Source organism: Impatiens glandulifera, chromosome 3, assembly GCF_907164915.1.
Source record: "Impatiens glandulifera chromosome 3, dImpGla2.1, whole genome shotgun sequence".
NCBI classification, from domain to species: domain Eukaryota; kingdom Viridiplantae; phylum Streptophyta; class Magnoliopsida; order Ericales; family Balsaminaceae; genus Impatiens; species Impatiens glandulifera.
In genome coordinates this window covers 24,656,583-24,728,671 of record NC_061864.1, presented here as the reverse complement: position 1 = coordinate 24,728,671, position 72,089 = coordinate 24,656,583, and the positions used below count along the sequence as shown (strand labels likewise).

The following is a 72,089-nucleotide window of genomic DNA, read 5'->3' as shown; positions in this document are numbered from 1 at the left end:
CAAATAGTTTTATTTTTTATTTTGGCCTTAACTCCTAAATAATTTGATTAATTAGCCTACTAATTAATCCTAATTAATTGTTTTAAATAGGTTTTTTGTCATGCGGTTAATTATTTTGATATTATTTATTTAAAAATAATTTAAAATATTTATTTTAATATTATAAATTGAAGTGTAGATTTTTAGTGCTTATGAAAATCAATTTGAAAACTCGTATTTGAATTCGAATTGATATGAAATTCGATTTGAAAACCGAAAATAAAATCCGAATTCATTATTTGAATTCGGTAAATTTGAATTCGGTCGGATATTCGATTCAAACCAAATATTGAGCACTCCTAAACTAAAGGGACGAACTTACAGCTGGATAAGTCGTTGAAGGAACATTAATGCATCTTAATCCATACTTCATCCAAAGTTTTAACAAATATAAATTGGCCAATTCAAAAATATTATTATTTAAAGTAATTTAGTGTAACCTCCATCATATTGGTTTGATATTATTAGAAAATCTTAACAATAAATTACATTATTTTTTTTATCTTTTATTTTAAATCAATTATGAACTAAACGTTATAATTCTCATATTGATTAACAATATTTTTAAATTATTTTTAAATATATATATTTAGACTTTATAATTCTCTCTTCAAAATATTCTTACATTGGGTATTAGAGCCTTTAAGTTTTAACAATCCACAAAACCTTCTACTAAGCTATCCAATTTTCCAATTATCTTTCAATCCACATAAGTTTTCTACCAATATATTCAAATTTATGCCTCAACAAATATCAATCATCCAATTCCAGAGTTTAATAGTGAAGACTATAATTTGTGGTACGTGAAGATGAAGATTATCTTTCGATCTCTTAACCATTGGGAGATTGTGGAGAATGGAGTGGATGAATCAAAAGATAAAACCGAACTCAATAAAGACGGCCTGAAGGAACTAAAGCAATCCCAACAAGCTGACGCAAATGCTCTTTCAATCCTCCAAAGAGAAGCCACTACAACAATTTTTCCTAGAATTATGTGTGCTGATCTTATACTAGTCTATCCAATTTTCCAAATATTTTTCAATCCACATAAGTCTTCTACCAATATATCCAAATTTATGTCTCAACAAATATCAACCATCCAATTTCAGAGTTTAATGGTGAAGACTATAATTTCTGGTACGTGAAAATGAAGATTATCTTTCAATCTCTTAACCATTGGGAGATTGTGGAGAATGAAGTGGATGAGTCAAAGGACGCCTGGAGGAACTAAAGAAGTCCCAATGAGCTGACACAAACGCTCTTTCAATCCTCCAAAGAGTAGTCACTACCACAATTTTCCCTAGAATTATGTGTTCTGATACAACTAATGAGACATGGGAGATCTTACAAAGTGAATCTGTTAGACTTTAAATTATGATCGAGCCTTTCAAGTTCTTTAATTCAAGAAACGGGTTCTTGATGATCGGGGCCGATGGTGGAATTCAACACTCAAGCGCAGCGGACATAGAATGAGAGGAGAATTCGAGGTTAGAGAGAGAAGAGCCGAAGGGGAGGAGAGAAATACCACTAGATTACACCTAGCGGTCCAAGAAGGGGGAAGAGGGCCGAGAGATAACTTAGAGCACCAAGTTCCAAAATATTCAATTCATAGCCCCAAAAAGTGAGGTGGGCATCACCATTTAAAGAGGCTGGTTTACCCAAAAGTATTCGGTTACAACTACTTCCAACATAACAGAATTCGGTTTCAAGAGAGATAAGAGAGAAAGTAAACAAAACAGAATTATTCCATAAAAACATAAACTGGCCCATATAGACACTTGGGCCGAGAGACGGGTGCATAAAATATTTTTGGACCGAGGTTCTTGATGAGCAGCCCGTAACATAATCTCCCCCTTCGAGGTTCGTCGCCCTCGACGAAAAGAACGTGGACTGGTCAGCCTCTAATACGCAACTTCAACTTCAAAAATTTTGCTTCAGTCGGGCTTCGGCACATTCAGCAAGGGTCGCAACATAAGACCGTATTTTCTCAAAAAACTTTCGGCAGAATCGCTTCAGTAGTGGAACTGGCCGGGTCCTTGCGGTCTTTTGTGCTGCCGGGTCGCTTGTCACTCCGCCCATGTGAGGAATTTCTGTGCACCTAAGGTCAAGTTTTTCAGTGTTTAGAGCTGGCCTTGGTTGCTGCAATGTCCCCAGCGCCTGGTGCAAAAATAATTTTTTCCAACTTCGATTAAACTCCATACTTGGCTCAAAAATCCAGGCCAAATCTTTTTCCCAAACCAGCATAACAGCAACATCGAAGGAGCCATAGCTTCTAATTAAATCGTTAGGAATATCTTCCAAGGTCAATGCCGCGAGTGAAACAGTTTGGCCTTCGGGCTTACTCTTTACTTGCATTTTGGCAGCAACAATATATTCATCTAAGGTCTTTTCCAGCTGGTTTCCATGCATCAGACTGGCCTGCGTCCGAGGAATCCCCTTTAGGACCGTGGTTCTGTCTTGCTTCTCGTAGGATATGGTCAGCTTTTCAAAGTACCAAGAAGACGGGCCTAGAGTAATCAGCCATTCAATTCCCAACACAATATCATATCCGTCCATGGAAATTACCTTCATTTTTGTTTGGTATTCATTGCCTTCCATCGACCACTTCAAGTCCTTGCAACACTAGAACATAACACATTAGACCCATCGACCATTCTAACCGATTGCACCATGGTTGCTATGCTTTTGTGGTCTATTTTCTCCAAAATCCTGCTATTGATAAAATTGTGCGTGCTGCCTGTATCAATCAGGATCACCACCGGCAGGTTCCCAACTTTGCCAAGAATCTGGAGCGTTTGGAAAGCTTTAGACCCGGTCAAGGCATGTAAGGATATGGCTGGTTCATCCCTTGAGCCGAGCAATGAAGGTAGATCATCCAAAATAGGTTGTTGGTCAGGTTCTTGATCTTCTTGATTAGCCGAGACCATGAATAACTTTGATTTACACCTATGGTTTGGTTGCCATTTTTCATTGCAAGAGTAGCATAGGCCATTCTTTCGCTTTTCTTCCATTGAGGCTGGGTCTAATTGCTTAACATGGCCCTGGTTTGCATTTGAAGAGAACCCATATGATGAATTCTTGAAGTCAGTATTGGTGCTCGGCCCGGCTGTGTTGATGTTGGGTGGCGTGGGCAGCAACGATGCTTCAACGCTGTACAAATTACCACTACTCATTAAGGACCGATATGTTGCTTCTTGGACTTTAGTCATGGCCATGGCTTCGTTTAAAGAATCTGGAAATCGCAGCCTGATGTAGTTTGCAATTTCCTCCCTTAGACCAGACAAGTAGCAATCTACGACGTACTCCCTTTGCATGCTGTAGAGTTTTTGAAAGATCGACATGTATCGCATATTATATTCTTGAATTGACCCAACCTGTTTTAAATTCATCAGCTGTCTCATTGGTGTGTCATGTATAGAGGGCCCGAATTGAGTCATAATGTCTCTTTTGAACACGTCCCAAGATAAGGCTTCCATATGATTTCGGTTTTGAAGATATGACCCGTACCACATTCTTGCTTCGCCAGAAAAATAAATGGGGCAATTTCTAATTTAGTGGCATCCTTAGTTTTGTCCACCCTGAAAAATTGTTCGGCAGATATTAGCCATCCCTCGACATCCGACCCATCAAACCGAGGAAAATCGACCTTGGTTAGCCGAGTAGGAGGAGCATAGTGTTGGTCGTGGTTCTGGCCAGGGTGCGGGGGCCTAAATGGTGAAGGACCGTGGCAAGAATTATCATCATAGGGTGTGTAGCGGGGTTCTTGCACATTTCCAGACGCCCCGCTCTCAAAGGCTGCCATTCTTTCTTCAGCCGCATCAAATCTTCGGTCTATGGCAGCTTGCATCGCAGCTGTTTGTTGGGATAGGTTTTCAATGAGGGCCTTGAGCGCATCCATTTCTGATTGCTAGCGAGTTTCTACCATGTTGAGAATCAGCCAGCTCTGATACCAAGATGTTAGACTTTAAATTATGACCGAGCCTTTCAAGTTCTTCAATTCAAGAAACGGGTTCTTGATGATCGGGGCCGATGGTGGAATTCAACACTCAAGCGCAGCGGACATAGAATGAGAGGAGAATTCGAGGTTAGGGAGAGAAGAGTCGAAGGGGAGGAGAGAAATACCACTAGATTACACCTAGCGGTCCAAGAAGGGGGAAGAGGGCCGAGAGATAACTTAGAGCACCAAGTTCCAAAATATTCAATTCATAGCCCCAAAAAGTGGGGTGGGCATCACCATTTAAAGAGGCTGGTTTACCCAAAAGTATTCGGTTACAACTACTTCCAACATAACAGAGTTCGATTTCAAGAGAGATAAGAGAGAAAGTAAACAAAACAGAATTATTCCATAAAAACATAACCTGGCCCATATAGACACTTGGGCCGAGAGACGAGTGCATAAAAAATTTTTGGATCGAGGTTTTTGATGAGCAGCCCGTAACAGAATCTCAAGGAGATGTGAAAGTAAAAAAAATTAAGCTTCAATCACTACTCAAGGAATTCGAAATACCAAAGTGAAGGAGACAAAGACCCTGATGGAGTTCTCGACCAAAATCATTATTTTAGTCAACCAAATGAAATCTTATGGTGAAGATGTCACATACCAAAGAATGGTGCGAAAGATTCTCATATGCCTTCCTAAGAAATACGATCTCATTGTAGCCGTTATTGAAGAAATAAAGGATCTTTTAACACTCATAGTTCAAAAAGTGATATCATCCTTAAAATCATTTAAGCAACGATTGTCTAGACACTATGAAAAATCAATAGAGAGGGCATTTCAGTCAAAACTCAATACTAGCAACAAAGAACGAGATGATAACTTGAGTTTAACTAGTAAAAAGGGGAAGTTATTCAAGAGGACGAGGTGGACATAGATAAAAAGGCAAAGAAAATGATAAAATATTAAATTGAAATAACTATAATAAGACAAACCACTCTGAGAAGGAATGTTAGTGCATAGGTCAATCTAGATGCAATAAATGTCATCGACTTGGTCACTTCACCAAAGATTATCGAATTGGAAACGCACGTCAAGCAAGTCAGGATGAGACAAATCAAACAGGCCCAAAGATACATGGGACATTCTATGTGTGTCACATAACTAGTGACAAAGAGAGAGGAGAATTATTACTAAACAGTGGATGCAACAACCAAATGACGCCGACCTCAGAAATCTTCTCTAATATCGATAAAAGCATCAATACCCCTATTCAATTTAGGAATGGAGAGCAAGAGAAATGAAAATGACTTGGAAGGATCGTCATCAATACGAAGGAAGAACCAAGCTAAATTAACAATGTACTATGTGTGCTGAGTTTGAGCCAAAATTTACTCAGCCTCGGACAATTGGTGGAAAATGGGTGTAAGCTCTACTTCAATAACAATGAGTGTATTATCTTTACTATACAAGATAAGTCAAAGGTGTTCACCAAAATCAAAATGGTCAATTGAACTTTCATTCTCAACATCAATTATGAAAATTTAAAAGCTCACCTCTACCTCGAATTACCAAACTTCAACGTTATGGCCTCAACGAATTGGTCATCTAAACTTCCAAAACCTCAAGGAGTTGTCTGATAAGAATATGATATAAGGACTTACTCACATAGAAGAAACACAACACGTATGATAAACATGTGCTTTCGGAAAGGAACATCGACTTCCTTTCCAAAAAAGAGCGTCATGGAGAGCTAAAATTAGAACTTGTCTACACCGACGTTTGCGGACTAATGGATTCCCTTTCTAATGCTCAAAATAGGTATTTTGTTCTATTCATAGATGACCACACTCGTATGACTTGGGTTTATTTCATGAAACAAAAGTCCGAAGTATTTACAATATTCAAAAAGTTCAAGAGTTTAGTTGAAAAACAAAGTGGATGCTTATCAAAAGCCTACGAAGTGATAGAGGTAAGGAATGCACTTCTAAGGAGTTTCAAAAGTTTTATGAAGACAAAGGAATATAACGACAACTAACAGTAAGGTACACTCCTCAACAAAATGGTGTTACTGAGAGAAAAAAATCAAACAATCGTTGAAATAGTAAAATCAATGATTCACAAGAAATGTTTACCTAAAACCTTCTAAGCTGAAATAGTTTAAATCGTCGTTTACCTATTCAATCGATGTCTAACCACAACCATACCAAACAAGACTCCATTTGAAGCATGTAGTGGTAGTAAACCATCGATAAACCATCTCAAGATATTAAAAAAATGTGCTATTCTTAAATTACAAAAGTGAAATGAAGTAAATTTGACGAATCGAGTGAAAGATGTATTTTTGTTTGCTACAATACCATGAGAAAAATCTATAGAGTGTTTAGTCTTAAATAATGTCAAGTTATTATCAACTAAGATGTTCAAGTTGATAAAAATTCTTCGTGAAATTGGAAAGAAAACAAAGTTGAGAAAAATGACATTTTAATTAAAACTAACAATGATGAACATATTTCATCAGTGCCAAGTATACCAAATCCGAGCTTAGATCAACTCAATGAAGAAAATCGTAACTAAACTAAATTAACTTCATTAAACTCCTCATCTCCGAGTTCAACTCCAAAGAGTAACAGATCAATAGACAATATATATGATACATGCATCTATTGTTTAGTTGAGCCCGAAAACTTTGAAGAAGAAATCAAAGAAAATATTATGGAGGAAGAAATCAATGTGATCACGAAGAATCAGACATGGAAGCTTTATGATAAACCAACTGACAAATAAGTCATAGGTGTCAAATGGATTCACAAAGTTAAACATAACACAGATGAATCCATTCAAAGGAATAAAGAAAGACTCGTTAGGAAAAGTTATTCTCAATAGCCAAGAATTGACTACGGGGAGATATTTGCCTTAATAGCTTGGCTAGACACAATCATTGTAGCCGCAAGCAAATGATGAAAGTTTTATTAGCTCAATGTCAAGTCAGAATTACTCAATAGAGAATTAAAAGAAGAAGTGTATGTAGATTGACCTCAAGACTTCATTCTTAAGGGAAAAGAATATAAGGTCTACAAGCTCCAAAAAGAACTATACAGACTAAAACAAGCTCATCGCGTTTGATAAAGTGAGATCGACAACTACTTCAACCGAACAGGATTCGAGAAGAGTAAGAGTGAAGCAACCTTGTATGTCAAAATATAATGTATCGATATTCTTATAGTCACTCTATATGTTGATGATCTAATTTTCACTAGAAACAATAAGAAGATGATCGGTGTTAAAATATGTCATGACTAAAAAGTATGAAATGAACAATATGGGTCTACTTCGATATTTCTTGGGCATGGAGATCTACCAAGAAGAAGATACATTATTTATCTGTCAAAAGATATATATGCATAAAATATTTTAAAGAAATTTAACATGTTTGGATGTAATCCCGTATCTACACCACTAATTATGGGGGAGAAATTAAATAAATAAGATGGATGAGAACTAGTAGATGTCATTTCCACCTGGTGTAGCAAAACGTGTCTTACGCAATGTTCAATGAACAATCAACATCGGTTCGATCTTTCAAAAAAATCACGCACTTAACTTTGTTGGTTATTGTGATAGTGATCTTGATGGATCCTTATCTTATAGTAATCCGACATAATCTCATGTATGTTGCAAGCCTACTCTCAAGATTTATGAAGAGTCTGGGTCATTTCAACCTTAGTGTAACAAAATGTATCTTACATTATGTCCAAGGAAAAACCAACATAGGTATGAACTTTCAAAAAAATCACGCACTTAACCTTGTCGATTATTGTGATAGTGATCTTGGTGGATCCTTAGACAACATGAAAAACATATTGGGATACTATTTTTCTTTTAGTTCAACGATGTTCTCATGCTTTTCCAAGAAACAACAAACTATTGCACAATAATCCACCGAAGCCGAGTATGTTTCAGGATCACTAGCCACTTCACAAGCAATATGGCTTTGAAGAATTTTAGCTAATCTCGGTCATCCTCATAATGAATGAGTCTCGATGTACTACGACAACAAGTCTGTAATTTCTAGGGCTAAGAATCCAATTCACCACAGTCGAACTCGACATATAACACTCAAACATTATTTTATTCAACAAACGATAGAAGACAAAGAAATTTAACTTGAGTTCTATTGATCTGAAGAACATGTATTTGACATTCTCACAAATTACTTTCAAGAGAGAGGTTCCAACAACTCTAAGCTAGAACAGGGAATCCAACAAGACATTAAGGTGGTGTTAAAATTAATATGGTGTAACCTCCAAAATATTGATTAGATATTTTAGAAAATCTTAATAATCAATTTATTATTTTCTTGTCTTTTAGTTTAAATCAATTATGAATGAACGTTAGAATCCTCATATTGATTAACAAGATTTTTCAGTTATTTTTTAGCCTATATATTAAGGCTTTATAATTCAATTCTAATTGGAGGATACCAAAGTCTCTCAAAAAAAAATTGGAGGATACCAAATGCTATAATATTTTGAAGAGAGATTTTGATAGAGAATTAAAATTTATTATTGTTTTGATTAATTAGAATTTAATTAAAAATCCTTAATATATAGACTAGAAAATAACTTAAAAATCTTGATAATCAATATGAAGATTCTAACGTTTCACTCATAATTGATTTAAAATAAAAGACAAGAAAATAATGAAATTGATTGTTAAGATTTTCTAATAATATCTAATCAATATGGTGGAGGTTATACCAGATTAATTTTAACAAAAAATATTCTAACAATTATAAATAAGGAAGGCCTTCTTGAACTTCTTAAATATATAAGCAAGTATTGCATATAACTTAAACAAATCAAGTGTTTCCGACAAAGTTTAGTTGCAAATGTAGGACAGTCTATACTTGAAATGACAGATCGTTCATTGTTTTTAGTACTTTGCAACCATAAGTGGTAATCCCTCCATCCTATCTAGTGGATAGTTCTCACCACTTAAGACTCTAACAACTTGTTGTGTCCCACATAGAGGTCGACATCAGGCTGGCCTGCCAAACCATGATATGTATCGTGCTGTGCCTCGTGTTAATCGTGTCGTTCCCGTGCCGTGACTAAACAATAAAATATCTCGGCCTAGCACTGCCTTTTAGTTTGTGTCGTGTCGTGCAACAGGTCTTAGAGGTTAATAGTACTGGTTGTGCCGGCCCAAACCGGTACTGTGAGTTTTGATGGGTCACATGTCAGCACGATAACATTTCATGAGTCGTGTTGGGTTTTTTTTTTGGCCCATTGGCCTGTCCCGACTGGGTTTTATTTTTTTTGCCCATCGGCTTGGCCCGACTGCTAATAGTCCGCGGCACGACACATCCCATCAATGAGGAAAAAGACAAAAATACGGTAACATAAATAACGGTAACATTTTTACAAACATTGTAAATTGGATGTTTCTCTTCATTCTCAAATCACTCATTCTTCTCTCAGTTATCTTTTCTCATTCATTGATCTTTTCTCTCAAGTTTTCACTCTCAATTCTCACTTATTGATCTCTACACTCAATACTAAATTTTTACTACTCTCATTTGTCACTAATGGAAAATTTTGGAGAATCTTTTCCTAATGGTGCAGCATGTTCTCGACGAAGAAGACATGTCATTAAAAATGTCCCGCCATTTCATTTTCAAGAGGATGAAGATGATAAAATCCAAGTCGACGATGAAACCCCCAAGTTATGGCTGGGTCTTCAGTTTATACAACAGGATCAGGTAACACTAACACTAAGAGACGTCGAACTGGTGAGGTATGAAATCATTTTGATATATTAAAATCGGGCACTACATCTAAGTGTAAAACATGCTCACAAATTTATTCTTGTAAAAGTTCTAGTGGTACATGACATCTAAAAAGAGATATTAACACATGTAACTCTTGAAATAACTCAAACTCAACTAATTAATACTACATTTTAAAAAAAAAATATGATGTTGAAATTGCTTAATATGAACTGACTAGACTTGTTATAACAAATGAATATTCATTTTACACGCTAGAATCAAAAACATTTCTTAAGGCAATGAATAATTCTTTGCATGGAATTAAAGTTAAGAAAATATTTTAAATGAGTATTGAGAGTAGAGATCAATAAGTGAGAAATAAGAATGAAAACTTGAGAGTAAAGATCCATAAATGAAAAAAATAATTAAGAGAAGAATAAATGATTTAAGAACGAAGAGAAACATCCCATTTATAATCTTTGTAAAAAATTTATCGTTATTTGTTATTTATGTCACCGTTTTTTTTCTTTTCTGTACTGACGGGGCATGTCAGGTCGACGGGCCAAAAACATCCAACCCAGCACGGCCTATGAAATGTTACCGTGCCGACCTGTGGCCCGTAAAAACACACCGTGTCAGGCCGGCACAACCCACTACCAACTTTTAGTCCACATCATGTATTGGGGCACATTTGATCTTATTTTATTTAGTTATTTTTTATTACTATTTTACCATTATAAGGAGACTATATAACCTTAGACTAGTTTCATTATGATGAGGTTGATATTTGTAATAAAGTACTCTATAGTTCCTCTCTAATACAAGTTGGTCGTGAGCCATTAGTATTCTTTTATATCTCCGATTTTTTATCTTCTCTTCTTCCGATTTTTTATCTTCTCTTCTCCCTCAGTCTTGTATATTTTTTGATCTCTAGTTAAGTTTATATATGTTACATTCATACGGGACACTACAGTTGGTATCAGAGCATCCTCGTTCCTAATGACAATTACACAATGGATGAATTCAGAAGAGGGTGCCGACATAATTCTTAGTAAGTTGGACGTATTGGAAAAAGATCACCAAGATCTGAAGAAAGATGTGATTGAGAATTCCCAAAGATTCAAAAAAAAATTGAGAATGAGCAGGAACTCATCGAATCTCCGGGAAATCTCCAAGAATATGAACAGAACGTTGGAACTATTGTTGATACAGAAGTTAGAGGAATTTTCGCATAACAATAATAGTGAAGGTCTAACGCACGTACCCTGTGAAACGGTGCAAGAAATTCAAGAAACGATAATCTAGGGGATCAAGACCAAATTTTTTAGGAATATTGCCGACACCGCCATTACATGAAACTTTTTCAGGTCATTCTAACAGAATTCAAGGGGGCTCTATTGCAAAGTAACCCAATATGGAGTTTGTGCATTTTGACGGAACAATCCAAGGGGATGGATACCGAAAGTCACACGTTTCTTTGAAAACCATTATGTTAAAAGACAATGACAAAGTGAGGTACGCCGCTTATTATCTAGAAGGTGCAGTAGACGTATGGTTTATAAATTACTCGGTTGAAAGAGGAATAATATTGTTGACAGAATTCTTGGAAGCAATCTTGACAACGTTTCAAGAAAAAAGGACATCGAGCCATCGAGGTGTGGTCGTGGAATTTAACTAATTAAGTTCGTCAAGAGGTGAACTAAAAGACTACATTCTAAAATGGATGGAGCTAGTGAGAGCTCTTTCGGCGAGATTCATGACGCCACAAACAAATGATTACTATACTCGCAGTTTCTTGGGAGGATTGAAGGTTGAAATTAAAGCGGTGATTAATTTGTTACAATTTACTTCTCTAGATTTAGAGAATACTAATAAAAAGACGAAGCTTAACGTGAATTCGACAAATTTTATAAGTACTCTTGACAAGAGGACTAAAATGGTTTAATGGTGAACCACTTGGGTTAATGTTAGCCCAGAAGAAACACACAAACAAACAGCGGTCATTCTACCAAGCTAGGTCATTCTACCAAGCTAGAAGGGAAAAATGGCTATGTTACAAATACGGGACAAATATAAAAAAAATCATAAATGCAAAGTTCCACAAATATGTTTATTAGAAGGATGAAGGGATGCAAGAAATATTTACATCTATGGAGTAAGATGAGCATAGTTTGGTCGAAACTTACAAGGGAACTTTAAGAGGATAAGAATGTTGTGTTTTCCGGATATCTGAACTATCCGAAATCAGATTTACGAGCTTATAAATATCTAACTCTTCAATTTAATTTTCGATTTTGACTAATTTATAATTGTGTGGAATATTATATTTGAAATAAGTGGTGTTTTGATGTATTACTTTTTTAAATATTTTTTAATAGTGATTATTGCATTCAAGAAAATGTGCAAAATATTTCGGATAATCCGTATATATCCGTGTCCGAAAAAAATCGAATAATTTGGATTCAGATAGTTCGGACTCGGATAGTAAAATATGAAATTCGGATAGTTCGGATAGTTCGAATTCGGATAATCTGAATGCTCACTCTTATTAGTACCATCATCGTCTATATACTCTACTATGAACTACTATTGTTCTAAAACTTAATATATGCAAGCTAAAGGGGAGGAACTTACAGTACAATAAGCCGTGGAAAGAACAGTGGCTCCCAATCGTTTATATACAATCTAAAGGAGAGGAACTCACAGTTGGATAAGCCGTCGAAGGAACAATTGCATTTTATGCCTGTATTCTACATGTCGATGAAAGCTCATGTGCATGGGTTCCCGTTTAGATCTACCCGAAGATCCAGAGAGATCTTCGTACAAACAAAAGAACTCGAAAGCAATGGTAAGGGAAGAGAAGAGCATTCGTCCGTTGGAAAAAGATGGAACGAAAATGTAGAGAGATCATAAACCTAAATTTTTAACTATTTATCTATTTATAATAATAGTAAAAACTAAAATAATAGAAAATAGTTTAAAACTAATTAATAGGACATAATATAGGGTCTCCATAATACGACATGCGATAATTACGTAATTAGTTGTTAATACTTTTGTATTCTTTTTAACTATAATCTTGTGTATATATATATTATATATCTTGTTTTATTATATAACTTATCAAAGTTAATGTAAAATTGTTATTTGAATTTAATTTAAAAGATCATAGAATAATCTTAAATAATAATAATTTAAATATGTGTATATTAACCCAATTGTATATATTTTATTCTATAATTGGAGATTTATTAATTTGGTATTAGTTATAAATATATTATTTAGGAATTAGTTTTTTTTAATTTTGGTTAAAAATAATAATTTAAAGCTTAACTGATATTTATTTTTTCAATTTGTTATAAAAGATTATTAAAAGATATTTAAAATTTAAATTTAAAATTTTATTGACCTATTGAATCCAAAATACTAAAGGAATATATTAGATTTTGAATATTATCTCTTACTCTATTTATATAATATAAGACATTCATGAAATAGTTTTTTATAGTCTCTCAACAATATTAATAGTTTTCTTTTCTTCATCCTTTCAAGGTTAATTTCTTTCCAAATAAATTTATTTATCCCATTCAGTGTGAATGTCCTTGTTCTTTCCCAATACCACAATCAACAATAGAAACTTCATAGTTCATCTGCTGCTGTTTCAAAACATTATTGGGAAGCTATGTTTGAATGAACAAATAAGGTATAAATTAAGTGTGTTTACGGGGCTACCTACTTAATCCGTTTTCTTATTTATTTTTTTCGAATAAATTAATTGATAAAAAAAATTAAAAAATGATATGAAATATGAGTTTTGATGGGCATTATGGTTTATTCATCCATTCAAAATACTTTCTTTTTTGAAGGATCAAGTTAGATGCCAGAGAAAAGATCTAACTCTAAAAGCAAAAAACACTATAAAACAGTCAGGATGATCTACACTGATCCATACGCTACAGATGAAACGGACAATGACCAGAAGTTAAATTCGATAAATGAGAAGCGGTTTGTTAAGGAAGTTAAATACCCTATGATCAATCATGCAAAAACACGGGTAAAGAAACAGAAGCCGAGATCTCCATCTTCGTCGAAATTCAAAGGAGTTAGAAAAAGAAAGTGGGGGCGATATGCAGCCGAGATTAAAAATCCAGCCACAGGTAAAAGATTGTGGCTTGGCACTTTCGATACTCCCGAAGAAGCTTCCATTGTTTATGAGAATAAAAGGATCGAATTTGATATCCTCCGAGCACAAACTACTACTCTATCAAATACGCGACGACGAATCCCTTCCCCATTCACCAATCCCATTCCCAATCCCAATCTAGTTAAATTTGATAATGATATTGTACCTTCACCCCTTGTGAATAACAATTTAGATTATAGGGAAGACAAATATTATGGCATATCGAAACAATTAGACGAACATAAGGTTCCTCTTTACAAAATCAAGTTAGAATATAATTCAAATCAATTTGAATTTAAACAAGTCGCTAACGATGGATTATTTAGCTGTCAACATGACGAGGAGAATTCAAAACTATATGAAGAGTCTTCATCTTCGTTTCTAAATGGATCGATCGATACTGAAATTAAATTTGACAATTACAACTTTGATTTTTCGTATAATCAAAATGTTTATTTCAATGGCAATTGAGATTATTTGGTTATTAAAAGTATTGAAGTTCAATTTAACAACTCCTAAAAACACTTCAAACATGGTAGAGAAATATACCCGCCAAACTAACCTATACACATTAATTTATTTTTTTGTTTATAATTGTAATTATGAGTATTTTTTTTTATTATTAATTTTGAGTTTACATCTATATTTTTTTTTCGATAAAAAGGAGAATTAATTTGAAAAATAAAGGGGACCCGTAGAATAATGACCAGTTAAACGGAAATATATATCACAATTCACAAGAATCGGTTAAAAAGTAGTTTAATATTGTGTTTGTTTAAAATATAATTTATTATACAAAGACAAAATTATTTTATTCTTTACATCTGTATAGTTTATTAGTTTAGTACTCTTAATTATTAAATATAAATACTAATTAGATTTTTGTTTAATATATGAAATTGTAACATATATTTTTACTTTATCATAATTTTATTTTAATTAATTTGAATAATAATAAATAATATAAAAATAAAATGTTAATAATATTTTTTTTACTATTTTAGATTATATATTAATAATAATTATAAATAAACTTTCTTAATGATTATTAGTCTGTTTATTTTTAAAAAATATATAATACTATATATGATATATATTCACAATAAAAAAATAACATAAATAATTAAAATTATTATAAATAATTTTAAAATATATATGGTCAAATTCTTATTTGAGTATAGAAACTTAGATTATTTGGTTGGAAATTTGAATTATGATACATTATGCTCAAATTTTCACAATTTTATTCTTTTGAGAATCTTTTTAAGCGTATTATTTTTTTAATTAATTTGTCACATTTGTAAATCAAATTATATATACAAACATTTTGAATGTATTCTTTTCCAAATTTCGCATTTCTTGAAATCTATACATTTTAATTTTTCAATGTTTAAGTAATTAAAAAACAATGTGTAATATAAAAATATTTGAGAAGATTAAATAAAAAATGGACAAAAGAATTGGACATATTTGTTTTTAAATTAAGTATTTTTTTAGAGATGTACAAAAAAACTGCTAATTTAAGTGTCTTTCAAAATGTCTAATAATGTAAAAAATAAAATTAAGAGATAATTATTAATTTTTATTATAAATGTGATAAATTAATTAAAAAAATAAAATAAAATTAATTAGGAAAAGATGGAATCATTGTAACTTTCCAAATGAAATAAGAAAATAATCGGAGATGGTGTAATAAAACCAATAAATCTCAAGATAATTCTTTTATCTTGTTTTATATTTTATTTAAGTTTGATTATACTGTAATTATTCAGTCAAATAAGGTTGAACATTTTAAATAACTCTTAATTATTTAAAAATCTCGAAACATGTCCTAAGGTTTAAAATGCTTTATTTTGTTTATAATTTTATTTAATTAATTTTAAAAGCTTATATTATTAATTAAATATATATTTTGTTTTTTAAAATTATTTTGATTGACTCTTTTATTTATTTAATATAACATTTTAAATAAAAAAAATACTTGGACCAAGAATTTCATCAGCTTTGATCTCTAAAACTCAGCAATCTTAATGATCAAATCAGCCTGCATCTCTTGTAATATTCGATTTGCATCATCTCTGGTAAGACTCTTAAAGAAGCCATTGACGAAATTCAAATGAGAGGTCGAAAGCTGAACACAGTTGTTTTAAAACAAACCTAGTCGAACTGATGGACATCGGATAGAAAAAAAAAATAAATATATATATATATATATATACTCAAATTAAACATGATTTTTATTTATTTTATTTATATATATTAGTATTATTTAAGTCTTTCTACAAAAAAAAAAAAATATATATTATTACTTATTCAAAAACATTCCCTCATTCATTATTTTCTCTCTTTAGAAATAAGTTGTGTTGTTTCTCTTTTCATCATTTAGATTTGAGTTAATGTTGTGATTGGTTAAATATGAAAATTTATTTAACCGGATCAGATTTGTCATCTCGAATTTTTGTAATCCGAATAATAAATTCAATTTTTGGTGGGTCGTATGATGTTTCCTACCCTCCAATCGTGTTGATGACAATTTCTCAAGTTCGTATTCATTTTCTTTTTTGGAGGCTTTTTTTATATTTTTAATGATGATGTTGTCAGATCTTGAGTTCTTATAATTTATCTTTAATTTGGAGGCTTTTTTTACAGGTACCTTTTTAATATTTTTTTATGTTTTCCTCGTTATTTTGACACATTTGTAAATAATTAGTTATTATTTGACATTTTTTTTTTCCGACGTTGGTTACCAACCTCGAGCAAAAATAATTTTTACTACAGCTCAAAATTGTAGGTAAAAATTCTTCCTACAATGCTTAATTGGTTTGCTCGACTTGTTCTTTTTCATCACTCATTGTTATTTAATTTAAATAAGTTCGCTTTTGGATTTACAGAATAAAATTACTTGTGATTGATTGAACAATATCATTTAAATCTTAATGCAAATTTATATTATGTAATTGCTAGATTTGATTTTTTAGATGTTATTTCCTATTATTTGTCAATTAATGTTCTATTTGTAATTTCTTATTTAATTTAGTGCTAATTAATTTATTATAAATAAAACTGTTTTTTTTTTTGTTAGAAAAGTAAAAATAATCTTTAAAAAACCTCTAAAAAGAGTAAAAAGTCATTTGTTTTTGTTTCCTTGTTTTTTTTGACATTCTAATTAGCCCGATTGAATTTTTCATCCCAAATTTTTATAATCTAAATACTACTCTTAGATTTTGTGGATCGTTTGTTGTTCATACCTGCTAATTGTCTTGGTGATGTTTTTTCGAGTATGTGTACATTCACTTGTTAACAATAAATATACAATATTATAGATTTTGTGTTGTTTCTCTTTATTCAATTAAGAGTTATTGAAATTAATATTTTATTTAGAAGTTCTCTTACATGTATATTTATTTGATTTATACGGATTTTTGATATTTTGACATATATTTACCAATCCACGGGTTAAGACAAATTTTGATGCAACATAAAATATTTGGTAGAGATTTTTTTGACACCGCAGGACACATAAAAATTGGAGTGTCTACAAAAAAAAAAAAAATTTAAAATTGTTAGAATTTTTCTATTGAAATTTTAATTTTTTTTTATAATATTTAATATTTTAATTTTTATTTAGTTGTTTTGGTTTTTAAATATTATTTTATATTATTTGTAAATTTTTTTTTTTATATATAACTGTTTTTTTTTAACTCTTAACTAGATTCCAACCACTAATTTATAATATATATATTATTTATTATTTAAATCATAATAATTTAGTTTATTTAATATTCTATTCTTTGTCATGTTTATTATATATATTATTTAATAAAAAAAATTCTTATTCAATTTTAATTGAGTGATATATATTAATTATAAATAATATATACAAAATTAAAACAAACAATTAAATGATTTAAATATTATATTGTTAGAAAATATCAAACTATCACGTCATTTTTGTTGCTGAGGATCAATTCGTTTTTGACTAATTTTAGTTTAATTTTAAAATTTATGTAGGTAATTTTAAATAATACATATTCAAAATAAGTGTTAAAATATTTTTTATTTACCCATTATTTGGTATATATTTTATTTATAAATGAATATTTATTAATTAGTTGTAATGTAAGTTAGAAAAAAATAATTTATAGCTTGTTTGATATTGATTATTTTTTTAAAAATTTGTATCAATATTTGATTGGATGTAAAATATATGATTTGAATAGGAGTGACTGAGGAGAGAATTTAGGAGATAGAATGCGGGGAATGATGTGTTATGATAAAGGGTGAGGAGAGAGAAGAGAGAATAAAGTAAAATTTTGTTATTTTTTCGGTAAATAACGTTATTCCCTCTCCCAATCATTTCTTTTATTAAAATATATTTTATATTTTAATTTATATAAAAAAAGTATATTGACTTTTAAATGAATTTACAATCTAAGTATTCAATTAATTAGTAAAAATATAAAAAATATTATAATAATTCAACTAATTAAAAATAAATTAATTTATCATTTTATATAAAAAAAATTTAAAAAACTTGGTAAACTGTTTTAAAAAACTCAACAGAAATTGAAAAAAATCAAGTAAAATAATAAATATCAGGAGAACAATAATGGAAACTTTTTAGCCGTTTGTTTTGTTATCTCTTTATATCTACCAATTCCTTTTAAATATGCATAATATTTTTCATTTTCATGAGTTGAATATGAATATTTTTAGTAAAACAAGTAAAGAAATATTTTGTATATTCTCACTAATTCTCCCTTCTTTGATCAATGTAAGTATTCTAATGTAAGTATTCATTATCTATCTTAATCTAATGAATTTCCATGGGTTTTTGATAAGTTTAAGATTTAACCAATTTGTTTATTCATATATGTAGAATAATGTCAATTCTGGAGAATCAAGTAAAATACAAAAGCAACGATCTAAATCAAAGATTATATATAAAACACTCAGAATCTTTTACAGCGATCCAATGGCTACAGATGAATCTGACAACTGCAAGAAAACAAATTCTGTGATGGGGAAACAGATTGTTAAGGAAGTTAGATACCCAATGACGATGAAGATTGATCATAAAAAAGCTATTTTGGGTCATTTGAAAACAGAAACCACAAAAACTAAGAAAGGGAGATCTTCTTCTTCGACAGAATTTAGAGGAGTTAGGAGAAGGTCATGGGGACGATATTCAGCAGAGATTCGAAATCCTGTTACGGGTATAAGATTGTGGCTTGGCACTTATGATACTCCCTTGGAAGCTTCTATAGTTTACGAGAAAAAGAAGGCTGAGTTTGATAGCATTCGGCCACAAACTAAGATTAAATTGAATAAACGGCAAACTTCGACGTCTGTTATCAAGATTGTTCCCGATCCCAAACCTGATCATGATGAAGAAGACATTTCGAAACTATTTGAAGAATCTTCGTCTTTGTTTTTAAATGAATTAATAGATACTTTGAAAGTGGACAACATTATGGATTTTCCAATGATGGATATCAATAATGAAGGAGGAGTTTTTAATGGATTAGTTGATACTGAAATGAAGATTGACAACAACATTGTGGATAACATTGTGGATGTGGATTGTCCAATGATGATGGTGGATTGTCCAATGATGATGGATATCAACAAAGAAGATATCAACAAAGAAGAAGTTTTAGGAGTTTTAAATGGATTGGTAGATACTAAAATGAAGTTTCACAACAACATTGTGGATTGTCCAATGATGATGGATATGAACAAAGAAGGAGTTTTAGAAGTTTTAAATGGATTGGTAGATACTAAAATGAAGTTTGACAACAACATTGTTGATTTTCCAATGATGGATATCAACAAAGAAGGAGTTTTAAATGGATTGATAGATGAATTGGTAGATACTGAAATGAAGTTTGACAACAACATTGTTGATTTTCCTGATTTTCCAATGAAGAATATCAGCAAAGAAGAAGTTTTAAAAGGAGTTTTAAATGAATTGATAGATACTGAATTTAGTTCAATGATGAAAGGAAAACAGGATCATGTTTATTATGTAAATAATGAAAATGAAAATATTGATTGGTTACAAAAAAAAATTTAACTCTTAATTTTATTTTTTATTTTTGGTGTTATCTGGTATTCCTCTCAACTTATTTTCAGGTACTCATAGCTCAAGGAGGGAGATATGCTGTCCCTAAATGTCCCAAAGGCTGGACATCTTTAAAATTAGTGTATTTCAACATCTTTAGTGAAGCCTTCATACATTTTTTTAATATAAAAAATACACTAATTTTGAAGATGGTTCACTTTTGGAGATAACACATAACTATCATTCATGGCTAAGATCTTTAATATAACTAGGAAGATCCCCGTGCGATGCACACGGATAAAAATATATTGTTATAACGTTCGCGTTCATTAAATTTGATGTTTAATTTAAAATATAAAATGTTATTAGTCTAGCTGGTTAAAGAGTTGTACTTGTTTTTGTTTTGCGAACCATACCTATAACATTTTTAATTTTATTTTTAACCATTTTAAGTTTATGAGCGGGTGAACCCACAATCCGACCCAAGTATCCATTATTCTCACATATATATCTAAATTAAGCACATCTCTCAACCAATCACAATCCCGACACTTTCAAAATTAAGCATCATTATATATATATAGATTTTTGATAACTAACATGTTTAATATATTTTTGGTAAAATGAAGATATTTATTAGATATTTTACAATATAAATAAAAATAAAGTATTTTAAAATTGTAGAAATTAACCTTTTTTTTAATTAATATATATATAAATAAATAAATAAATAAATAAATGATTAGTTGAGAGAGTTTAGATAAGGGAAATAATCTAATTAATTTTAAAAAATAAAATAATTTCTCTCTCTTTTATATTTCTACACACTTTTACTTTTTTTAAACATTATTAGATTTATAGAAGCTATTTAAATTAAAATTAGTCTTATATATATTTTAAAATAACAATATTATTTCACTATATTAAATTTTTAAGTTTGAAATTTATATTCTAAAATATTTATTTTATAATTTTTAAATATATGAATAAATTATATTATCAAAAAAATATAATTAATAATTTAAAATATAATAATAGTTAATTTCATATAAAATTATAATTTTAACATATTTTATAATAACAAAATATAATTATATTATAAAAAACTATTATTAATAATTTTAAATATAATAATAGTTAATTTCATATAAAATTATAATTTCAAAATATAATTAGGGTTGTATGCTTTTTTTTTTCTTTCCTTTTCTCTTTCTCAATTTAAAAAATATTATAAAATTACATTTTAAAGAGCGGTTCGTGCGATTTGAAATTTGTTAGCTCCATATCTTATATTCCTCTCGAATCCCGAGTGATATGAAGAACCAAAAAGCTCGACCCGTGCACTTTTTAGAAAATGTTTTTAGTCAATTTTTTTTTTTTGTTAAGTTTCGTGGTTTACCTTAATCTCGAATCTTGTAAAATTAAACGAGAGATCGACTCTCTTATGAATCGTCTCTTTTTAAGTTGAGATGAAAAACCGAAATAAACCTTAGTAATAATTAGACATACTTTTGACTTTTTTTTTAAGAGTGGTCACTTAGTTTACCTCAAGAAAAATTAAGAAAAAAAAGGTTTTAAAAATTTTTTTGAGCTCGGTGCTTGGTTACTGCTGAAAAAATAACCTCTCATTTCTAAAATCGTTTAGACCTATCATAGATCAAAATAAGTTGAATACTCAATATGCCAAAACAATTCCGCCGGTCGGCTGCTCATGTTTTACTGAACCGAGACAGTGCACTTAACTACTTAAGAACCAAACTTAGGCATATGGAAAAGAACCAGAGCAAATCCCATTCTTCATATAAATCAAATCAATGGAGTCAAGTCATCAGAAAGTCAAGTGATCACACATATATCAGATCTTCTTTTAGATGAAATTCTATCATCGTTTCAAGTTATTAAAATCAACAAAATGTTAGAAATAGATCAGGATCGAATCAACATAAATGAAAGAGAGAAATTTAAAACTTGTTATATACTAATTTGAAACTTACAAAGCTTAAAGAAGCTCCAAAAGACTGAAAAATAACCTCTATCGGATTAGAACGCTAAGCTTTGGCCTCGTCGATCTCTTCTCTTCTCTTCTCTTCTCTTCTCTTCTCTTCTCTTCTCTTCTCTTCTCTTCTCCGTCAATGGTAAATCCTTCTTGGCTTGCTCTTAGAGGGTCCTAATATTTAAGGACGACAATTTGAAACCGTCCCGTGAAAACCGAACCAAATTGTCCCGTTTGGGACGATTTTTCCCCGAAACCGAACGAAGATGGGACAGAATGGTATTTGTGTCCCCCGGATTTCACCCCGAATATTATAAACATAATTAAATATAGAGGAGTGATAGAGTGAGGGAATTTAGTGAGGGAATTTGGTGAGGGAATCACATGGCATCATTGGTTGGGAAAATGTAAAAGTGAGAGGAAAGAGAGAAAAGAGAGAAATTATTTGATTTTTCAGCGATTAAGATTATGTCACGTCATTCCCTCACCAAATTCCCTCACCTAATCATTTCTATTAAATATATTAAATCACTAATATATATATTTATTTACTCTATTTCACAAGAGTATTAAAATTATTTCTTTATAATAATATAAAATTTTAATATATTATAATAATATATATTAGGTTAAAAAATTCGTTTATATAATTTTATTGTATAATTTTTATTTACTTTTTATAAATAAAAATTATTAAGGCCTTGTTATTTTTGGTTTTTTAAAAAACTCATCCCAAATTAATTTTCCAATCAATCACTTTTCAACAATCACATCACTCATTTCATTAACCAAAATACTAAAATACCCTCTATTTTAAATTATTATTTTTTATTTTATTCATATATATCAATACTCTTTAAGTCTTTTTATCAAAAATAATCATCACCTCCTCAAAATCATCACCAATCATTACATTTTTCTATTTCTAGGTTTTTTTAAAAACTCAAATTCGAACAAGGCCTAACAGTGCCCCGCGGAATTTCTCAAAATCGAAAAAAACCGAACGAGGAAAAAATTATATTAAAAAGAATCTCCGACATTAAAACGGGACAGAATGATAATTACATTCCCTCTCATTCCCATCCTTTTAATACTCTCTTCTCTTTCTAACTATTCGTCGAACTACTCTAACCTCTTTTTCTACCTACCCGTCCCCTTTTAACAACATTTAGGATAAGGTAAATCATCTCTCTTAAATTCATTTATAATTTTTTATATTTCTCTCATAATATAAATATATATTCTCTCTCATATATATATATTCTCATCATATTTATATTAAAAAATAATTAATTTAAACATAGGTTATATAATATTCTATTTATTTATTTTATATAATAATTAAAAAAAATATATAATTATATATTGATTATATAGCTGTATATTAATTTAAAAAAACAATATTATAATTATAAATCAATAGATAAAAAAAATATATAATAAATAAATTATAAATTATAATAGTTATCGACTAAACTATATTAAATAAATAATAAGTATAAATTATAATAATTATGAACTAATTCATATTAAATAAACTAGCATGTATCACACTAAAAAGATTTTCATTTATGATATGTGGCTTCACAAGTGAGGGAAGGATCTTAGCCATCGGTGACTATCACGTGCAAAGAGTAATAATATAAAAAATCGTGAAAAAAAAATTACGGTAAAAATGTGATAGCAGTTTTAATTTTATTTTTAACCGTTTTAAGTTAATGGGCGGGTCAACCCACAATCCGACTCAAGTATCCATTTACTCTCACATTGCAGAACGATCTCTAAAATAGTTGATACAATTTGATTCCTCAACTCAATTAGTTTGACCTCTAAATCCACTTCTTCCCCATACGAGACTTACTATATCCATATGAATTATGTCCCATATCTCTATAAATATGCCTGAATTCTTCCATTATTGCTCACTAATAATAGTGAAATCTATAGCAGAGTCAAAAAGAGAATTATGGCCAGTTAAAAATAGCTCAAGCGAGACTTATTATATCCATATGAATTATGTCCCATATCTCTATAAATATGCCTGAATTCTTCAATTATTGTTCACTGATAATAGTGAAATCTATAGTGCAGAGTCAAAAGAGAATTATGGCTAGTTAAAAACTATTGATGAACCACCGCGTTCATCAAATTTGGTGTGAAATTTAAAATATAAAGTGTTATTAGTCTAGTTGGTTAAATGGTTGTACTTGTTTTGTTAGGTTGCATGTTCGAACCATACCTATAATATTTTTAATTTTATTTTTAACCGTTTTAAGTTTATGGGCGGGTCAACACAAATCCGACTCAAATATCAATTTACTCTTACATATTTATCCAAATTAACCACAGCTCTCGACCCGACAATCCAAACATTTTAAAAATTAAGCATCATTATATATATATATATATAAATTAGTTAGTTAAAAAGTTGAACTTATATTGTTAAAATGTACTGCATTCATCAAATTATGTGTTTAAGTTTATGGGCGGGTCAACACACAATCCGACCCAAAGCTATTTACTCTCACATATTTATCCAAATTAACCAAAGCTCTCGACCCGATGATCTGGACATTTTAAAAATTAAACATCATTTTTTATATATATATAGAGATTTATTAGTTAAAAAGCTGAATTTATATTGTTAAAATGTATTGCGTTCATCAAATTATGTGTTTAAGTTTATGGGTGGGTCAACCCACAATCCGATCCAAGTATCCATTTACTCTCACATATTTATCCAAATTAACCACAGCTCTCGACCCGGTAATTCAGACACTTTAAAAATTAAGCATCATTATATATATAGATTAGTTAGTTAAAAAACTGAACTTATATTGTTAAAATGTCCTGCGTTCATCAAATTATGTATTGAATTTAAAATATAAAATGTTATTAGCATAGTTGGTTAAAGCGTTGTACTTTTTTTGTTATGTTGCAAGTTCGAACCATACCTATAGCATTTTTTATTTTATTTTTAATCGTTTTAAGTTTATGGGCGGGTCAACCTACAATTCGAACAAAAAATCTATTAACTCTCATATATATATATTCAAATTAACCACAATTCTCGACCCGGCAATCTGGACACTTTAAAAATTAAGAGTCATTATATATATTATTTAGTTAAAAAGTTGAACTTATTGTTAAAATGTCCCGCGTTTATCAAATTTGGTATTGAATTTAAAATATAAAATGTTATTAGCCTAGTTGGTTAAAAGCTTGTACTTGTTTTGTTAAGTTGCATTGTTTGAACCATGTCTATAACATTTTTAATTTTATTTTTAACCGTTTTAAGTTTATGGGCAAGTCAACCCACAATCCGACCCAAGTATCCATTTACTCTCACATATATATTCAAATTAACCACAACTTTCGACCAGGCAATCCGGACACTTTAAAAATTAAGCATCATTATATATATATATATATATATATATATATATATATATATATATATATATATATATATATATATATATATATATATATATATATATATATATATATATATATATATAATAAGTATAAATTATATAATTAAGTTTTTCTAGGGTGGCAATCTAGGTAAATTTTAGGTTGGCAGGTTCAGGTTGAACGATTCAAATCTAAACCTGACATGTTTATTAATTCGGGTCAAAATCTTTAACCTAAACCTGACTTATTTATTAGTGATTGACCTTAACCTGACTCGTTTGACCCGTTTAATCCGATTTAACTAACTAAACTCGAATTAAACCTGATGCAATTAATTCACATCTCTCTATTTGAAATTAAAATGACATCAATACAAAATAAAAGTAAAGGTAAATCACAAATTTGTTTCTAAAAATTTTTACAAAAGAAAATGAGTGAGTGAATAAGAAAGAATACACAAAACTCAACAAAAGAAACTTGTAAACGGGTTATCGGGTCTAGTTTGGATCATTTCAGGTCGACCCGCTTTTGATATGTTTATTAATCAAGTTAAACAGGTCGACCTGATTTTGATCCGAACAAAATAATGCACGTATGAACTAACCTATTTTTTCGTGTTTGGTCCAAGTGGTGTTTTCGTGTCCAAAATTGACAGTCTTAAGTTTTTCTAATTTGATGCAGAAAACTGTCGTGGTTGATTTAAAATTTGGTGAATTGTGAATGATGAACGGTGCAACATAATGAAGTTGGAGCCCATTATAACTGCTATCTTAGCAGACATTTTAGATCTTCCATTCCTAAACATCTATTTTCTCAGTTGCCAAACTATCAATTTTTTTTTTAAACATTATATTATTAAAAATGAGTTGGTTTATATAAAAATAAATCTGAAATCTAAACCCGACCGTTCAATTACCCATTCCATCGTTAGTCATTCTGTTAATAACTCAAATTTACATTTCTTGCTCTTTAATTTCATATGTTCTCATCATCTATCTTCATCTCTTCCAAATTCATCATTTATTTATTATTTACCATTTCTCTCTTAAACCATTCATAATTTTTTGGTCGGAAACTTATTGCATGAATCTTTGCGGAAACAAGTTCAGTAGCTCGCCGAAACATCAAGAATCTTTGCCAGAAATAAGCTGAGTAGCTCGTCGAAACTTCATGAATCTTTCCCGGAAACAAACTCCGTAGCCTAAGAAATAACAACAAGGGCAATGTCGACGACTGGCGACAATTCTCTTCAGCGTCGTTATTACCCTCTACCGACAGTTTATAACCCAATATCGACGACTCCGAGCGTCGGTATTGACCGTATTTTTACTAGTACAACACACTATGTTCCACAACACCTCGTAGGTCTTTGCAACATCAATTTTGGTTTTTTAAAATGTATTGTTACGTTTTACTTTTTAGTTTTTCATTTTTTTTATTTAACCTAAAGTTAATGTTGATTATCCACATTTGTGTGAATCTTTTATTTTTGTGTACCATGTAAAGACAACATATATGAGTAAATACAGTACAAGAAAGAAAAACATTTACAAGTAGATAAAATCTATAAAAAAGAGAAAGATGTTAATCAAAATATATCACATAAGTGCAAATTTTAGAAAAGTTTGTGAAATTATGAGTAGATGTTTAGATCAAAATGTTTATGGAAGATTTATAAAAAATGATATTTTGATGTGAAATAATTTAAATCATATCAATTTCTATAATCTTGAGTGAGTAATTGAAAATTTATAGTTATACAAAAATAATGGAGGAAATGGTTTACAGATTTTAAGTTTTAAACTTTTTATATTTTTGGATTTTAAGTTTTTAGATTCTATATTTTAGTTTGGATTTTATAATTTAGTTTGAATTTTATATTTATATGTTTTGTTTTGATTATTTAGAAATTTATGAAAACAATAAGGGGATAAGATAAATCACAAACTTACACAAAACAAACTTACCCCCACCAAGGTAGCTCAGTGGTAAGAGTCGGCTAAAAAGACCAAAAAGTCACTAGTTCAATTCCATCTGATCAAAGCGCTTTGAGTTTAAGCGGGAACCATGGTTGTGGAGTGTCATGCTAGTTCTCTTTTAATTCACAAAAAAAAACTTGATGATAAACAACAAAATAAAACCCTTAATGAAATTAAATCTTGGTCAAAAGACCAAAATCGTGGCTAAAAGGGACAGAAATATCGGCTTTTAAGAGAAAAGGGCCAACAACAAGCGTCGTTGGATGAAGAAGCGCTAGGAGCAGCGTGCAGAAGGATCCTCAGTCAGAAGCGTCGCTAAAGCAACGTCGGCAACAAGCGTTGAAGGCCTAGTTCTCGGTCAGATGCATCGCTGGGAAAGCATTAGAAGAAGCGTCGAAGTTTTTCTCAGTCATTGGCTTGCATAAATGTCGGCAAAAAACCGCTAAGGCCTTCTCCTTGGCCGTCCTCTTGAAGAAGCGTCGGTAGAGGGCTGTGATGCCTTTCCTCAGTCGACTGCACTTTTTCTCGGTCGGATGGCTATAATTCTCGGTCAAGTGGTTGATTTAAGACTTATGGTTGACCCTCTGTCATCCTTTTGGTCGAGGACAATACCAAAAGTTCTAACCCTTTGTCTAAGTCCAATCCACCCATTAATTTGGGTCAAAATCATTCCTAAACCCAAGAAGTTTTAAGAACGTCATCATGTTTTTCTTATATAATTACAATGGTAGCCACAAAGGCACCAAAAACAAAATATTATTGGGCAAAAACATTAATATACAACAATATAACACATATAAAAGATTTAACTTAAAAGATCCTACAAGAGTAATTAAGATAAACAAAAACAAGAAAATGCATTTTCTAGATTAAATTTTTTTTTTCCGGTCATAACCATGGAATGACCTAAGTTTTGGTATACAACATACAAAAATTGAGTATCTTTTCAACCCTAAAATAAGATGTAAATTGAGTATCTTTTCAACTCCTACATCTTATAACAAAATTTATTTAGTTATGCCTTATAAAGTTGTAAGCTTACCAAACTCCATTAAAATCGAATAAAAGATGTTCAATCTGTAAAAAAAAACATGAATTAAAAGTGAAAAATAATACTTTTAATGGAAAAAAAATTCTATTGTAAACAATCTTTTGTTTTTACTTTTTGAAATTAACTAGAGTGCACCGAGTTATTAGCATCGTTTCAATTTAAAGTTTATAGGTATCAGCTTTTGATACTTGAACTAATATAGTAAGTTATATGTTAAAAATAGTTTTTATTTTTATTAATGTTAAATATGAATATGAGCTTGTGATATGTTAATTTCCATACTTCTAAAAATGTCAATGAACTTATATATGTTACTTGAATTGTTGAATGTTATTAATATTAATATTTCAAGATATGTTGTTTGTGATAAAAAAAAAATTATTGACAAATGCATTTATAAGTACTAGGAAAGGAAAATATAGTTGTTATATTTAGTATTTGTCTTTTATTATTAATTTTAATTTAATATAAATACTGAAATATAACAAAATATCATTAAATATTTGTTTAAATCCTAACGCATTTTCATTCATAACCCATTACATTTTTCTTTCTTGTTTTTCATAATAACAACATTTAATTAAAATTTAATCAATTTTTTTCTCTCTAAACAGAACCAAACACCTTCACAACTACGTACCTTAGTTCCTGCTAAGTTGGTTCATTCTTGCGTGCAAAACCCTCTCAATTTTTGTTAAGCCAATGCTCTAACATTTGAGCATCACTCTCATTGAGATCCGATATAGGAGTATCGATAATCGATTTCATTTTACGTGCTTTAACCATTTTGTCTATTTATTTTTCTCTTTTTTTCTCTTCATTCAAGAGATTCCTCACTTCAACAAGTTGGCGAGTCAGTCCATCTAAATTTGCTCCGAAGGATGCCTCCATTAGACGTACAATTGGTTACATTATTGCTATCAAGTTTCTTTCTATTGAGAAGTTTAATTGCAATCAATTCCATGTTCGGAGAAGTAAAAGAGAAGAGCTTACTTGATGGAGAAAAGATCATGACAATAAAATCGATAGCAAAAACGATGCTTAATTCGCTGATCTTTTTGTACAATCCTCTACGGCGTTTGGAGAAAGTGACTCGTCAATCTATTTCCCTCTCCCGACGCCGGTCCATGGAAATTCTCTGACGACCTTTTGAATGCTTGTTTGCTCTAGGGTTGCTAGGTTCGTACTCCATTACACTCTCAAATTTGAATGTGTCTCCACTTCACTAAATAAGAATGTATTTATAGACAAAAATGTTGAAAATTTTGATAAATACTTGCTTTAATAATTGACTAAAAAATATCATAGTCAACCATCGCAATATATTTTGATTTGATTTGACAAATTTCAAATAAAGAAAATTAGAAATTTGTTACCATGCAATTGTAACGCTTTCAACCAAATTGACCGATTCAAAATAATTTATTATCCGATAATACTAAGCTTGTTCACCATCCTTATTTGATATTCAACGTTTCATTATTTCTTAGGAGTATTTTGACCACATAAATTATTTGTGTTCGTGTTACTTTGACTAATATATATATTTTTTTTCAATTTTACTAAGCTATTATTGTAATATAGATATTTGAATTACATTTACTATTGTCTGTACATTTACTCATTTTAAATTATTTTATTTTCTCTCATTTTACTCACACATCCAACATAATTACCGTAACAAATTTCTTTAAATGGTGGGATAGTTTGGTTTGACTTATAAGCAAAAATAAGTCAGTGATTGTATAATAGTTGTTACAACAATTTTAGAGAATAAACTATCACATATAAATAAAATCAAAGCATATTTAAACGTTTACCAAATTTGTTGAATAATCTTAAACAAACCAAAATAACAACCATGAAATTACATTCTCACTGCTCTTGAATGCCCAATTGTATGTAGTGAATGATATTCTTTGTTTGTTTCCTAATATTATTCATTAAGAATTTATGTATTTATTTAATTTTAAACAATTTCTATCACAGTACTTCAATTAAAAAAAAGATGTAAAATCTAACTAAATTATTATGATTTTTTATATGCTTAAAATATTTTACTCTTTCTCAAGTAAATTATTAACTATTTCACTCAATTATTTACCAGCATATTAATATTTATTTTAATTAAATAATAATAAAGTATTAGTAAGACATAAAGCTTGAATAATAAGTCATTTTGAAAGTTATACTTTATAATATCTTGTTATTATTATTTTTATTGAAAATAAATATAAATATGCATACATTCAACTGATTCGTTAAATGCTCATAATATTTTACTTATTTTAATAGCTAACTATAGGTGTCATTGATGTGCGTAATCGTTTCAGCTTATAATCTTATTTGTTCCAGATTATTCAGCTTATTTGTCAAACACTTAAGTATATTTATTTTATTTAAACGTTATAATTTATTCACTAAAATTATTATAACAACTATTATGCAATCCTGACTTATTTTTGATAATAAATCTAATCATATTGATCTCAAGAAAATTGCTAGGATGGTTATATTGGATATCTGAGTAAAATGAGGGAGTATAATAAATTAAACATGTGTAAAAGGGAAACTGAGAACTATAATGTTCTTTTGGGTAGTCTCACTTAACTCACTTCAGATTTCAGTTTTATATTCTAGGATTTTCTTTAGATTTCATTAAATAGTCAAATTATAGTTTTAGAACTATGCAATTGTTACCATAAATTTATATTTTGGAAATTTCTAGTAGTGTATTGTCACTTTCAATACACTTTAAACTTTGGTTAGGAAACCAAAAATTCAAATTAACTTATCATATTCTCTTAAAATAGTTTTGACATACATTTTCTTAAGCTTCAAGCCTAGAAAACAACTTAGAGCTAATAAGACTTTAATAGAAGTATATATCGCCACAGAAGTATATATCGCCACGAAGGAGAAGATTTTTATTGTAGTCAATACATTCTCATTGTGTAAATTCTTTAGCCACCACCCTAACTTTGTACCTAAGGTTCCCAATTACATCATCACTTAACTTCTTCTTGAATACCCACTTGCAACCCACAACCTTTTGTCCCTTAGGTAAATCCACTAATTGTTATGTGATATTCCTCTCAAGACTGTCCAATTCCTCTTGAATTGTCACTTTCCAAGAACAACATTCCTTGGAAGCAATTACCTATCGATAAGAAGATGGCTCATCTTCTTCACCATTAATTATCATTAAGGTAAATTATGTTAGCATATGAAACAATGTCGACATACCTTTCAATTGCAAGTTTGGGTCTGGTTCTCCTTCTTTTAGGAATGGACTCCACCTCAACTTGGCCATCTTCTTCATCATTTATTAAGAATATGTCAATAGGTTCATGGATCATTTGATAAATTAGGTCACACCTAGCTGGTGTGGTAAGAACTTGACACGAAGCCTCTCTTGTTTATCCATTCAATTCCTCATTAGGCCTCACTTCTTCCTCATTTTCAAATGGAGTTGCATTCTTCACAAATTCTTCACCCAAATCTCTCTCGACTAAGGTTGATTCGATATCATTCATCATGGAAGCCTCAATGAATTGCACCTCTCTTGAGATAATCACATTTCTAATTCCTTGTCTTATCCATATTCTATATCCCTTGGTGCCCTCTTGATATCCAAGGAAAATCTCATTATTTGTTCTAGGATATATTTTTCCTTCCTTGACATGATAGTAAGCTTCACATCTAAATATTCTTAATAACATGTAACTTGACTTTGACTCCTCTCCACATCTCTTCAAACATAGAGCTGTTGAGGGGACCTATTTACAAAGTAGCAAGTAGTACTCAATGCTTCACGCTAAATACATTTAGATAATTTAGAAAAGGAAAGTATGCATAACCTTTTAAAGTAATGTTCGATTCATTCTTTCAGCAACTCCATTTTGTTGTGGAGTTTATCTAATCGTGAGATGTCTTGCAATTACATGCTCTTTGTATATTTGATTGAACTCTTCATTTAAAACTTAAGTCTGTTATCAGTTCTAAGCTTCTTGATATTCTTATTGGTTTGGTTCTCCACCAACATCTTCCAATCCTTAAACTTTTTGAAAACTTCACTATTTTCCTTCCTAGGAAACACCCAACACCTCTTAGAGTAATCATCAATGAATAGAATAAAATACTTGACACCACCATGAGTCACATCTGAGATTACACTTGACTTGGATTGGGAAGCATCAAAACCCTTGTGTATTTTTCCATCACACAACGCTTACAAAACTCTAGCTCACTAAGTTTTGGATCACCAAGTGCTCCTTGCCTCCTTAACTCCTCCAAGCCACTTTGACTCATATGAAATAATCTCAAGTGCCATAACTTTATAGAATATTTGACATAACTTATTTCAAGACATATCTCTTATGCACCATCCAATCTATAAAGGTCTGCCGTCTTTTTTTCCCTTTATAGACTATCAAATTTCCTTTTGTTATCTTCAAGACATCTTGTCTTATACTCACACCATATCTTTGATTGAAGAAGCATTTTTTCATCTTCGATAGTATACCAAGCTGAATACTAGTAGTATATTCGAAGTAGCTCAGTCGAGTAAGAATCGTTGATGTGAGAACAATTTACTATCCTCCATGTCGATACAAAGGATCAATCCAATCATATTTCTCTTTTGTCATATTTCCTTGTTCGCTAAAGAATCGTGTTGATTTCATTTAGATTGAGTTAAAGTTTCGACTAATTATTTCTTCGACAAAAAATTCTATCTCAAAATAATCGGTAAAGTTTTAGAATTATCAATTATAGAGTGGTTCAAACAATATAAAATGCAGCTTCTCAATCCGTTATAGATTATTTATTCGTGAATTTATATTGTTGTTGTATATATGCAATATTATGTTTGCTCTAATTTAGATAAACTTTTTTAATAAATCTCCTAAACGAACTTAGTTCATTGATACATTTTTTGTAATATTTCATTCAATTTTATCATGGGTTTTATGTAGCTTGATATCTCTGACTGAGTGTTTTAGATTTACAAAATCTATTAGGTCAACATCATTCATAAATATTATTGGTATTATTACAATTTCAAGACCAATAATTTTTATAATTCTAAGGTCTTTAATTTTGATTTAAAATCAATGATATTACAATTATTCATTATAATATTTTTATTACATTAATATTATCAATATCATATTCAATTTTGAGACCAAAAAATAATTTTGCAACTCCAAGTTCTTTAATTTTGATTTTGATTCAAATGTATCTTATAATTATTCATTATAATATTTTTTTTATTACATTAAATACCATTAACAAAGTCAATTTTAAGATCGAATTTTGTAATTCTAAGGTTTTTATTTTGATTTAGAACCAATTGATTTTTTTAAGTATTAAAATCTGCATCATATTATAAACATAGATAAATAAGGCTGTAATAGTTTGACCGTAATATCTAAACAACGATCATATTCAAAATAAAAATAAAATTTAAAGCCCATTTTTTTAAAATTTGATAATATTTTAACATGTTACTTTCTTATAACTAGTTGGAATCCAAACTATTATTTAATTTACAAACTTTTTTGATTTTGATTGTATAATACATTGATAAGTTTTTTTTTTATATGGATGTTTTCTTTTAAGAGTTCAATGAAATCGATTTAGTGTAAAAACAACTTTTTGAAATTTTTAGTGCAATAACTAATCTAACAATAATATTTTTGCCAACATAAACATAATTATATTTATTAAAATCAATCATATTTTTACTATATTCTTTAATTATAAATCTTTTTTTAAATTTGTTTAATTTGCTATTATCTTGATTTTCTTGAAAATAAATATTTAGTATAATCATCAAACATATAAAACATATGTTAGATCCATATAGATCAAATCAAAGCAATTTTATACTCCTAATTTCATAAATAATTCTATTTAATTAATTCATAATTAATTTTTTTGTTTATAAATTTTTTATCATTACAAATATGGTTACTAGTTCAAAATCTTTTAGTGGTTTTTTATTTTTTTTGTTGTTGAAAACATTTTTTATTCGTACTTTATTAGAAAGAAAACGAAAAAATATTAATCATAATTAAAAGACTTACTTTATTCTTCAACATTTTTTTCCTTTTACTTTCACTCTTTTGAATCATTCTTTGAACTTAATTATTCATAGTTTATTGATCATCGTTCTGAGTTGTTTTTGATCGAATTATTTGATGATTTATCTTTGTTGATGAAGTTAAGTTTACGAACTTTTGATCCGTCAAATAAATTGTTGAAGTCAAATGAGATATTTTCCTTTTAGTTTTGATCGCATTTTACTCTATATCATGTTAAGATCTAATGTGAAAATTTTAACATTTTTGAATTGAACTTCAATCACACAAAAATGAAGTTGAGATTTAAAAAATTTATCAATTGCAAATTAATAACTCAATCCATATATATAAAATTATACTGTTATAATAATAATAATAATAATAATAATATATTAAATTATATACGGAGAGAATAACAAAAATATTCTATAATAATAATAATAAATAAATAAATAAGATTTGACACAATTAAGGGAAGGCACTGACACCAATCATACTATTATATATAAATTCATAAAAAACAAGAAAAAACTATTATAATTGCATGTTTATCTTTTCTCTATATATAATTTTTAATATTGCATGACTTAATCTTATTTATTTATATATAAATATCATGAAACTTTATTTAATTTTTTTATTCATATTCATATAATATAATAGAGAAAATAAATGTTTAAAAGATTAGACAAACATTTTACATGATGCATACTAAAAATATGAAGCATGATCCTCTACTCTAAAATTCACTTTGCTCCACAGTTTCCTCTCACAAGTAGGGGAACAAAAAAAAATATATGTTTAAAATATTTTACATTGATGCTATATATTTTATTCTATATATATTACTTGACTTTTTTTTTACTAAAAATATTAAAATATTTTCATTTTATTTTTATAAATTTCATATTTTAAATACAAAAAGATATTATAACATTATTTATTTTCACTAAATAAATTTTTTTATAAAAAAAGATGCACAATAAAAATAATTATCACTAAATTCTTTAGTCTTAACAGTAATAGTGGTAGAGAGAAATAGTCCAAATCTAGAGAATAGGAGGTGGATTTAGAATATTATCTCTCCTACATATGGTAAGAATATTCATAATTCTCTCAAAATTAAAATTTATTCACCGTTAGACTTAGTTATTCTTAGAAAGAAATAATATGAGTTATTCACAGCCCTCCCTTTACAGTATTACTATAATCTTAATTTATTACACAATCACAATTTTTCCTTATAAGTGTTTTCTCCTAATTAATTTATTCTTACTGATTCCGTTAGATATGTGTTCTTCACATGACCACCATCAACAATAACATCAATACAAACTTCTTCTTTCATCAATGTATGTATTATGTATCTTAATTTTATTCTTAGTGATCTCATGATTGTTTGATGGGTTTAAAGTTTAACCGATTTGTTTATTCATCCATGTAGAATATTGTCTTTTCTAGAGGATCAAGCGAGATGCCAAAGCAAGGATCTAAATCTAAGATTAGTAAACTGAAGAGGGATGATCCAAGGGTAATATATAAAACAGTAAGGATCATCTACAGTGATCCATATGCTACAGATGAATCCGACAACGAGAAGACAAATTCTATGATGGAGAAGCGGTTTGTTAAGGAAGTTACATACCCGATGATTGGTCATGAAAAAACACAGCTAGAGAAGTCGACAAATGTCGGTAATTTGAAAAGGAAGAAGCAAGAAACAACACCAACAAAGAAGCAAGAAACAACACCAACAAAGAAGCAGAGATCTCCATCTTCGACGATATTTAAAGGAGTTAGGAAGAGGAAATGGGGACGATATGCAGCCGAGATTCGAAATCCAGTTACAGGTAAAAGAGTGTGGCTTGGCACTTTCAATACTCCATTGGAAGCTTCCATCGCATACGAGAATAAGAGGATCGAGTTCGATAGCATCCGACCACAAACTAGCCGATTGAATAGACGAGGGCTAATCCCATCACCACCCTCTTCATTGGTTATTCAGATGGTTCCCGATCCCAAACCGGAACCAACAACGAATGATGGTAATGATACATTACCGCCCTTCCTAGTCAATAATAATTTAGATTATAGAGAAGAAGAAAACTGCGACATTTCAAAACTATTTGACAAGCATAAGATTCCTCTTTATGGGGACTGTTTCATTTCTAATGAGGCAATGAATGACAATTTGGATTACAAGGAAGATGAATTCTACAACATTTCTAAACTACTTCAATTAGAAGAGCCTGTGTTGATTTCTACTGTTGTGGCCAATGATGAATTATTATTTAATTGGGAAGAAGAAGAAGAGATTTCGAAACTATTTGAAGAGCCTTCATCTTCGTCTGTAAGTGGATTGATCGATACTGAATTGAACTTTGACAATGAGATTATAGATTTTCCTATGATGAATCTCAATAAGAAGGAAGAAGTAGATGATCTTCAAGATAATCAGAATATTGATGATCTAAGTGACTATGAGTTTGATTGGCTACAAGTGTTGAACACCACTCCAACAACTCCTTAATAAGTTTATTTTTAAAAGTGGAACATTTTGTTTGTGAAGAGGCTTCATAACAAGTATTCAGGACAATGAGAGTTCATTTTATTTAGACAGTGATTGTAAGAAAAATAATTGTTATATGACAGTATTTTTTTATAAAATTTTGAGTTTATATCTAGTAGTTTTTTTAATTGAACTGTTTTATTCCAGATAAAAAGGAGAATTTATTGGGATGTATTATATGATATAAAAATGACTGGTGACTAATGGTGTTACTTAAACTATGTATAATAAAAAGTAAAATAATGACCAGTTCCTCTTACTGTTTTTATTCAATATATAGAGGGATGTAATAATCTCATATAAAAATGCAAATATGTTTTGAGATAAACTTTAAACACATCATACAATGTGTATTTTAGTTTTTTTTTAACTTAAAATAAATCATGATTTAAAATAAAAAGAAAAATGGAATTCTCTTAATTACTCTAAAGTCTTGTTAGGTAGGCTTATTTTTTTAATAATCTACAAATTATTTAAAAAATGGTAATTTGTATTGTATATAGAATAGACTTAAAAAATTTAGTATAATAAAATAAATTGTGTTAAATAAAGAGTATTTTAGTATTAAAAATAATGGAATGAAAAGATGTTTTATTATATTTTGAATTCTTATAAAATTCCAAACCTAACAAGAAAGTTTGAAAAAAAAATAATGTTTAATGTTCTTATTTCACATATGTTTAGTTTACCAATTTAACTCAATTTTTTTCTCAATTGAGTTTGTCTCACTCAAATATCTTTAAGTTAATTCAAAAATTCCAAAGAACCCTAAAGCCAATTTATAATATTAACATCACTTATTATAACTAATCTCAAATTCATGAACTATTTCGAATTATATATGCATTCAAACCATAAATCTATTTGAAAACAATTTGTTATAATATCAAAGTTATTGACTAAATTCTAACCTAAAAGAGTTCAATGAACTTGCAAGAAAACCTAATATAAGTTTTAGAATAGGTAAATTCCCATATATTGCTTTGAATTGAAGTAATTATAACTCAGAAACCTCAAACAAAGATCAAATAGTGCACCAAATTTGCATGAAATTTGTTTAAATAGGTAACTTAATTTTGTATAATTAGATCAAATAAACCAAATAGTAGAACAATGAGCAAATCATGATATGCTAACTCGATATAAAAATCGAATTTCGTAATTCTCAATTCCAAGATTACCTCGCAAGAAGAATAAAGATCTGGAACACATCCTTAAGACCTCAATCTTCACTCATTCGCCATTGGATCCAACTGCTAAGTGCAAAATTAGGCACAATTTTATCAAATCAAGCAATGTTTGCATAATCAGACTTGTCAAAAACATCTAATTCATATAACCTTCTATGAAAACACAAAATCTAAACAGCCTATGATGATGATGCATAAACAAATTCAAAACAGATAAAGCTTCGTAACCTCAACATTCAATCTAAAGAAGAAAACGGAAACCGTAATCGACTTATTTTCAACCTCCATTAAAGCAATGATAGTAAAACTTATGCTTAAGATGCTATCGGTCTGTTCATACGTTTAAAGTTAACCTAATTGCAGTATACGATAACAGAACTCATAGGCGGAACAGAATTAATGGCGTAATCTAGAATAGAACTTCAATACCTTACATTAGAGCTAGCGATGGAAGATGGAGAAGGAGAAGTCATTGAGAATTGAAACGAAGCTGATAACCGCATTCTCTGATTCTTCACTTTTCTTCCATTATAGAGCGCCGTTTCATCTCGAACTCCTATTTTATTCGACGGCGGCAATGGGAAGGAAGGATTGAAACGAATATATATTTATATATACGGATTACGGATAGATTATACCTACTCTCTGTATTTTTTTTTAAATTATATTAATTATTTGTAATAAATTAATTTCTAAGTACATTTTCGGATTTTCCTACAATTATTAGAAATTTGTAAATAAATTATGTAATAGGGAAAACTGTGAAACAATAATATAATATAAAATTACTTTTTTTTTAATTGATTTAAACTGAATTTAAGTAGGGATAATAACATATGCTGTGTTTTATTTTTATGATTTATTTTTACTTTCATTAATATTTTGTTAGGTTTTTAGAGAATTTTTAGCTTTACCTCTTAAGAAAATATTTTTTTTTGGTAGTTTAAATGTTTGTAAATATTAAAAAGTTTATATTATTATTAATAAATAAATTTATAATTCTTATAAAATTTGAAAGATAAATAATAAAGTAATAATATAATAAAATATTAAACAAAGGAGAGAAATTATTGATTTATCTACTAAGCTCTATATATTAATTAATTCATAAATTTTCTTATATTATTTATCTTTTTTATTACTTATTTCAATCAATAATAGTATTTTTAATCTTTTTTTTTAAAATTTAATTAAAAAGTTTTGTTTATATTATCAATTTCTGACAACGATTTTAATAGGAGAATAATAATACTTCTCAATTTTACCAATAATAACTGGAAACGTAAAATTTGATAAACACAATTATAACTATTAGAAATAATAAGTTACTCCCATCGTGATAGATTATGATTTTATGGATATAATAGAAGAAAATCTTAAAATTTTTCACAAATTTCTTCAAGAAACGGATGATCAAAAGAATACAATTCAAATAAATAATACAAATTTTAAACAATGGCATATCCAAGATCAAAGAGTACATGGATTTAACATTGACCGACGAGATTCGTCAACAAGTCTCAAAATCATATTCGGCGCAAAAGCTTTGGGAAACCCTAGAGAAGATCTATATTTCTCAATCAAAGAGCAGACTATTTTAGTTACTGAGTTAACTCCTAAACACACATAAAGGTAATGACTCTCTTCTTAACTTCATTTAACATATCAAAAACATGTCAGATGCACTTATCGATGTCGGACAATATATTTCTGATTAAGATCTGTAACTAACTCTACTCAACAGGTTCGGAGATGAATCCAAGTCGATGATATGTGCTCTAACTTCTAGACAAGATCTATCGTTTAATGAGATGACAAACAACCTTCTGAATCATGAACAACGACTCATATTCAAGAAAATACAAATGCATTATGAAAATATTTTGCTCTCAAACGTTTTGGCGAATGTTACTTATATTTATGAGCATGAGGGCGGAAAGAACCAAAGACAGAACCGAGACAATAATCACTCGCAATGTGATTTTTGTCATAAAATTGGTCATCGCTCCGAAAGTTGTTTTTTATAATCTACATTGTCAAATATGTAATGTAAAAGGACATAGTGCTCTCAAGTGCCCTCGTTTTAATCCTCTACAAATCCTACGACAATATAGTTACATCGTCTACTATTGTAGATCCCACTTGGTGTCTAGATTCAGGTGTTACCAACCATATTACTTATGATCTTAATAATCTACATTTACATGCTCCTGATATAGGTACTCAAACTATTAAAGTCGAAAACGGTATGCCTCTGAATATTTATAATATTGGTACCACTAAAATTTTAAATCAACAAAAAACTCTCTACTTACGTAATATCTTACACATTCTTAGTATTACTAAAATTTTGATAAGTGTCGCAAAATGTTTATCAGATAATAACGTGTTTTTGAATTCCACTCGAATATTTGTCTTATTAAAGACCGAGATACGAAGACCGTACTTCTTAAGGGTTTTACTCAAGGACGGACTTTATTGCATTGACCCTATTGAAAATTCATTTTTAACATGGTGTTTATTGGTATTCGATCTCTAGCTCAAATTTGACATTTACGACTTGGACATCCTTCTAGAGCTATTATATTTTTAGTTATATCACACTTTAAATTAACAGTTTCAGGTAGTAATACTATTTCTTTTTTTTGATCATGTCAATATGGGAAAGTACAAAATCTACATTTTTCGCCTTCTAAATCTACATCTACGACTCCTTTAAACCTAATTCATTCGGATGTCTATGGACTTTCTCCTGAATTTTCGTCTAGTGGTTATCGTTATTTCGTACATTTTGTGGATGATTTTAACAAATTCACATGGATAATCCTTTAAAGAAAAAGTCTGATATTTTGAATATGTTTATCAACTTTTTCGATCTGTTAAAAATTTGTTTAGTCGTAAAATCAAAATATTGCAAACTGATTAGGGAGGAGAATATAGAAATTTCAAATCATTAACAGATAATCATGGTATTTTACATCACTTATCTTGTCCACATACTAGTGAGCAAAACTGTATTGTTGAACGAAAAATTCGTCACATTACGGAAACTGGTCTCACTTTATTAGCTCATGCATCTATGCAACTACATTATTGAAGTGAAGCTTTTGAAACAACCACATATTTTATCAATCGTCTTTTACTCCGACATTACATCAACGTTCACCATTCAACTATATTTAACTATTCTCATGACTATGTTTTTTGAAGACATTTAGGTTTTCTTGCTATCCATTCACATGACCGTACAATCAACACAAACTCGATTTTCATACTACTAAATATGGGTTCCTTGGTTATAGCTCATCTCACAAAGGTTATAAGTGTCTTCACATTTCGTCTGAACGAATATTTATCTCTCGACATGTCACTTTTGACGAACTCACTTTTCCTTTTAAATGTAAGGACCTTGTGCACTTGTCTAAACCACCTGAAGATAACATCTCTTCCAATAACTATATATGTCATATCACTTCATCGTCTCTACCATTACCCTCTTCAACCTTCACAACATCACCAAACACTATATCATCTTCTTCTACTATTATTAATATTCCTTCAACACAACCAATTATCACAATAGTTAATGCACCTAAATTGTCTACTCATTAGATGATCATATGCAACAAAGCACGATCCATGTCCTCGTCAACTTTAACTACTATTTCTTTTGCTACTACACTCACGTGTTTTATCAAAACTAATAAGGATCTGCAATGGTGTCTTGCCATGAAAAATGAAAATAATGCTCTTATTTAGAACAAAAATGGTCTATTATTCCTCGTACATCATCTCATAATCTTTTTGGATGTAAATGGATTTTCAAACTCAAGTATAAAGTTAATGAGTCTATTGATTGACATAAAGCACGTCTTGTGACTAAAAGATTTTATCAACAACAAGGTATTGATTATGAAGAGACATTCAGTCATGTGGCAAAACCCACTACTATTCGTCTTGTTCTTTCTTTGGCAATATCGTATCAATGGTTCATTCATCAATTTGATATTAGTAATGCATTTCTTGATGAGTCTCTACAAGAAAAAGTTTGCATGAAACAACCACCCGGTTTTATCCATTCATATTTTCCTAATCATATATGCAAACTTCATAAAGTAATCTATAGTCTTAAATAGTCTCCTCGTGCTTGGTATGATACTCTCCGGACTGCTCTACTATCTCTTGATTTCATAGAATCGAAATCTGACATGGCTCTCTTCATGTATCATGCGCCTCAAATAACCACATACTTTTTAGCATATGTGGACGGTATTATTATTCTCACAGGCAACTCTAAATCATTTCTATCAAAAATTATACTTCAATTAAATAAAATATTTCATGTTAAAGATTTAGATCAATTATATTACTTTCTTGGAATGAAAGTCACTCATACCAAAGATGATTTATTTCTTTTTCAATACAAGTATGTTGACGATATTCTCACTTGGGCTGATATGCTTCAAACAAAGTCATTACACACTCACGTCTATGTTGGCTCCTCTCTTTTTAAACATGATGGTGATCCTTTATCTCGTTTGTTTCTCTATCGCAGTATAGTAAGGGCTCTACAATATCTTACACTCACTCGTCCTGAGTTAGGCTTTGTTGTCAATCGAGCTTGTCAATTCATGTAAATTCTCACCTCTTCTCATTGGGAAACGATTAAACGTATTCTTTGATATCTTTGTCATACTTCTCGTCATGGGATCTTTCGTCGTCCAATTTCACAATTCACTCTTCCTGCCTACTCTAATGTTGATTGGGCAGGATGTCCTGATGATCGTCATTCAACAACTAAATTTTTTATTTTTCTAGGTGACAACCTCATTTCTTGAAATTCTAAAAAACAACAAGTAGTTGCTCACTCTAGTACTAAATATGAGTATCGTGCTCTTGCATATACAATTGCTGATCTTTGTTGGATTTCATCTCTACTTAGTGGACTTCGAGTTCCACTTTCTTCTTCCCCAGTTCTATGGTGTGATAATATTAGTGTTGCATTCTTATCGGTCAACCCGGTATTTCATGCTCGCACAAAACATATTGAAATCGATTTTCATTCTGTTGAAGAAAAAGTTTCTTGTAAGCAATTACTCATTCAGTATATTCCTACCGAAAATCAAGTGACTGATATTTTCATCAAATGTCTTGCTTCTCATGATTTGCTATTTTACGTAGTAAACTCACGGATTGTACCTCACCTTTTTGCTTGAAGAGGGATAAAGTATTAAACAAATAAGAGAAATAATTTATTTATCTCCTATTAATTAGGCTCTATATATTAATTAATTCTTAAGTTTTCTCAGGTTAGTTATCTTTTCTATTACTATTATAAATATATAAACTATTGTAAATATTACTTATTCGAATTGGAGACAAAAATATCATTTTTACTTCATCCAGATCAACTATCATCCATAAAAAAAAGAGCTATTCGTCGTGACGATTTAAATGAAACCCTGGAATTGTATTCTTAAATTTAAGTTATATAACTATATTTTTTTTTTCAAAGGACATGTTCAAATTTGCTCTCTTATCTTTGGTTTATGTATTTAACTTTATTTTCACCACTTTTTACATTTTGTTCAATGTGATAGACTATATTTTCTTCAATAAAATTGAAAACTCTCAAGATATAAGTTACCAAAATATTTTAAATTAAATAAATATTACATTGAATGATAAGTATATCATAAAAACCAAATGATTTGTCTGGTTAACCTGTTATGTTTTCTTTGAATATATATAATTAACACCATTATTAACTACCTTTCTTATGGTCGATTTTATTGTGCTTAAGGAACTTTTCAACCATTGATACATAACTCCACAAAAAAAATCATCCTAACAAAAAAAAAAAATATCATCCAACAGTTTATGGTCAATATGGTTCCATAAGATGAGGGAGAATGCATTTTTCTTTTTTGAAAAATAGTTTATCTTATTTAACTCAATATCTTTTTATACATATATAATATATATTATTCAAAACAATTACAAGCATATGAAAATGGAATTCAGGATAAATTGCCTATCAACTTTATCAATACCTCTATATCTAGAGAAGCAATAAAACAAACACTATATGTCATGAATATTTACATATTATACAAACACTATGCCCTGTTTGGAAAGTCCAGGAGCACTATCAGGATTTGGGCAAAAAGAAAATAATTTATTTAAAAACTCAGTTAATTATATAAGAAATTAAAAGTCTCAATATTTCTTAGAAATTTAACGTCAAGTTAACCACTCCAAAATAAACTCCAGACCACCACTACAACAAAACATATTTACAGCGACCCTTATATACCAACGCATATTAAGCGTTGCTAAAAATCAAAAGAAACAAAACTTTTGCCCACCCTTATACATATAACAACCTTTATTAATTTTTTATATAAATACTTGTTGATAACTTCATCCTTTAACTATTTTAAATTTTAATATTTTTATTTTTTAACTTTATAAATATTTTATTTCACTATTTTACTTTTTAATTAAATTTAACTTATAAATTTTTTAACAATAAATTTAATTATTAATTTTATTAACATTAAAATTTAATTATTAAATTTTTATAACATAATTATCAAATTTCATTATTAGTATTTTTATTAATATCTGTACTTTAATTAATTATTATTTAAATTTAATTAATTTAAAAGTAAAAAATAATATAAATTAATATTATATTAAATTTAAGACCTATATATTTTTATAATTAGAAACCATTATCCAATTTATTTTCTCTCTCATAACCTAATCACATTCCACACTCCATTGCTAAGACGCGTTCTTGTCTACAAACGCTAGCGGGTAACCTAGAAACAAAGGTCTTCACATAGAGAGAAAGAGTGGGAGAAGAAATCATAGCGGACAGAGATAGAGATGAGCTTCCTGTTGTTTTTCTCGTCGATTGCTCCACAATTTTTTTTCTGGTTCGTTACCTTTCTCAGATCCCTAATCTTGTCTTTCTACAAATCATTGGAACTCAACAACTCATGCGGAATTGAACTTGTACTCTTTCTTTTTCTTTCTTTTCCCTATAATTATAGTATTGTTATGTTCTTGGTTGATCTTCTTATCTAATTTTAGGTTTACATTGTTCAGTTTTGTTGTTCCGCTTTGATGATCTGTTTTTATAAGCTTCTTTATTGCTAATTTTGCAATTCTGTGATATGATATATATATAACCTGATCTCTACCTCCGGATTACATTACATGTGGATTGTATTTCTCTAATTGGATATGTAATATGTATTCACAAAATCAAAGACTATTATGCTCTTTTTTTTTTTTTGTCAATTCAGTGATTCACACACTAATAACTGTTTATAAGTTTGAACTTTTTCATACCATTTTAACTCAATAATGATTTCTTGAGACTGTTGTTTATATCTTGCTGCAATTTGAATCTATCTATACATTATAAAACATTTGATCTTCAGTTGGTAAGTGTTGATGATACTCCAGTTCTATTGATTGATTTGCATGAAGTCATATGCCTTGTTTCAATATTGATGTAACAAGGTAAGGTCATTTCAATATACATGGTAATTAAATTTGAATGAATAAAGATGAGTTGCAATGTTTTTTCTTGGCTCTTAACTTAAGGTATTATAGGGTTTGAAATTTGACCAATATTCCCATTGTCCTTGTTTTGTTTATCTTTTATAGATCACTTGTTCTCTCTTTAGTCTATCTGCTAATTCCTTCAATCTTGAGGTACGCTCTTTATTGTTTCAAGATTTGGAAAGAAGGAAAACAAAGAACAGAGGGAACGGTTATGCTGGATCTTCGGTCGTTTTTCGTTTCAGCCGCTCAACGACAATCCTATGTTTGGTCCTTCTTCAACGTAATCCTTCTTTTCTCTTACCAATCTGATTTACTTACTATCCCCAATTTGATTGCTTGTCTTTATAATGGCTTTGTGAATCTCAGTTGGTTGTCTTCATTAACCTCCAACAGTGGTGGTTGGCATGGCCCTAGGTTGAAAAGTCATCTTCAGGAATTGATGGGTGAAGAACAGGTTCTTCCCTCTATCCCTATCTCAAATGGGTATCCATTTGATTGGTTAATGTAGACGGCAAAGAAATCAAAGCTTATTTGAAGTAGAAATTGAAATTTGGGTTTGAATCTGGATCTTACTTATTATATATATATATATATATAATTATATATAGTGAAATGAAAATAATTGAAGCCATCAATTTTTAATTGTTACTTACTTATGTTTGTCTTAGTTCAGATTTTAAATTGTGAAGCCTCATAAATGATCTTAATTTGTAAATCTTCAGGTTTTGATCTTAACTCTGTGAAGCCTCATGAGTACAAACTCATTATGAATTGTGGTAAGATTCATGCCTATAAACTGTTTGCAGAAATGCCTGTACATTATAAAAACTTTGGAAATTTGCAGGTTGCAGGAGGTGATAGTGCAGTAGGTTGGGTTTTGGGACTTCTCGGTACAGGCAACGACTTTTCAAGAACTTTCGGGTTGGGTAATTCACTTTTCAAATCATCTACCTGTTTTAAGTTTTTAACATCTATACTATCATTTTCTTGAACATTCTTTCAATTTGTCTTAACCAGGGTGGGTCAATATCTATTTACTGGAAATCCGTAGTCAAGAAGACTCTCGAGAGTGCATGCACAGGAAAACTCTGTCGTTTGGATAGGCAAGTCTCTCATATGAATGATCTTAATTTGTAAATTTTCAGGTTTTGATCTTAACTCTGTGAAGCCTCATGAGTACAAACTCATTATGAATTGTGGTAAGATTCATGCCTATAAACTGTTTGTAGAAATGCCTGTACATTTTAAAAACTTTGGAAATTTGCAGGTTACAGGAGGTGATAGTGCAGTAGGTTGGGTTTTGGGATGTCTTGGTACAAGCAACGACCTTTCAAGAACTTTCAGTTGGGTAATTCACTTTTTAAATCATCTACTTGTTTTAACTTTTTAACATTTATACTATCATTTTCTTGAACATTCTTTCAATTTGTCTCAACTAGGGTGGTTCAATCCCTATTTACTAGAAATCCATAGTCAAGAAGACTCTCGAGAATGCATGCACAGGCAAACTCTGTCGTTTGGATAGGCAAGTCTCTCATATGAATGATCTTAATTTGTAAATCTTCAGGTTTTGATCTTAACTCTGTGAAGCCTCATGAGTTTGTACTCATTATGAATTGTGGTAAGATTCATGCCTATAAACTGTTTGCAGAAATGCCTGTACATTATAAAAACTTTGGAAATTTGCAGGTTGCAGGAGGTAATAGTGCAGTAGGTTGGGTTTTGGGACTTCTCGGTACAGGCAATGACCTTTCAAGAACTTTCGGTTGGGTAATTCACTTTTTAAATCCTCTACGTGTTTTAAGTTTTTAACATTTATACTATCATTTTCTTGAACAATCTTTCAATTTGTCTTAACTAGGGTGGTTCAATCCTTATTTATTGGAATTTCGTAGTCAAGAAGACTCTCGACAATGCCTGCACAGGCAAACTCTGTCGTTTGAACAGGCAAGTCTCTCATATAAACATAGGAAAGAACAATAGATATGAAATTAGTTATAGAAACTTCCCAGCTAACTAATATGATTGCATGTTAAAGCATAAATAAGTATTGATCAAAATGGGTGGTAGAAGTATGCTCTTCTGCGTTTGCATTTTTTTCGTCTTATTCTTTATACATAGAAGATATTTATTGGCCAAACATTTAGTCCTTCCTCTTATGTTCTTAATAGGTTGTTGGAACTCCCAATTACATATGCCCTTAATAAGTTGTTGGAACTCCCAATTACATATGCCCTGAACTGCTTGCTAATATTTTTTACGGTTGATGTATGAATGAGAAACCTCTTTGTATATGTTTTTTCTTGATCGAAGGTAAATTTCAGTTTTTGCTATTGCCCTGAGATAGTCTTTGGGTGAACTTCACTAAATCTACTTTATTTTTGTAGTTGGAAACTTTCGATGTCAATGCCTGTTGAGAAGCTAGTGGATCCACCTTATTCTCTTAAGTAAGTTGAAAAGTAAGTTGAAGAATATTCATTGGATCATGGATCAGGTTGATATAATTAGTTCTTATTAAAAGAATGTACAAGAAGTTTGGTATTATCATTAGATTAGGGTGATATAATTTTTTTATCTACATAACTTTTTTCCTTTTCTTAGATATATGACTTAAATATTTTTGTTGCAGATTAGAACAAATTCTATTGCATCAAACCCTTTGGATACTATGAACATCACAGTTGTAAGTACAATATTTATAAATTTATTTCTAATTTGTTAATATTTGCCGGTTATTAATGATTCATTTTTGTTTATCATATCACTCCATTAATGTTTAATGATTTTGTTGGTGAGCAGCTTTCCGACATGAATAGTGATCAGCACAAACATGTTCTTTACAAACATAGCCTCTGAGTTCAAACGGGAATTTAATGTTTTTTTTATTTGAACATTAGAACATTAAAAAAAATTGTAATATATAATTAATATTTATTTATTTGATTATGATATTATTTTATGAGAAAATATTGTTTAGAAAATTTATGTTTATTTTTTATTATTTAAATTGTCAATAATGAATAGGAAATGTTTTTTTAAATATTTTTAATGATTATTTAATTTAAAACAAAAATACAAACAAATTAAAAAGTAAAATTGTTAAAAATTAATTGGGGTTTTGGCGACGCTTAAATTAATATTACCGACGCTTAAATAAGCGTTGTTATAACTTCTGCCGACCCTGCTTATGGCGACGCAAAAATAAGGGTCGGTGATATTTTTAGCGACGCTTTTAAGGGTTGGCAGAAGTCTTTTTAAGGGTCGCCAGAAGTCTTTTTTGTTGTAGTGCACATAAAATAAAATTCAATTATTCAACATCATTAACTTAAAATTTGTAGTATATTCTAGACAAATCAAAATTTAACCGTACTCTTAAATTATATTAAAATTTAATGAGTTTATTACTTTTTTTAAAAAAAAAAGTTAATAATAAAAAAAGTTATTAATTTATTTTCTACTTAAAATGTAATTGTTTTTAGAATAGGATAATATGATAAAATTAACAAATTTAAGTAGTTTATCACTTAAATTGATATATTAAAGATTTATTTAATATATATTTATTTGATAACACATATTTATAAACACCTATACTATTTTTAATGTATTTAAGTAAAAATTATAATTTTATTTGCGATACATACGGATAAAAATATAAACAAAAGATTAGTCTAACTCCTTCAGATTAGTATGAAAGGATGCGTAATTAGACGTGTAGTCTAACAGATGAGAGTTAGACGTGCAGTCTAACTCCTTCAGATTAGTCTGAAGGGATGCGTAGTTAGACGTGTCGTCTAACAGATGAGAGTTAGACGTGCAGTCTAACTCCTTCAGATTAGTCTGAAGGGATGCGTAGTTAGACGTGTCGTCTAACATATGAGAGTTAGACGTGCAGTCTAACTCCTTTAGATTAGTCTGAAGGGATGCGTAGTTAGATGTACCGTCTAACAGATGAGAGTTAGACATGCAGTCTAACTCCTTCAGATTAATCTGAAGGGAACCGTAATTAGGATCGGCGTAATCAATAGAGATAGGGTCTAGCTATTGATGACGGCTTAGGAAAAATGGTTTGATAGAAATCCTATTAAGGATTTAAATCACTTTCTATTATACACAAACTCTTGCAAACTTTTGAACGATTCAAGTGCGGAAACGTTTGCTCAGGTTTGAAGCTAAGAACTAAGAATGGGAAGATGACAGAATGAAAATGACACAATAGTTTGTTTATGGATGTTCGGAGCAAACTCTCTTACGTCACCTCTTCTTTCAACCACCGGAAAGATTCACTATAAGTTTCTTAGAATCAAATACAGTTGCACGATTAGCTCACTGTTGAACAGAACAGGCTCTGTTCAACTTACAATATGATGAAGTATATCACTCAGCTAAAATAATGTTTTGATTTTAACTCTCTCTTGATAAACATATAGTAAAACAAGAAAGCAACTCTTTCGTATATTAGTTTGTATGTTTGCGTATAGTTCTCTGAGTATCGATAGATCGATGATTCATTCGTGGTCCTTGAAGATCTTTAAATAGGGAGCAGGTACCAACGGTCAAATCTTCCATAATGACACGTGGCGAGCTTCTATTGGAACACCTCCATAGTACACAATAGACTTTGAGCATCAGGATCGTGGCCGTACCAATCTGGTAGTGCGCCAAATATTCTTCTAGGATATTCTTGCAAAAAACAAGTAGTGGGAAGAATATTTGCTTACGTGGCATTAATCAAATGGTTGCAACTGGCTGACGTACTGATCTTCACTGAAAAATGGAGTAGCGTACATCTAGTTGATCGTGGGTAGACGGGTGCTAGCTTTAAGCAACTTCTTAAGCATAGAATTAGACGTATTTCACTTAGACGACCTCGTCTAATGAAATTAGACGCCCCCGACTAATAGCAGAATCCATTAGACCAGGTGGTCTAATGGGATTAGACGATACATCTAATTACGGTTCCCTTCAGACTAATCTGAAGGAGTTAGACTGCACGTCTAACTCTCATCTGTTAGACGACACGTCTAACTACGCATCCCTTTAGACTAATCTGAAGGAGTTAGACTGCACGTCTAACTCTCATCTGTTAGACGGAACATCTAACTACGCATCCATTCACACTAATCTAAAGGAGTTAGACTGCACGTCTAACTCTCATATGTTAGACGAAACATCTAACTACGCATTCCTTCAGACTAATCTAAAGGAGTTAGACTGCATGTCTAACTCTTATCTGTTAGACTGCACATCTAACTACGCATCCCTTCAGACTAATCTGAAGGAGTTAGACTGCACGTCTAACTCTCATCTGTTAGACGACACATCTAACTACGTCTCCGTTAGACTGCACGTCTAACTACGTATCTGTTAGACTGCATGTCTAACTACGTATCCGTTAGACTGTACGTCTAACTAAGTATCCGTTAGACTGCACGTCTAACTACGTATCTGTTAGACTGCACGTCTAACTCTATGCATCTAATGGCTAATTAGTCTAATGAACCTCATTTACACTTAGTCTAATATAACCTGTTTTCGATACACCTGCACCAAAAACGATTAGACGACTTAAATTAAGTTTTATACACACTCATCATCAAAATTCCAATAGTCAAAATATTTTGACACTTAGTCAAAATAATTTGACCCAACAATTTCCCCCTTTTTGATGAAGATGTTAAAACTTTGCATAGACAACAAAAAGATTATATGAGTGATGCAATCAATACCATAATGAGATAAACGCAAAATTAGGAATGTTTTTCAACAGAAAAATACAAAAAACCTTTCAAAAATAGCAAAACGAAATAAGATCAGGACAACACAAGACAAAAAAAAAATTATATTCCTATCCTCCTTTCTCTCTTCCTCTTTTTTAACATCATCTAGGAAGAGAATCTACAGCTGACTCTAGAGCTAAAGTTAGAGCAGAGTTAAGCTCGTCCATGTTTCTCTTCTTCGATCTAAGCCTGTTCACCCTAAGAACATAATCGAGAACCTTCTCGCTGTTCAAGATTTTGGAAGAGGAATGGAACCCGTGACCAGGTTCATCAATAATACGGCAAAGGAATGCGCAAAGAGGACCGTCATAGCCAAAGATCTTCTTCCGGGCGGAGATCATTCTAACTAGGTTGTTGAAGAGGAATTTTGACCATTTGATGGCTACCACTTGCTCTTATCACAAAACGTCTAACGTCTATTAGACGTATACGTCTAACCGCGCAGGTTAATTAACTAAGACATGAGTTCCCGAAAGAAGATAAAAACTTCTTAAGTAGACGTACATCTAAGTAGTTATGCTTCTTAAACTTTTAGTCCATTGGACGTATTAATACCTCTGTCTTCTTGTCTGTCCAGTTACGTTTGAAGAACTTGTTCCCCCTCAATTTATGCACTTAACAGCATCAATCAAGATCAACAAGTCCTAAAATGTTTCTAAAGTGAGAAAACTTAGCTTCGGGTAGATGCTTTGTGAATATGTCTGTAGTTTGTTGATCTGTTGGGATGTATTCAAGACGAATCTGCTTCTGATTGACATGCTCTCGGATAAAGTGATGCCTGATTTCAATGTGCTTTGTCCGAGAATGCAGAACTGGATTGTAGGTGATTGCGATAGCACTAGTGTTGTCGCATAAAATTGGAGATTCTTCAGCCTCAATCCCATAGTCCTTAAGTTGTTGTTGAACCCACAAAAGCTGAGAGCATCAACTGTCAGCAGCAAGGTACTCTGCTTCAGCTGTAGACGTGGCAACCGACGTCTACTACTTGTTAAACCATGAGATAAGATGATCTCCAAGGAACTGGCAAGTTCCACTCGTGCTCTTTCTATCAATTTTGCATCATGCATAATCTGCATCTGAGAAACTAGTTAAATTGAAACTGGAATCTTTCGGATATCATAGTCCCACATTTTGAGTTCCCTTTAAATACTTCAAAATGCGTTTAGCAACAGTAAAGTGAGAGAGTTTAGGATTAACCTGAAATCTTCCACAGACACCAACAACAAATTGGATATCTGGTCTACTAATAGTAACATAGAGCAATGACCCAATTAGACCTCTATAGGTTGTGACATCTACACTTTGACCACCTTCATCTTTGTCCAATTTACTAGAGGAGCTCATTGGAGTGGCTGCAGGAGAGTAATTCTCCATCCCAAACTTCTTTAGTAACTCTTTGGTATAATTGGCTTGATTGATGAAGGTTCCTTTCTCCAACTGACGAACTTGAAGACCTAGGAAGAAAGTTAATTCTCCCATCATGCTCATTTCAAATCTGTCCTACATCAACTTGGCAAATTTCTCACACAATTTGGAGTTAGTTGATCCAAATATAATATCATCAACATATATTTGAACAAGCAGAATGTGAGAGTCTTTAGTGAATCTAAATAGTGTTTTATCCACAGTTCCAATAACAAAGTCACAATCAAATAAAAATTCAGTCAAAGTGTCATACTAAGCTCTAGAAGCTTATTTCAGACCATACAAAGCTTTTGCAGGTTTAAAAACATGATTTGGTAAAGTATGATCTACAAACCAGGGGGTTGCTCAACATAAACATCTTCATTTAATTTACCATTTAAAAATGCACTTTTCACATCAATTTGAAAAACTTTAAAATTCTTAAATGATGCATAGGCCAAGAAGATTCTAATTGCCTCAAGTCTTGCTATAGGTGCAAAAGACTCATCAAAGTCGATATCTTCCTCTTGTTTGTATTCTTGAGTAACTAAACCGACCTTGTTTCTAATAACTAAGCCATTTTCACTAAGCTTGTTTCTAAGGACCCATCTTGTTCCTATGACTGACTGATCAGGTTATAGCACAGATTGTCAACGAGTAACACATCATTAATGGTTAGATTATCATGGATAATCTTACCCTTACCCATGGTCTTACCCTTCTTGTTGTCACCAAAAGTGATCTTAGGTCCAGAAAAATCTGCTATATCAGTGAGAAGCCGCCTGTTTCCTGTCATATGCCTGGAAAAGCCGCTATCCAGATACCACACAGATTACTCGAGACCATCATTCACTTTTACCTTGGATTGATTATCTTCCAGCAAGCATGAAATAGTTTCAATCACTTTTTTAGCAGGAGAATCCTCGGAATCGCTGTCGGCCCATTTGGATTTGTTTTCAACACACATGAAAACTTTCTGGTCCTTCTTGACTTGAATATTTCGACCATAGATCTGAGTCAACTTCTCCCCGATTTCTTTAGTAGAGGAACAAGACTTGATCTCGTAGAATATGTTCATGTTGATCGACTGACACAAAATATTTTTGGCCACATTGTCCAGGTTGTTGGTCATCTTATCTTCAATAGTCCACTCACATCTTGGCTTCGAAGTTTTTATGGGGCCATCGGTAATGACGTTCCACATATCACAATCAAAAGAAGCCAAGTGAGCTTGCATTTTCATCATCCAATATTCGTAGTTGTCCCTTGACACAATGGGGATCTCGGTTATGATAGACATGATTCAAGTTCTTGATGCTTGAGAATAGAAGCAGGGCTTTGATACCAATTGATAGGATCAGCGTAATCAATAGAGACAGGGTCTAGCTATTGATGTTGGCTTAGGAAAAATGGTTTGATAGAAATCCTATTAAGGATTTAAATCACTTTCTATTCTACAAAAACCCTTGCAAACTCTTGAACGATTCAAGTGCGGAAACGTTTGCTCAGGTTTGAAGCTAAGAATCAAGAATGAGAAGATGACAGAATGAAAATGACACAACAATTTGTTTATGGATGTTCGGAGAAAACTCTCCTACGTCACCCCTTTTTCCAACCACCGGAAGGATTCACTATAAGTTTCTTAGAATTAAATATAGTTGCACGATTAGCTCCCTGTTGAACAGAACAGAATATGTTCAACTAATATGATAAAGTATATCACTCAGCTAAAACAATACTTTGATTCTAACTCTCTCTTGATAAACACACAGTAAAACAAGAAAGCAGCTCTTTCGTATATCAGTTTGTATGTTTGCGTATAATCCTCTGAGTATCGATAGATCGATGATTCATCTTTGGTCCTTGAAGATCTTTAAATAGGGAGCAGGTACCAACGGTCGAATCTTCCATAATGACACGTGGCGAGCTTCCATTGGAGCGCCTCCATAGTACACAACACACTTTGAGCACCAGGATCGTGGCCGTACCAATCTGGTAGTGAGCCAAATATTCTTCTAGGATATTCCTGCAAGAAATAAGTAGTGAGAAGAATATTTGCTTACGTGGCATTAATCAATTAGTTACATCTGGCTGTTGTACTAATCTTCACTAGAAAGTAGAGTAGGAGTACCGTACAGCTAGTTGATCATGGGTAGACGGATGCTAGCTTCAAACAACTGCTTAAGCATGGCATTAGACGTATTTCACTTAGACGACCTCATCTAATGAAATTAGACGCCCCCGTCTAATAGCAGAATCCATTAGACCACCTGGTCTAATGGGATTAGACGACACGTCTAATTACGGTTCCCTTGAGACTAATCTGAAGGAGTTAGACCACACGTCTAACTCTCATCTATTAGAAGGCACGTCTAACTACGCATCCCTTTAAACTAATCTGAAGGAGTTAGACTGCACGTCTAACTCTCATCTGTTAGACGGCACGTCTAACTACGTATCCCTTCAGACTAATCTGAAGGAGTTAGACTGCACGTCTAATGTCTAACTCTCATCTGTTAGACAGCACGTCTAACTACGCATCCCTTCAGACTAATCTGAAGGAGTTAGACTGCACGTATATCTCTCATCTGTTAGATTGCACATCTAACTACGCATCCCTTCAGACTAATCTGAAGGAGTTAGACTGCACGTCTAACTCTCATCTATTAGACGGCACGTCTAACTACATCTGTTAGACTGCACGTCTAACTACGTATCCGATAGATTGCACGTCTAACTACGTATCCGTTAGATTGCACGTCTAACTACGTATCCGTTAGACTTCACGTCTAACTACGTATCCGTTAGACTACACGTCTAACTACGTATCTGTTAGACTGCACGTCTAACTACGTCTGTTAGACTGTACGTCTAACTACGTTTGTTATATTGCACGTCTAACTACGTCTGTTAGACTGCACGTCTAATTACGTATCTGTTAGACTGCACGTCTAACTACGTATTTGTTAGACTACACGTCTAACTACGTATCCGTTAGACTGTACGTCTAACTACGTATCTTTTAGACTGCACGTCTAACTACGTATCCGTTAGACTGCACGTCTAACTCTATGAATTTAATGGTCAATTAGTCTAATGAACCTCATTTAGACTTAGTCTAATATAACCTGTTTTCGATACACCTGCACCAAAAACGATTAGACGACTTAAATTACGTTTTGTACACACTCATCATCAAAATTCCAATAGTCAAAATATTTTGACACTTAGTCAAAATATTTTGACACTTAGTCAAAATAATTTGACCCAACAAAATTAATAAATAATAATATGTATTCAAAGTTTAAACTTTTTAATAAATCACTAATAATATATTAAAATAAAAAATATAATACTCTCATTCCACATTTTATTCACTTTGGTAAAATAACTCATCTTCTCACATATCTCATCACATATTTTTACTAATGAATTTCTTGTCTCATTACCTTAATTACACTTTCTACTTTGGTCAAATCAAAAATATCAAACATTATTAATCTCTTTTTTACCCTCACTTTAGCCCATCAATGCTCAATCGACCTCTCATCTCGTAACCTTAAAACACTCAGACTAACTAATCATCTCATTCCATATTTATCTACTTATTCAAATCGGATTTCTCATATCGTGACCTTAATTTTCACTTCGGTTAAACAACTAGTCTTCTAGCATATTTTAACCACCAATATCAATTTCTTTTTCAATCGACCTTTACGACTAATCAAAATCATCTCATTTCACATTTATTCACCAATCACAATCGACCTCTATACTCTCGAAGATTTTACTTTCACTTCATCAAACAACTCATCTTTTCACATATTTTATAATATACAACCCGATATTTGTATCCTCACTTCGGATAACCATACATCTAATTTCATATTTATCTATCCCAATTGACCTCTCATCTCTTTACCTTACTTTCACTTTAACTAATTAACCATCTCATTCCACATTTATCTATCAATTCACAGTCTACCTCTCATCTCGAGACCTTGCTTTCTTCGTCAAACAACTCATCTCCTAACATATTTTACAATATACAACCCGATATTTTTTATCCTCAATTTGGCTAACCATCCATCTCATTTCACATTTATCCACCCCAATAATCGACCTCTCATATGTGATCTTACACTTTCACTTCAGTTAAATCAACAATCTCCAACATTACCAATCTCTTTTACTTTTTCACTTTGATCACCAATCCCCAACTAACCTCTTATCTCGTGACCCATCTCCTCACATATTTTACAATATACAACCTGACTGTTTATCCTCATTTCGGATAACTAACCATCTCATTCCACATTTATCCACACCCTAATCAACCTCTCATATTGTGTGACCTTACACAATTTTCATTTCGATCAAATCAACCATCTCCAACATCACCAATCTTTTTTACTCTTCACTTTGATCACCAATCCCCAACTGACCTTGTATCTCGTGATCCATCTCCTCACATAATTTATAATATGAAACCTGACTTTTTTATCCTCACTTCAGATAACTAACTATCTCATTCTATATTTATCCATACCCTAATCAACCTCTTATATTGTGTGACCTTACACAATTTCATTTCGGTCAAATCAACCATCTTCAACGTTACCAATCTATTTTATCCTCACTTTGACCCATCAATTCCTCAATCGACCTCTCATAGTGTGACATTACTTACATCGATTAACCAAAACTATCTTGTTCCATATTTTTATCCCACTAATCTAAATCGACCTCTCATTTAGAGACTTTACTTTCATTTGGGTCAAACAATCCATCTTCTAACATATTTTATAATAAACCGCCCGACTTACTTATCTTCACTTAGACTGATCATTTCACATTTATCCACCCTAATCGGACATCTTATACCGTGACCTTAAACTTTCAATTTGGTACATTACCAATCTCTTTTACCCTCACTTTGGCCCACTAATCCTCAATCGAACTCTCATCGCGTTGCATACTCACTTCGAGTGACCAACTATCTCATTTATATTTTTATCCACCTCAATTGACCTTGTGACCTTACATTTTCATTTCGGTCAAATAAACAAACAACAAACAATTTCTTTCTATATCGTGAATGTCATTTACCCAACCCCCAATTTCATTGCATATTTTAACCATTCATCACAATCGACCTCTAATTTTGTGAATGACATTTATCCACCCACCAATTTCATCACAAATTTTAATATTTCAACCTAAATCACTTAAGATTGTTGATTTATATTTATAATTTTGTGTATGTATATATAATTTATATGACTAACAATTAAAAAATACTTATATATATATATTTGTTTATTTGTATTTTAAAAATATTTCTTATTATTTTAATATATTTAAATTAAATTTTTATTTTTAAAATTTAATAATTTTTTCACTAAGGTTTATTATATATATATATATATATATATATATATATATATATATATATATATATATATATATATATATATATATATAAATTATTATTATACTATTAAGGTTTATTTTTTTATTTTTTTAAATAAATTTTGAATTATTAATTTTATTTATTTAGATTTATTATTAAAATAAAAATTAAATAATTATGTGAATTTCTTTCCTAATTAATTAATCTCTATTTTTTAACTAGTAAGGTTCATACATATGAATGAATTATTATTATTATAATATTGATATTAAATTTATAAGATTATTTTAAATAAATTTTGAATTACTAATTTTATTTATTTAGATTTATTATTAAAATAAAAAAAATGTGTTAATTCAATTTCAATCATAGTTTCACATGCCTAGTATTCTTCAGAAAAATCAACTACAAATCTCAATCGACCTCTAATCTCATGACATCACGATTCTTTATTACCGACCTCTTATCTCTCGACAAAAACACATATCAATCACACTTTAACACGTCTATTATCCCTAAGAAAACAAAGCATCAATCTCAATTGATATTTAGCATTGTGACTTTATACTCTAGTCAATCAAATATTTAATTCATATTTTTTAATCACTTTCAATTATTATCGGCATATTATCCATCGGCAAACCACATCTCAATCAACTTGGTTAAAATGTTGTACTTATTTTTGTTAGGGTCTGAGTTCGAACATACTTATAGTATTTTTAATTTTATTTTAAGCATTTTAAGTTTATAAGTGGGTCAACCCACATTCCGACCTAATATTCATTTCCTCTTTTAATATATATATATATATATATATATATATATATTAAAATATTAAATTTATTTTAAAAAATGATAAAAAAAAAAGTTAAATAAATTATTCTAAAAAATAAAATAAATAAAAATCTATTTTAGATAAGAAGTATAACAAATAATAAATTTATAAATTAATAATTTAATATATAATATTTGATATATCAAATTATATAATTAAATTTACAACTAATATGATTAATATATAAAGATATAATAGTCTTTATATATTTTTGTTAATATTAATTTTAAATAATTAATTTTAAATATTATCAAACTAATTCTAATATTTAGTACTTAAAGTTTAAAAAAATATTAATTATAAATTTATCTTTTATCTCTAAATATTTGAATAATTAAATACTAATAATTCAATGTTTAATATTTAAATATTAATTTTCAGTTTTACTTTTAAATTACTTAACAAAGTTAACTAGTAAATTTACCCTTAAGCTATATTAACATAAATTTTTATGATTTTATACTCTATTCTAAAGAAGGTTATCTAGCAATATTATTAAATTAAGTTAATTACTCAAGTTTTGTTATATTCTTAACCACTGGTAAAAAAAACCGACCTTTACCGATGGTTTTTACCGAAGGTTTTCTAAATTCTTCGGAATTGATCCCGAGAGGAACAAATCTTTCGGTATTAAAAATATATTCTGAGAGTCGTGTAAAACCTTCGGATTTACAAATTATTACCCAAAGTTATACACATAACTTTCGGTTTTTCCCTTCCTAAAAAATCAAAATAATTCTAAGTGTTGGAAATTGTGTAATTGCAAAGGTTATTCAAAAAACTTTCGGTTTTACCTTTCCTGAATTTTTTAATTACGAAGGCTTCCCAATAAACCTTCGGTTTTGACTCATCCCAAAAAAATGGAAAATAATTCTAATTTTGGGAATGATTAATTGTGAAGCTTATTCAAAAAACTTTCGGTTTTACCTTTTCTGAAATTCTTAATTGCAAAGGTTTTCCAATAAACCTTCGGTTTTGACTCATCACAAAACAATTAAAAATAATTCTAAGTTTGGTGATGGTTATTTCCGAAGGTTTTTCAATAAACCTTCAGTTTTGACTAATATCAAAACCGAAAGTAATATGAAAACCTTCGGTAACTACCTTTATAAATACAAACCCTAACCATTCTCTTTTTCATTCGTCTTTCTCCTTTCTCTCTCTTCCGCCCGCGCCGCAACCGCCTCCGCCTCCACCGCTTTCCTCCTTCTTCTTCTCGCATGCGTCGCCGATCCAAGTTAGATTTATATTGTTTTTGTTAATTATTAGATTTAGATTTGTTATCGGTTAGTTTTATATTATTTAGATTTAGGCTAGTTTAGATTATTTGTTTGGTAGTTTGATTTAGATTTGTTATTGTTTAGATTAGATTTAGGTTATGTTAGTTTAATTATATTTTGTTTGTTATATATATATATATATATATATATGATTTTGTTAGATTTGGTTAAATGTATGATATATTTTGGTTATTGTGTTTGATTTAAGTTATATTAGATTTGGACTATGGTTATTTTGTTTGATTAATATATATGAAATTCATTTAGGATGAGTGATTCATGGAAAATTATTCGGCGGACACTAGAGAAACTGTGCCGGCCATACCAGAATTTGATAGCAGCATCAAAATTTGCGAAAGAGGCGAAACAAATATTGTTAGAATTGGAGCAAATTCGATTGAGGGACGCGGAAAGAGGTCAATTGGTTACTGAACTGAAAGCGGATAATGCTAAAATGAAGCAAAAACTAAAGAATCTCGAACAACAAGTTGATTATTTTAAGAAACTTAATCAACCATCCCCCTCCCCCTTCATCTACTAATTAGTAGATTTTAGTGTTTAATTTATTATGTGTAATCTTTTTCGTTCGAACTGATGTAAGATTTGGTGTACTTTGAATAATGATCTATTTTTATCTTTTGGTTTATTAATGTGGTTTATGAATTTTTTTCCTTTATTTATTGGTTTTGCCTTTATTTTAGAAAATTATATAACATGTTTGATTGGAAAAATATGGTAATTGCGAAGTTTATTGAAAAACTTTCGCTTTTGACCCAGGGTATTTGCGAAAGTTTTCAAATAAACTTTCGCTTTTGACCCTTCCCCAAAAAATTGTAAATTTTTCAAAGTGTTGGGAAGATCAAAAGAGAAAATTTTATTGAAAACTTTTGCTTTTGACCCTTCCTAAAAAAAATTGAAAATTTTTCTAAGTGTTGGGAAGGGTCAAAAGCGAAAGTTTTATTGAAAACTTTCGCTTTTGACCCTTCCTAAAAAAATGAAATTTTTTCTAAGTGTTGGGAAGGGGTATTTGCGAAAATTTTCAATAAAACTTTCGCTTTTGACCCTTTCCCAAAAAAAATTGAAAATTTTTCTAAGTGTTGAGAAGGGTCAAAAGCGAAAGTTTTTGACCCTTCCTAAAAAATTAAAAAGTTTTTTAAGTGTTGGTAAGGGGTATTTGCGAAAGTTTTATTGAAAACTTTCGCTTTTGACCCTTCCCCAAAAAGAATTGAAATTTTTTCTAAGTGTTAGGAAGGGTCAAAAGCGAAAACTTTCGCTTTTAACCCTTCCCAAAAAAAATTGAAATTTTTTCTAATTGTTGGGAATGGTCAAAAGCGAAAGTTTTCAATAAAACTTTCGCTTTTGACCCTTCCCAAAAAAAATTGAATTTTTTTCTAAGTGTTGGGAAGGGGTATTTGCGAAAGTTTTATTGAAAATTTCCTCTTTTGACCCTCCTAAAAAACATTATGTTTAAGGTCAGGATCGAGAGTTTTATATATAACTTTCGGAAATATTAATCAAAACTGAAAGTTTTATATAAAACTTTCCGTTTTACCACTTCATAATTTGTTTAATTAATTTGTTTTGCATCTACTAATCTAGACTCTTAACTAATCTAATAAAGTGTGGGTTATTTTTAAAAATTAAGATTGTGTTTAATGTTAAAATGTTTATATATAAAGATTATATAAAGAAGTGTATATGTATGTTTGTGTTTGATGATCATATGAATGTTTATAAAGTTTGATCATATAGATTGTGTAATATTTTAAGGTTATCAAATGTGTTAAATTAATGTTGTTCAAAGTTATTAGAAGGTGAAGAACCAATTAATTTAACAATTTGTGAAGTGGTAATTCCGAGAGTTTTATGTATAACTTTCGGAAATAACCATCAAAACTGAAAGTTATGCCATTAACTTTCGGAATTACCACTTCATAATTTGTTAAATTAATTGGTTTTTTACTTTCCAATCTAGACTCATAACTAATATAATCAAGTGTGTATTGTATTTTAAAAATTAAGATTGTGTTTAATGTTAAAATTTTTATGATTGTGTTTTATTATATAGAGAAGTGTATATAAATGTTTATGTTTTATTATCCTATGAATGTGTGTAATATTTGATCATATGGATTGTGTAATATTTTAAGGATATCAAATTTGTTAAATTAATGTTGTTCAAGATTATTATAAAGTGAGAAACCAATTAATTTAATAATTTGTCAAGTAGTAAAACCGAAAGTTAATGATATAACTTTCAGAAATAATCATCAAAACCGAGAGATATAGACACATCTCTCGGAATTTAAAAAATCAACACCGAGAGATATGTCCTAACCTCTCGGAAATATGAAAAACAAAACCGAGAGTTATAATATAAACTTTTGGTATTAAAATTGATCAAAACCAAAAGTTCTTTAATAAACTTTCGGTAATGACCTCATTAAAAAAACAAAACCCTTTTCTTTTTCCCTCGATTGCTTCCTCTTCCCATTTCTTCTTATCTCCGCGATTCCTTCCGCCCGCCTACGCCGCCCGAAGACGACGACTTTCTCGCCCCAATAGAAGACGACGCCGCCCGAAGACGACGTCGCCCGAAGACTACAACGCTGCCTAAGGATTGAAGCCGCCCAATCGATCGATCGACGACGCCGCACGAACCCTGCCTCCGCCTTCAAGCCGTCGCCGCCTAAGGATTGAAGTCGTCGCCGCACTTATCCACCGTCGGATTGAAGCCGTCGCCGCTCTTCTCCACCGTTGCTTTCTCGTCGTCGGATCTACCGCCAGCCACCGTCGGATCTACAAGGTTAGTTTTTTAATTTTTAATTAGGTTAGTCTAATTAAGTTTTGATATTAGCAGTTCTATATTTGTTAATTGAATTTTAGGTTAGAATTATGTTAGATAATGTTTGATTGTGGTTTGATTGTGGTTTGATTGAGGTTTGATTTAGGTTAGATTTGGTTTGATTTAGGGTTTTGGTTAGATTTAGGTTAGATTTGATTTTGAATATGTTAGAATTGTTGGTTAGATTTTATGAATATGTTTGAATTGTTGGTTAGATTAGGTTTGATTATGTTAGATTTGGTTTGATTATTTTGTTAGATTTAGGTTAGATATGATTTTGAATATGTTTGAATTGTTGGTTAGATTAAGTAATATGTTTTATATTAGGTTGTTTGAATTGTTGGTTAGATTTGATGAATATGTTTGAATTATTGATTAGATTTGATGAATATGTTTGAATTGTTGGTTATAATATGTTTAATTAGGTTTGATTATGTTTGATTTATGTTATATTTAGTTTGATTTAGGTTAGATTTGATTTTGAATATGTTAGAATTGTTGGTTGAATTATGTTTGGATAATGTTAGATTATGTTGAATTTTGGTTGGATAATGATAGATTAGGTAGAGATTATGTTAGAATTATGTAAGCCTAATTAATTTAGACAAAGTTAAGTAAATAATAATGCGGGTTGTTTTCTATTTTATTAGAAAGATGAAAGTACTCGATAAAAGTTGGATGACCTTACGTCGAGATCATTCATATTACGAGGAAGGTGTTGACAAATTCCTCAAGTTTGCTGTTAGGAGTACATCCCGACAAATAGTGAAATGTCCTTGCGTGAAATGCTTGAACACGCCGTTTATGGAAATAGACGATGTGAAGACTCACCTCATCATTTATGGAATAAATGTTCATTATGAGTACTGATATTTTCATGGAGAAAAGAGACGTACTACTCACGTGATTAATGATGATGTCGATGACGATGTCGATGACTTGGATGATGATGATGATCAGTCGGAGGATGCCGTGCCGAAATTCAACGATCCGAGTACAGAGATGAATAATACAGTTAATGAAGAGGTCAATGAAGAACGTTATATGCACGATTTTATAAACGATATGTTTTTCAACGTTAATGATGTCCTAAAAAACCATGAACCAGTCGAAGATGCGTAGAGATTTTATAAATTTCTTGATGATTGCAAACGGTCATTGTATGAAGGTGCTCGAATAACGAAATCATCAGCACTACTAAAACTACTTCACATAAAGAATGTTTGTCAATGGACAAATTCTTCGTTCGATATGTTGTTGCGTCTACTTAAAGATTACATATTACCGATTGACGCTCAATTGCCAAACTCCTACTACGAAAGTAAAAAATTCATTACTGATATCGGGATTAAGTATGAGAAGATAGACGCATGTAAAAACAACTGTATGCTATTTTGGAAGGACGATAAAAATGTAGATTCTTACAGAGTTTGCAGTCTTTCAAGATGGAAAGTCGACCAAACAAGTGGGGCAGTTCAAAAGAAGCAAAATGGGAAATTCATTCCAACTAAGGTGTTGAGATATTTTCCTCTAATACCAAGACTTCAAAGACTATACATGTCCTCAAAAACGGCTGCAATGATGAGATGGCATAAGGAAGGAAGAGTTGATAGTGATACGTTGAGACATCCCGCTGATTTCTTAACTTGGAAAACGTTTGATGAAAATTATAAGGATTTCGCGTCGGAACCTCGAAACGTAAGACTGGGTTTATCAAGCGATGGGTTTCAACCATTTGCAAATGGGAAAAGTCATACAGTGTTTGGCATGTATACATGTCCTCAAGAGACCTCGAGATCTTAGGAGAAGGTCCAAGTATGTACTCGTCTATGTATGTTTGGTGTAAAGTAAACGGATACAAATTTTGTACAGAAAAACACGACAAAGGTTTGACCACTCAAAATAGTGGGGTGGTTGTTGAAGGGTACAACGGGTCTGAAACTATGTCATACTACGGAGTTTTAACTTATATAATCGAAGTACAATACTTTTCTCACAAACGAGTTGTCTTATTCAAGTGTAAGTGATTTGATACACAATCGGGGGAACTAGGAGTGAAAGTGGATAAATATGGCTTCGTAAGTATAAATGTAAACCGAATTTTAAAACTCAAAGTCAAGACCCGTATATATTGGCGAGTCAAGCAAAACAAGTATTCTATGCCCCTGATATGTCAGCCCGACCCGGTTGGAAGATTGTGACAAAAATAAAATCGCGGTTTACAAATATATAGTCCATATTAATTAATTAGGTAAATTTATATTTTTTACTTTATATTCATTCTTATTACTACTTTATTTCAAATATTCGCTCATTTTTATTAATGGTGCATTAAGAATGTCTGAAGGTCGTAAAGAAACTTGGGAGACTATGAGGAAAACACTCAGCAAATTGGGAAAGCACTACCAAAACCTACTTGCCCAATCAGAAAACTTAAGGCTCCGAGAATTGTCTTCTAGAAATCAAGCACCTATTGTTGTGGAGCCGATAGCTATTGCTCCCCCAGCAGTCGAGGATATTGATGCTGATGAGGCTAAAGAGTTTGTTAAGAGTACGTTTGCTGATATGGGGGTGACAATGAGGCTGACGACGAGGATCACGAGGAGGCTCACGAGGAGGATGACGAGGAGGATTATTCCACTCTCGACCCATCATCGACAGGCAACTTGTTTACACTTAGTTATTGTTTGAATTGATTTACATATCTAATTATGAATTTGATAATTTTGAAGAATCTTTTGCCCGCAATAGACGGGGGAAGATCAAGAATATCGCGTTATCTAAGAGGCCAGCGGGGACAAAAATTTCTCTGACTTTTAGAGCGGTAGATGGGAGGCCCGACGATGCTGACGAGGGAAGAACAAGGTGGTCTAGACATTTGGGGTCGGTTGTGCGGGACCCCTCAACCGTCTCACACCGTCTTCTGAAGTGGAAGGCATTAAGTACTGACCAAATGGATTCACTTTGGACTGCTATGACGATAATAATCATTACTTAATTATACATTAATCATTCAATAATTTTTTTATAACATTTGAATGTTTTTATTTTCAGGATCCGTTCGAGTCTACTAATGGTTCTATTGATGAATATCGAATGACCGGATTGGGACACGTTAAACAGATATGGGATAGATGACACTCGGATTTGAACAAGGATTATATTCGCATCCATCAAGGAGACAAGGCGGCGGTACTGGCCAATCCTCCACCAGAGTACGATCGAGATGATTGGGAGTTTGTGTGTCGCAATCATTACTTCACGGAAAAATTTAAGGTACGGTTTTATAAATTATAAAATCTTATATTAATTATTCTAACTTCATTTTTTATTTCAAATACAGCAAAACAGTCGAACAATTGTTGTCAACAGAAATAAGCTCAAATTCCCACATCATACTAGAAGTAGACAGTTTGCTCAAGTGGAGAAAAAATTGGTATGTACATTATTTATAATAACTTCATTATAAATATTGTTATTAATTTTATAAATCATTTATTTCAATAGGCGCTTGAAATGGGACGGGCTCCCTCAGTCATTGAATTATTCAAGAGGACCCGTACCCCAAAACCGACAAAAGAAAACCAAACCCCTGTCCCGGACAAACGCGTGCAAGAGAAAATTGTAAGTTAATTGAATATAGCTAGTTTTTTATTATAAAAATGATAATTTATTTCAAATGTGCAGGTTGAGATGGAGGAAGTTCTTAGTAACGAATCGGAAATATCTGATTTTGAATTGACGGAGAGGGTGTTCGGATAATAAAAACACGAGGGAGTGTTCGGTATGGGATCAAGCGTCCGACCCACACACTTTCGTAAGAATCTTTGAAGTGGAAACAGTTCACAACGAACCAATGAGCGATTGTATGAAGAGAGTAAAAGAATGGCGTTGAAACTGGAGGAATTGGAGAAGAGGGATGAAGAAAGAATGCGAACAATTAATGAAATACAAGCGGAAAAGGTAGAATTGATTTCAAGAATGGATAGGGAAAGTGCAAAACATGAGAAGGAAATGTTAGAAATGAATGAAAGATTAGAGAGTTTTGAAATGTTTATGAGGCAGTATCAACCACCCCCTCCTCCTCCCATCAGCTAGTTCTAGTATGTTTCGACTGTATAATTGATTGAATACGTTTTAATTTTAATGTAAAACATGTTGTTTGGATGATTGGTTTGATTGAGAATTTTGGAAAGATCATTTGCTTTATGAATTGATATCGGTTTGGCTGAACAGGTTTCGGTTGAGCACAAAACAATCGGGCTATTTTGTAAATTTTGTAGGGAAAAATCGAAAGTTAAATGGAATCTTTCGGTTTTTCTTGAAAAGGAAAAACCGAGAGTTCTTCATATTCTCTTTGTTTTATTTCAAAAGGAAAAACCGATAGTTTTTGGAAAGCTTTCAGTTTAGATATCCAAGAGAAAAACCGAAAGTTAATTGGAAAACTTTCGGTTTTTTTCAAATGAAAAGGCCGAAAGTTTTCCAATTAACTTTTGGTTTTTCTTCAAAGAGAAAAACCGAAAGTTTTCCAATTAACTTTCGGTTTTTCTCTTGGGTATCTAAATCGAAAGCTTTCTAAAAATTATCGGTTTTTCCTTTTGAAATAAAACCAAAAGTTTTCCTATTAACTTTCGGTTTTTCTCTTTGAAGAAAAACCGAATATTAATTAGAAAACTTTCGGTTTTTCCTTCGGGTATCTAAACCGAAAATTTTACGATATCTCTCGGTAAACGCCCAATTGTTTTTAACGAAAGATTCAATACCGAGAAATGACGAGAGTTACCTATATTTTCGATATTGGGTTTATACCGAAAGTTATACGGTCAAAACCGATAGCTTTTACTCTCGTTTTTTACCCCTTTTTCACCAATAAACCTAATTAAATTGGTATGATTTTCAATTTCATCATTTTACAAGTTTACAAATTATCTTAATTTTATAGTTTTATAAATATAAAATAATTTTTTATCTACACGGAGCAAGTTATCACTCATTCAAATAAATAAAATTTAACAACTAATATTATTTTTAATAAAACTTTATTCCATGATTTTAATACACATTATTTCAGATAAATGAACTAAGAAAAATTAATAAATAATATCTTTGAATAATTTTTTACTCAATAATTTTAATTTACAATTATTTTTTGAATGAAATTATAAATATTTTTTACTATAATAGATTAGGTGAATATTTGATTAGTTAATAATTTTTAAATTACTTAATTCTATTTTAATTCTTACAAAAATAAACTCTTACTATTTGACATAAATTTGAGAGCATTGTTTTGTAAGTCTGCATAAACTCCCCAGAAAATTACTAAATTTATTTCTCAAACAAATAAAATAAAATAAAAAAATTGGCAAAAGTCAAATTAAAATTTTCTTTAAACCAAGAAACTGCTCTATACGGCCCACCTGTCTATTCCACTTTTCTCATGTATACAAAACATGTCCCCACTCTTTGTCGTTCTTAATGGGCCTAGTAAAAAGCCCATCAACCCTAGGTATTATTTATTAACTAACACCGGCCGGAGAACATCTAAGGCCTAGTTCAACTTCACACCTGTCACTTTCCAATTGGTTCTCTTCTTCATCTTCTTCCTCTTCTAGCGTCACTCTTGAAAATTCCTTCGTTTTAAGGCTCGGGCTCAGGCTCAGACTCAGGCTCGGTTTCGAACCTAAAGTTAGCTCCAGTTCAACGTCACTATTTCTCGACGGAGACAGTAAAGCCTCCATAGAAACCACGTCTCCACCATCTAGACTCGGTGGCTCAGCTCGATGAGTCATGACAGAGTCATGACTCCCGGACCGATCCCGATCTGGGTTCGGATTCTGATGTGACCAGCTCCACATAACTTGTGCAGCTTCATCTACGGCAGACTCAACTTCCAGAACTGGAACTTTCTTGTTCTGTTTCGAACCGGTTCTCTTGAACCGGCTACGACTCGTCTTCACCTTATGAAGCTCACGAGACGCAGAAGATTCATCGTCCTTGGAAACATGACGGATATCGCAGGCCTTTAGAGGGGGACTTATCGTACCTTCATCGGAATCCGGTGATACTTGGGTTATTGGTGCACCGTTTAGAACAGCCTCAACAGCTGCGTGACATAGATGCCAATTCCCAGCACAGAGTAAACCGGCTGAACCGTAAATCGGATTCACTATTCTTCCACAAGCCTCGTATAACAAAGATCTAAAGATTGCTGCATAAATAAACAAAAAAGATTAAACATTTTTGAACTCTTTTAACCTTTTTTCACCGACCCAGATGTTATAGATCACGTACCAGGGCGGAGATGAGGAGGGCCGGCATTGATGAGATTTTGAAGGCCGGCGCGGCCGTAGAACTTGGCGAGGAAAAGGGTGGCGTTGGATTGGGATTCAGGGGAGGTGATCCATTGAAGACAGGGTCTGATGGAGCAATTTTCAGTGCAGCCCTTGCGAAGGACTCGGCAACCATTACAGCTGACCCTCATGGTGATAGATGTTTAGAGAGAGAAATTTGATGGCTAGATTGTCGGGGGGAGAGAGAGAGAGAGAGAGAGGAATGGGGGAGAAGAGAGAATAAGAATAATATAATAAAGAAGGAAGGAAGGAAGGGAGGGAGGGGGGTGGGGGAGTTTCGGTACGTGGATTTCAGGCGCAGTGGTTTTGATTTCCTTTAGAAATCCAAAACTGTCTGGTTTTCTTCCCACAGTTCCATTTTTATGGAAAGCTGACATGGCATTGAAGTTCCCATGTTTTGTTCCTCCTTTTTATAAAGTTATGGGGGCTCTCTCTATTTTTTACAATTTTGTTAAGCAAGTATTTTATTATAATTTTACATAAAATTATAAATATAAAAATAAAATGTAAAACTTCAATTTTAAATTGAAATGAAATGAAGTCATAAAGTTTGGGTTATACTAATTCTTATATTAAAAAAATGGTATTAAAAAATATATAAGAATATTATATATTTTTTAAGATAGAATATATTTTAATATTTTGATTAATGATGGTAAATTATTACTTGATTATTCAATTAATTCAAATATAACTATGTTTATTATAAAAATAAAATAAAGAATTTACACCTAATTTTTACTAAATAAATAAATTTTTTATAACTATTTTAGAAAAATAAATTTTAGTATTGAAACCATATTATTTAGTGAAAAAATAAACCAATCTTCATCTCATGATAACATTTATTTTACTATTTATTGTATATAGCAACTCAAATTCAAAATTATTTTAAATTATTTTTGCATGAAAAAAATAATTCACTCAAAAAGAAATAATTTTAGAAAGATTAAATGTTACTAATTAAGTATTGTATTATGTTAGCCTAAATTTATTTCAAACAATAAGAACAAGACTATATAGAGTTAATAAAAAAAAATGTATATGAATAGATTCTTCACTCCAAACAAATGTTAATACATATTTATAATGAAGAGAAAAAAAAATATTGACTAATACTTATGGTAGACTCACATTAACATTAATAATTAAAACTAATGGGCAAAAACCTAAATAGTATTATATTATTTAAACCACCCACATATATGGGGTAGCATGTTTCCTATTTTTCTATGAATTTTTTTAAAATATTAACTTCATCAATTAATAAATAATTAATAAATAACTTGGGGGTAATACAGTCCTTTTGGCTAGGTAAATGGATCTATCCATAAATCTGATTTATCGGACTGACAACATGCAAATCGGTCCAAAACCATCGGATGCCACGTAAGTAACACGTGGAAGATTGCCCAACAACACAATTCTACATCTTTCGGCGGCTCGCCACGTTCTCCAAGAGGCACCTTTTCTGTATACGCGCTTTATCCTCATTCACGCGCTGTTCATGCGGCGGTCCGAGGGTGGAATCTAAACTCCCTAAACACATGTTTGTTTGTTTACAATAATTTCAAATAATCCAACTCAAACCCATATTTTATTATTCTACGAGTTTACTAATAAAGTGTCCCACTAAAATAATTTGAAACAATTGATCTATTAGGTAGCAATAATATTTGATTATTTTGGGAAATTATATTTTCAGTTGTTTTAGGATTAGTTTGATTCAATTTGTTTGTTAAACATTAAAATATATTTGATCATATTTAATTTATTAATTTGTTTCAGCTTATTTATTAACTTGTTAAACGTTTAAAGATATTTAATTTCATTTATTCGTAATAATTTATTATCTTAAATTATCATAACACCTTATTAGTCATTACACGATCTAATAAGATTTGAAGACACGATCGTTCACATCTAGAATGAAGGAGGCGGTGCCACCACGAGATGGTTGTCCAGCACATGTAAAAACAAAATTTTAAATAAAATTAGGTTGTCCTAATCTTAGTTAAAACAATTGTTTTTTATTTTTATTTTAAATTTGAACTAAAAACCAAATAAAGCTTTTATTTTTTAGTTTGAATTGCTTATACGTTTTTATTTTATAAATTTTAATAAATTTAACTAAATTCTTATATTTATTTTATTAAATTATAATTGTGTACACAAAAATTAACTCATTCTAAAAATTTGAATGAAATTAATTTTATTTAGAAGATTAAGTCATAGGTTCTAAGAAAAGTATTAATGGTTTTAATTCAGGTGTCAACTAATTTTGAAATGCAATTTTATTCTAATTAGTTTTTTTTTT

General features: G+C 30.8%; 2 protein-coding genes and 3 long non-coding RNA genes across 5 annotated transcripts; 4 read left to right on the top strand and 1 right to left on the bottom strand.

Annotated features, from left to right (window-relative positions):
• Positions 1 to 13,680: 13,680 nt before the first annotated feature.
• On the top strand, positions 13,681 to 14,403 carry LOC124930055 (ethylene-responsive transcription factor CRF5-like). The gene has a single exon (XM_047470423.1). The coding sequence runs from the start codon at positions 13,681 to 13,683 to the stop codon at positions 14,401 to 14,403; it is 723 nt and encodes a 240-aa protein (XP_047326379.1).
• Positions 14,404 to 46,223: 31,820 nt separating this feature from the next.
• On the top strand, positions 46,224 to 46,773 carry LOC124928717. The gene is made up of 3 exons (XR_007098585.1): positions 46,224 to 46,316; positions 46,585 to 46,638; positions 46,707 to 46,773. It is a non-coding gene; the product is annotated as an uncharacterized LOC124928717 (long non-coding RNA).
• A 117-nt stretch (positions 46,774 to 46,890) lies between these two features.
• Positions 46,891 to 47,843, top strand: LOC124928716. Its single transcript, XR_007098584.1, has 5 exons — positions 46,891 to 47,061; positions 47,130 to 47,210; positions 47,302 to 47,483; positions 47,552 to 47,632; positions 47,724 to 47,843. It is a non-coding gene; the product is annotated as an uncharacterized LOC124928716 (long non-coding RNA).
• Positions 47,844 to 48,289: 446 nt separating this feature from the next.
• LOC124929111 lies at positions 48,290 to 48,761 on the top strand. The gene is made up of 3 exons (XR_007098628.1): positions 48,290 to 48,309; positions 48,492 to 48,545; positions 48,662 to 48,761. It is a non-coding gene; the product is annotated as an uncharacterized LOC124929111 (long non-coding RNA).
• A 20,162-nt stretch (positions 48,762 to 68,923) lies between these two features.
• On the bottom strand, positions 68,924 to 69,936 carry LOC124932543 (LOB domain-containing protein 40-like). The gene is made up of 2 exons (XM_047473194.1): positions 69,714 to 69,936; positions 68,924 to 69,630 (listed from the first exon to the last, which is right to left on the bottom strand). Exons 1-2 carry the CDS (start codon positions 69,901 to 69,903, stop codon positions 68,939 to 68,941), a joined length of 882 nt encoding a protein of 293 aa, XP_047329150.1. The 5' UTR covers positions 69,904 to 69,936; the 3' UTR covers positions 68,924 to 68,938.
• Positions 69,937 to 72,089: the final 2,153 nt, after the last annotated feature.

Excerpts from the sequence above, each read along its gene's own strand:
- LOC124930055 (XM_047470423.1), top strand. The coding sequence starts at position 13,681 with ATGATCTACACTGATCCATACGCTACAGATGAAACGGACAATGACCAG.
- LOC124932543 (XM_047473194.1), bottom strand. The coding sequence starts at position 69,903 with ATGAGGGTCAGCTGTAATGGTTGCCGAGTCCTTCGCAAGGGCTGCACT. Across the intron at positions 69,631-69,713 it reads CCCTCCTCATCTCCGCCCTG|CAATCTTTAGATCTTTGTTA; the intron begins GTACGTGATCTA and ends TTATTTATGCAG.